This window comes from Magnolia sinica, chromosome 2 (genome assembly GCF_029962835.1).
Source record: "Magnolia sinica isolate HGM2019 chromosome 2, MsV1, whole genome shotgun sequence".
NCBI classification, from domain to species: domain Eukaryota; kingdom Viridiplantae; phylum Streptophyta; class Magnoliopsida; order Magnoliales; family Magnoliaceae; genus Magnolia; species Magnolia sinica.
This window is the reverse complement of record NC_080574.1, coordinates 130,655,767-130,727,855: the sequence shown is the minus strand read 5'-3', so window position 1 is coordinate 130,727,855 and position 72,089 is coordinate 130,655,767. Positions and strand designations below refer to the sequence as shown.

Here is a 72,089-nt window from a genome sequence, read left to right as displayed (position 1 = left end):
CCAAGGGAAATTTTAGAGGACGTGCTAGTCCAAGTGGAGAAATTCTACTTCCTCGTGGATTTTATTGTACTAGACACTGAACCAGATGTAAATGCTAGCGCTCAAGTTCCCATCATTTTAGGCCGCCCATTCCTAACAACTTCAAATGCAATCATAAATTGCAGGAATGGAATGATGAACTTGTCTTTTGGTAACATGACTCTAGAACTAAATATTTTCAATCTATGTAAGCAGCCCATTGATAATAATGAGATCCATGAGCTGAATTTCATGGACTGCTTGATAGAAGAGGAGGAATTGGAACCTAGTCTGACTGAAGAATTGATTCAAGTCATTGGAGACTTGAAAAATTATGATTTAGAAAAAGTGTTTGCTAAAATTTCTAATGATAATGAGAGCACTACCACCCAGGACATTGGTATGTACCAATGGAGACCGCGCACTCAAATCCTATCTATCGAGGACTTGCGACCTCTGCCATCACCAACCAATGTTCCAAAGCTTGATTTAAAACCACTACCAAATGAGCTTAAGTATGTATACTTAGGTGAAAATAAAACTTGTTTTGTGGTGATCTCTTCATTTTTAAACAAGGATCTTTGATTCTCCAATGAAATGTGTGTTTTGAGGGTTTGACACAGGTTGAGAAGGAAGGGTGTCTTTTTCCCTAGCATTTAGTTGAGTCTCAATCCTAGCCACAACTGTCTTTAATTCCTGATTTGATTGGATTAGAAACTGATTCATTTAAGCTTGAGAGTTCATGAATGTGGTCAATGCATCCTCCACAGATGATCGCTTTGGCGGGGGCACATATGGTGCATTGTTAGGTGCCCTAAAGAAGTTGTTTTGTGGAGGCATTTGAGGTGCATTGGGCACATTAATTTGTGGTCCATTCCTCTAACTAAGATTGGTTACGCCAATTTGGATTATACATGTTTCCCATTGGTTGCATAACTGACCTTTGGTAATTATTTATAGCATTTGTTTGATCATGCTCATGCGTGATATTTTGTACAACTGAGATTATTGGACAATCCTTTGTGTCATGGTCTGTACCACCACAAATGCTACAAAAATTACCTAAGGAAGTATTTGCTTTAACCATATCAACCTTCCTAATTTCCAAGGCTTCGACCTTTCTAATGAATGCAGCGAATTTTGCATTAAGGTCGTCTTCCTCTCTTAGGACATACATTCCCGCTTTCTCTCTAGGAATGAGTCTAGTTTGGTCTGATTTAGCAGTGACATCCCATGTCTACGTATTCTCTGCTAACATATCTAGAAAATTCCAAGCCTCATTATGATCTTTGTCAAGAAAGGTTCCACCACACATCATCTCTATGAACTGACGGGTATCCATGGTGAGCCCCTTTCGAAAAGCATCAATCACGTGCCATAGTTCCTAACCATGATGTGGACAAGTAATTAGAATGTTTTTGAAGCGCTCCCAAGCTTAAAAAAACAGTTCATTCCCCTTTTGAGAGAATGACATGATTTCTTATTTTAGTGCATTTGTTTTGTGCTCGGGAAAGAACTTTTTCAAAACTCTCTACTTAAGGCTTGCCATGAAGTGATGGTATTAGGTCTTAGAGAGTTGAGTCATGCTTTGGCCCGATCCTTTAGAGAAAATGAGAATAACCTAAGCTTAAGTACATCCATATTGCCATTATTTACTTGTAACGTTACAATTACTTCCTCAAAGTCGTTGAGGTGCAAGTAAGGGCTTTCGGAATCTAAGCCATGAAATTTAGGAATCAATTGAATCACACGTGGTTTAAAATCAATGTTCCCTGTGTGAGCAGGGAAAACTATGCAAGATGGTAAAGTTGATCTCTCAGGGTGTAAATGTTCGCGTAAAGTCCGTGGTTGGTTTAACACATTCCTATGAACTTCATTTTCATCCTCAAGAGGAGGATTATGTTGATTTTCTCTATTTTAATTTATAATTGGATCTGGTAGATTTGGATTTGGATTATCAACTGGGTCTGCCATGGAATCCAAGTGATATTGAGTGCCTCTTCTAAGTGAATGATCAAGGCCTCAAACTAGTCCCCCTTCAGAGGAGAGTCGATTGTTTTGATCCCTACTCCAATGGGAAATAAACCATTCACACCATATAACAAATAACACTAATTCAAATAGCAAGTATGATACTTCAAATAAAAATAAAAACTTAACCAACAACCGAGGCGGTAAGGCCGATCATGAGGGTTCAATCTATAAAGCAAAATAAATTAACAACCCAGGCGGCAGGGCCGACCATGAGGGTTCAATCCACAAAGCAAAAATAAATCAACAACCCAGGCGGCAGGGCCGACCATAAGGGTTTAGTCCACAAATAAAAAATAAATAAATCAACAAAGTAAAACTAATGCAGAAATTAAACTATGCTAATCTGAAAAATAGATTAAGCGGATGATCTTTGTGACCAAACAGCAACTGTAGGACAACCATAACACTTGGGTGATAAAATCTCAAGCAAGGCAACCTTACGTCATAGTTAGTGCTTGAAAGACCCAACTGAATTTATTTTCAAAGAAAAAGAAAAGGGAGAAAAAAATCTAAAGAAAATTTGAAGGGTTTAGAAGAGAACTTACCTTAAAAGAAAGCTTACCTTAGTTATCTTGCACAGATCTGATCTATCTCAGTCTCTCCCTAGCAACGGCGCCAAAAACTTGATTGCTTGTCTCCAAGTGCAGAGGTTCGTAAGTAGTATCCCGTGAATACAGGGTTGATCCGACAAGGAGATGAATTGTGAGAAGAAAAAAATCAAATGCAAAATAAACTAAGTAATAAAAATTAATCTGATAATTTGATTTTGGGATTTTTGAATAAATGTAATTCAACTGAATAAAATAGCACCCAAGCTTCAAAGTTCCACACATAAGTTAATGTTCTAAAATCATGATGACTTGGATAGCACAACTAAGATCTGAGCACTATGGTCAACCTAATCAGAAAATAAAACAGTTTAAATATTTTAATAAATGATATAAAAGATTAGAAAATAATGAATTTGCACTATTGACATATATTCTCAAGCGTTAGTGATTTTAAGTATTTAATATCTATATGATAATGAATATCAAAGAAATATAACAGGTTGAAAACCTCTCCTATCTAGGAAATCTGATTGATCTAGGGTAAGCCTATCCATCAATATGGATCTCATATGATGAAAACATATGGATCTTACAAGAGGATAAAAAAATAAAACATAAATAATAGATAACATGCATACACCATTCTTCTCATCATTAAAATAATCAATCATCATAATCTTAAAAAATTATTAAACCCATGTGCTTCCCTTCTAGCTTGGGCTAGAAGGAACTTAGAAAAACATAATTAAATTGCAGAAATAAAAAGCAACAAGAAAGGAAGAAGAAAAAAATATAAAAAAAAAACTTATAAAGCTTTAATAAAATTAAAAACTCTTTAAAAATTCTAAATATTGCTCTTGAATGCTTCTAATGATGTTTTAGAATGCCCTAGGAAGCCCTATTTATAAATAGGGAACTCTAATTTTTGTATAAAGTTGAAAAACCCTAGAAAATGTCTCAAATATACTTATTTTTTAAAAATAGACTTCTCGTTGTAAGTTCGTTTAAAACAGACTTCTTGCTGCGCAGTTTTCCAAAATAGACTTTAGAGCTTCAGAATATACTTTTTCAGGACAATTTCAGGATTCTTCACTTCAAATCTTTGATTCTCTTCATTCCTCACTTGGTTTTCTTAGATCTTTGGTATGTGAATTCTTCAATCTTGGTCTCCTAAGATCCATCCCTTGCTTTGGTGATTCTTGAGCATCAAATCCATGCTTTTTAGCACCATTTTTCAATCCAAGCTCTTAAATTCACATTGCAACACATACATGAGTAAATTAGAACACTAAGTTGATTCAAGTTTATAAAACCAAGATGTAAATGGGTAAAATTACGCAATATTTGAGTCTCAACAGTGGCGGGCCACCTCTCCTTTGCCGCATTACTCCCTGTCTGATAGTATGAGAAATCTGGAAAGCTAGGAACTCAGCTAAATTTGATGGGATCAGCCCAAATAGCAGTATGGTGATAAATCGCATTAAGTGGCTCCTTGCTAAAATCTTTTCTAGTTCCCCCTCCTTAAATCCGTCAAATGTTTCCACTAATCCAATCTTCCTCAAGTTTGGAATCTCAGCCACACCTCCTCCACCCAAGTCATGACATTTTTGTTAAATGGGTCAGATCTCCTGCGGGCTGGGTGAAACTGAATGTTGTGATGGTACTGCAGCTGGGAACCCGGGTCCGTATGAGGGTAGCGACATTTGCAGGAACTCAAACGGAGACCTCCTATTCATTTTCTTTTCAGGCTATAGCGAAGGCTCAAATAACAGGGCAGAACTTCGGGCTCTTCATGATGTTATGCTTTTCAGTATATCGTTAGGGCTTCACTAGGGGCTCATTGAGTCCGATTCTCATTTTGTGGTAGAGGCTTTCAAGGAGACCTTAAATCTTGACTGGAAATGGAACTATTGGTTGATAAGAATCAAGGGCCTTAAGGTGAAAGGAAAATTTTCCATATCACTCATTCCCTGTGAAATTAATGGGCCGGCTGATGGGCTTACTAGAGCAGGAGCGGCCAATCAGGGGAAGTTCTTGACGGACAAGATACATCCCTTCCCTCATTTCATCAAGGGCTTATTGTTCCTTGACAAAGTGGGTTTGGGGGCGTTAAGGGAGTCATGATTTTTCTATCTTTAGTTTGGTCGGTCTGGAGTTTGTATAGAGATATGATAGGCGGCCGGCCTCTTTTTTGTTTGCTTGTGTCTGCCCGAAGCTGTTTGTAATTTTGTTGATGAATTAATATATATTCAGTTTTCTTTTATAAAAAAAAATTGTTTGACTTGATTGAAATGGAATAATTTGACCCCAAGCACTAAAATAGGTAGATACATCGGGTGCGGTTGTATATGACTGAGACCTCAGAAGATCGGTCAGCTAATGACCAAGGCCTGAGAAGATTGGTTTCCTATTCAGCCACTCATAAGTTTGTTATAAGATTATTTGGTGATTATCAAAGCATTGATTTTTTCCTTTGAAGATGGGTTGCACCTTGTCTTCCGTACAAAAAGAATGTAGAAACAATTAGACAAAAAGAAAATACCTACAGTAAATCACAAAAATCAACTGTAAGACACCTTTTTGAAAGAAGAATTGGATATATTGAAAACAAAAATGGTTCAGCAAATAAGCAAAGACTTGGATTACTTCTAAAGATTATTGCTACTGGATTTCAACTAAGGATTACTGCTATTAGATTATAGCTACTCATAGGATAGAGCTAAGACATCGATTATAATAATGAAAGATAATTTGATTGGTTTGATTAGATTGACATGAGACGAGTTGTTTTGTTGAATCCCTTGCTATTTATAAATATCTCTTGCAGCTATCTTTTATACAAAAAAACTCATTCATCTCCACGTTGGTATTTAGATCATTTTTCTTTTCTTGATATGTGTCCCTCTAATCGTTCTTTTCACTTGTTTACGCTCTGTTTCTATTTGCCTCGATCGTACCCTGTCATTAGATGACATGTATCATCCAAACATTGCCGATTGTAATTTCATAAAAAGTGCTCTAATGTCTCTAAATATTTTTCACATACTACATCTTTCCCATGTAATAATATGTTGCATTTTCTAATTGATTATTCTAAAAATGGTCATAAATAAGGTACAACACACTCAAGAAATTTTTAATGGTAGACATTCAGTCACCACTATCCCCGTGGTGTGGTCCACATGAGATTTAGATCTGCTAAAATGAAGTGGCAAAATAGGTGAATGGTGTGGATAAAACACACGTCATGGTGGGTGCGCATAGCACCGTCCAGTACCAAGTGGCTACTGGCTGTGCCAATAAGCAATCCCCTCCATGTACCACACATATGACACATGTGTACAATAATCCGTGCCAAAGAGCCTGTGAGCTCCCTCATTGCTTGCACACACTCATTTAAATAAAAAATAAAAAATCTTTGATTGGATCATCTTAACGATCTAAGAACCAGACTTTTTCTCAGTGAATGTTGTTCATTTCTGTTCTTATCTCCATTTATATGCCATTGATCGAAGGGTTAGGGTTGTGCAAATAGTGCGAAATTTTTGCTCATTCAATTTCTGACCTTAAATGAACGTTCTATCGGGTCACCGTATGCCACGCAACCATTTTACAGAGCACGTGCTACAACCATCCCTATGCAAGATAGAAGTGAGGGGAGTGGATTAGGTGCGCCCTTACCATGGGACCCACCGTGTGCGTGCTTGCGTGTGTGTGTGTGTACACACACACATATACACGTGTAAATATGTACATACATACATATACATACATACATATATATATAGGGCCTACCTAGATCATTTATTGAGTGTGTCCCACTTGGATAAGGGGTTAGACTATGTTTTATTCGCATCCAAAACTCAGGTGGGCCCCACCAAATGCTTTTATATGTTTTAGGCATGCATGTCTTCACATGGTTTTAGATGGTATGCCCCACATCATTTCTGTATAAGGTTGATTTTTGGGATATCTCATAACCTAAAGGGAACCCATCAAATGCATAGTGTTAACGTTCGACACGCATCTCAGTAGGGCCAACATAGCTTGAAGTTCCGATGAGTCAACCTAATTAGAGGTGTACATGAGTTGAGCCGAGCCGAGCTTTGCCCAGCTCGTGCTCGACTCAGACTGCTCGAGTCTCAGCTTATGGCCAGCTCGGCTCGGCATTCGAGCTCGGAACAGCAACTTGTGCTCGGCTCGGCTGTAATGCCCCGCGGTTCAAAAAAGGAACAGTGTCCTAAGGCACTCACGTGCGAACTGACTCAAGACCGAACGATTCTATCACACATATGGGCTTAAGACGGGTTAATTAACTCCAAATTACCCTTTCGTACAATTTAAATTAAATTAAGATCAGGCCGAGCATAGGCCATAAAGCCAGTCGGCCGAGTCATACTTAGCGACTATCTATATATGCTGTGTATTGCCTGAGGAAGGTCCAAAAATTCTAAAACTTTGTCAGCTTCTTGGGTCCACTGGGCTTGTGGTCCCAAGCGGACGTCAGGCCCTAATGATGCCTAGAAATGTCGAACATCGCTACCCCGTTGGCACTTGCAAACCGCGAGTCGCTTGGCCTTAAGAAAGGAAATCCTGAAACTTAACCAATTGGCCGTGCAGCTTAAGTCAGCAAATCTGAGCGTTCTAGGTGTCGGATCTCTTTTAAATTCACACCAAAGATTGGAAATAATTCCCGACCTTTGCCTATAAAATCTGGCCATTGATCGTGGAACGGTGACTGTTGATCACGAATCGAGTCGCTGCGGCAAGACCCTGGATCCGTTTGCGATCAAACTTCACCCAACCCTTCATCGGGTCATGAAGCACCTATTCCATATGTCAGATGGGTCAGGGGTCCATCAGAGCAGCTCTAATAACATAAAACGGGCCCCACATGGCTAATTGAGGAATTTTCTCAAACGTTAGGGTCAAAGGAAATAATTTTGGGCATATATAAACTTAGCCCTCTCTCTTAAACCCATTTTTCAGCAACTGAGAAAGAGACAGAGAGAGAGAGAGTGGGAAGAGAGAGAAGGCCCCACCTTGATGTGCGTGTGAGTTTGGTGCTTAGATTTTGAAGATCTCGGCATCTTCACCTCTCCTTTACCGACGAATTCCATCGTTCTTCGCTGCTAGAAGAAGAAATTCCAACTCATCTAAGGTAATTTAGAAAATTTTTGACTCACTTCCCTGATTCTACAACATTCATATAATTCTTGTCCATTCAATGCAATGCAGGACCCCGACACATCGAGCTTGCGGACTCGGCGTCGCTAGAATCATCTCAGCAACCTCCAACCAAGTTTAGGTGAGGACCATTACCTTTAGGTGGCCAGTCATCACGCTTAGAGTAGGTTTAATGAGCGTGGTTAGTGTATTGTTAGTGCATGTGGCTGAATTTTCATTTGGACTGCATATATAGGTTATTGGACTAGGAATTACCAAAATATTGGGAAGGGATTTGGCCTTATTATCCCAAATTGTGACTTGTGCAACTGCATGCTCATGTAGGGTACAAGTATCTAAATTTCTCCAAATTTGTTGTTAGTTTATTCTTATTTTCTGGTTTGGTGTTAACTATGCTTAACATGATGACATAGATTGCTGTAGAATGGTAATTTGTGGTTGACTTCCTGATTTTATGAGTAATCCTACTTGAGTGAAAGCTTAAAACATTGTAAGTTGTTAATTGGATGAGTCACTTGTCTGAATTTTCAAGTTATGGCTGAATAATGTGATGTATGGTTAGCCTATAGGAGATTTATCTCGGTATATAGTTGTATGACTATCCATGTGATCGTATAAGCTGAAATATGTCATGTTGAATCTGTAAATTCGAGTGGAATATTGTATGTTGCTGTCCTTGTAATGATCACACTAAAATCTTGCCTTCCATACTTGAATTGCATTCAAGAAATATATGTTTGTGGTGCATTGTTGTATATTTTCCTTATGGATCGGCCGATTACCTGGAAGTTCTTGGGCGGTCCTTGTTAGACCTATCCCTAAGTGAATCTGGACCGACAGTTAAACCATAAGTCGTTGTCTATAATTGGACTACATGAGATCTTGTTCTCAGGCTGATTAGTTATAGTTCAACCCGTCGGGGCACATTGACTATTAGTTAACCATCATTGTATGTTAACATTATTTGATCATGACTGTATGAACCCGAAGTACCCTAAGACCATTGTGCCCATTTTAAAATATGATTTATGGTCCACAAAGTCTCATGAGCCAGGGATGATGGTATGAGACACTATGCCCGTGCTGTCGGCCTATGCTGAGGTGACGAGCCTTCCTGTAGTATCCATTGAGCATTTGAACTCGTGAGCTGGGAACGGTAGTATGGGACACTGTAGACGACCTCCCTACAGTGACCGCGAGTGGGACATCTATGTACCAATTTTGATTTCGTCCATGTTATATTTTGTTCGAAATTAATGACCCCCAATTCAGGGCTAAGGATCGCGAGAGCCACATAACCACGGCCCTTGAGCCGCTTGATCGGCTTAGGGCAATAACTTCACTAAGGGTATTCTGGTTTCCCCAACCTGCTGAATGAATGAACTTAACTAACCAACTAGGCTAACATATTCCATGACATTGCATTTATATTATTACCGATTATGTAGTCGAGGTTGCTTTTGAGGGAGAATTGTTTCATTGCGAACGTAAAATGTCATCGCTTGAGGGAGTGCTGGTTTTTTGTGAGGAGTATGTATCATATCATAACCATGCATTTGCATTAACAACAGTGTTTAGGAATCTATACTGTTTGTTGTTCATTAAATATATTTTCTGCATGATAATTTGATGTCTATTGCTAATGGTACCACTGAGTTGATCACTCACTCCCACTCTGGGACGGTATTCTAAAACACCAACCAGAACTCGATATAAATGCAAGTACCTTGGAGCAGCACTCATTGGACGATGTTGGTGTTGACGATGATGAGGAGTGGGCATACTACCAGGAGCTTGGCGAGCCTTGTTAGCACTGTGGATGTCGGCGGGACTGGGCCAGATCCCAGGTCATTTTGGGGGTTGATGGGTGTTTAAATTTAATCCATGGATTGCTGTTAAATTAAATTTATTAAATTAACATGGTGGATGAGAACTTTTTATTAAACTAATTGGTTAGTAGCATTTGAATCCTAAGTACCTGATTAGAAATCGAATATGCTTAGATAAATTCATCATCGCTTATTAATACCTGTTAAATGTATGCATTTGCTCATTATTGCATATGTGAAACTCGGGAATTTGGGAGTCGAGTAGCTACTCGGCCCTCAAATTTAAGGGCGCTATAACTTGGTATCAGAGTATGATTTGGATTAAAATATGCCTAGGGTAATACGTTCAACACGACGCACTCTGACTTAGGAGGGAGCAACTGAATTTAAAAATAGTACTAGGATCCTGAAACTTTGTCTAATCAGTGAGTCGACCCCTGTAGACTGGCTTAGGATAATAACTTGAATTACATAAGTTGTATGAAGTAATCTAAGTCACTTCTAACTAGAAATTAGACGGTCTAAGCTAACCAAGAATAAACAATATAAGCCTAAGTCACTTTAATAGCACAGGGGACCTCTGCAGTCTAGTTTATAGATTTAGCGGACCCAATTGATGTTGGATCGGTTTGATCCCAGCTAAGACGAACCAAGGATGTGTCTATATTAAATCTAAATCACCTAAGCCAGTGTACTCAGTCTTCGAACTCCCCATTTAGACAGAAAATAGCCCCTAGACCATAGTACGTGCACTATATTCAACATAGGGACGAAATGGATCATCTAGGGGGACCCAGGGGGTCCCACGGAGCAAAAACCTACGTCCTAGGGGGTGGGGAGGCGGCACTGCCAACACCTCCAGACAGGCGCGGCGGCACCGCCGGCCCGGGCATGTGGGCCCCTCTCATATGAGGGGGTCTCCTCCACTTGGCCCTACACCCTTTTAAACCCCCTTTTTTGCCCCATTTCAAACCCTCTACTACCCTCTAAACCTCTCCTAAACCCTCCTTCACTCTCAAATCTTCTTCTTCATGCTTGTAGGGCCTCTTTTCTTCTCGCGTGCTTCATTTTTATCCTCTTCTTACTCTCAACCTTCCTAAATCCCCCTTACACTTCTCAAACTTCTCTCATTGGGGCACAAAATTCCCTTCCTAAGGTCCTATAACCTCCATCTCTTTGAAATCTCTCCATTCCATACACTTTTCCATCTCCATGGCTTTCTTTGAGGTGGTAACCTCCATTTTTTCTATCTCCATGCTCCTTTCTCTCATGGGAAAGAAGCGAACGGCCTCGGATGAAGCCGGGCCTAGCCGTTCGAGAGAATCCAAGAAAAAGGCGAGTGCCGGTGCAAGTTCGAGCACCGAGCGAAGGTCGAAGCGGGACCTTGATCCCCAAGTCCCTTTAGCAAGGTCTTTACCGGCGGGCATTGAGCTCGGTAAGTTTCATCAATGTAAGGTTGTTTTTGAAACTCATGTGGATGAGAAGCTGTTTGGAGAATTTTTGGTGATTGACTACCTTCTGATGAATGGTTGGGTTCCCATGTTCAAAGGGAACTTTCATGCTAGCGAGGGCTTTGTGCGAACTTTTTACGCCCACATTAGAGACCCAACCCTCGAGCCGCTCCAATTTATCATCCCTTTGGGCCGATAAGAAGCCAAATTTGATGTAGATGTTATGGCCCACATCATGGAAGTAGAACGCAACATTGTTCATGCCAGTGAGACCAATCTCAATGAAAGGCAGGAGAGAGATTGTTGCACAGTTTCTTATGCGGTTAACCTGCTGAATGGAGGCGAGAGAACAGCCTTAAGACGACCCACATGACCCTTAACTATCGTCTGCTCCACCGTATATGCACGTATAATGTGTATTTTAGGTCGAGCAATCGCATGGAGAGAACTAGATTCATGTTGGACTTCCTATATCGAGTAGGACAAAGAGATAAAGTGTGCCTGCCCACTCTTGTCTTAACCCAAATCGTGAGGGCCCCGCATCCAATCAGGAGGATCAGTCCCTCCCATTTGGCCGATTAATTTGTAAAATTGCCCGTAATTTTAGGTTCAGACTGCACCTGGATGATCTCGCCCCTATCCACTCCATAAATGAGAACATCCTCAACAACATGAAGATAAGCCCCAAGCAGCGTCTGGCCCGACTGGAGGAGCTGGGGGATGAGATAGAAGAAGAGACTGAAAATGAGGAAAGCGAGGATGAAGAACAGGAAGAGGAAGCAGAGGCCCGGGGCTCCAATTGAGAGCCTCCTGCCACCCATAGCGAGCGGGAAACCTTGGCCAAAGTGGTGGAGAACCAGGAGTATTTGAAGAAGAAATTCAAGAAGATGCCTCGCACTCTGAAGGCCCTCCTGTGCTGCATGCAGGATAAGGGAGCAGCTCCACCCTCGCTGGAGTCGGAGGATTAGGAGTGTAGCATGTGTTTGTTTCCTCTTTTTGTACTAGCCTTGGATGGGCTTAGTTTGGTTGTTTGTGTTGTGAATATTGGATTTTTTTCTTTCTGTTGGACTAGTAATCATGCAACCTATGTCATTATACATGAAATGTCGTAGCATATGCCACAGTGACAAATTTTACCAATGAAATACATGAAACTACTTTGGTTAAAGTGATATGTGGAATGTTTGGTGAATTGATGATGTGTGTGTGATGACACTCTAATGTTGTGACTAACATGCCCTGAGTTTGTGGATGTTGTTATCTAAATATTGAGATGTTGGCTTTCAGGACGATGAGGCCATAAGGTGACAGCCGTCTGGTCCGCCTAGCCTTGGGCGGGAGAGACGACCGTGAACGGCTCAACCCCTAATGAACTACCTTTCTAGTCAAGGCAGAGCCAGTTAAGTGGATATGGACAGTCAGATGTTGACCCAACTCCCTAGGGCACCTCAAATTCATGGTGAGACCTCTACTCACTATATCGTCCTAGTTGGAGGCACTATGGAGTAGATGTTGCACGTGATGCAACAACAACAACAGTCGTTACATACCTTAGTGGGAGCAATGGCCCATCATATGAATGCACCATTGCTAGGCCAAGTTGGAACGTCAGCAGTGACATACAATCTTTTTGAGCGCTTTCAGAGGTTAAGACCGCTTACCTTTGGTGGTACTCATAGACCCGAGGAGATTGAGAGTTGGGTAAACCGGGTTACGAAAGCGATCCGACCTCTTCACTGTTCAGAAGCTGAGCAGGTGGAACTGATATCCTACCTGTTTGAGAAGGAAGTTGACATTTGGTGGGACAGTGTGTTGAGAACGGTCCTTGAAAATTTTATATGAAAGTGGGAAGACTTTGAGACACGTTTCTTCTAAAAGTATTTCCCACGTACCTACCATATAGAGAAGGAGAACGAATTCTTGCGCCTCTAACAAGGAAGTATGTTGGTGGCCGAATATGAAAACTAGTTCACCGAATTATTTTGTTATGTGCTGAAGATCGTGGCTGACGAAGAGACGCACATGAGGCGTTTTCTCGAAGGTTTGAGGGCCGGGATTCATACAAAAATGTGATGTGCGAATATTCGAACTTATGTGGAATTGGTGGAGATTTCCCTGTGGTCAGAGCAGGATGACAAAAGGATTTCTCAGGCACGTGTGCAAGCCGAGTCCAGAGGAAGAATAAGAGGACAATCCTCGTCCTCATCAGGAAGAAGAGTGCCACCCAATCCACCTCTCAAGCACATGCCTTTACCACCCGCGCACACTCGCCCTGACCGAGTATGCAGGTATTGTCGGAAGGTGAGTCATTCAGAGGCCTACTATTTTTTGAGAATGAGAGATCACGGGTACGTACCCCCTCAGCTAGTAAGCCGTCCGCCGCAGCTATCATTACCTGCACCCTCTCAACGTGCCGCAAGCCCATCTCAGCAGCCTCGTAGGTAGTCGGCCCCTCAAATTAGGCTGCCGTCTCGACCTACATATCAACCCAACCGACCTCAGCAAGCATGAGTTCACGCTTTGATAGCAGACGGCGTTGATGCAGCCACGACTACTCCTGTAGCATTTGAGGTCACGACCCATGTTCAAGGTACTCCTGTATTTCTTTTTGTGGACACTAGGTCCATAGCTTCACTTATATCATCCACAATTGTTAAGAGTCTAAGGCTATCAACTGCTCCCCTATCAGGGTAAGAATTATAGTGGTAGCCGAAATGCTCACCGAAGCTACATCCGTCAACCGAGGGTGTCCCATAGACTTTGGGAGAAAGAGGATTCATGTGGATCTTATTGTCACAAAGGTCTTCTACTATGACATAATCTTGGGAATGAATTAGCTCTCCACAATGAGAACCGAAATCGATTGCGAGGACCGAACGGTGACCATATATGAAGATGGTAGCTCTCCCTTCATGTTCACAGTACAGGTTAGCTACCCACAATGAGTCCTTTATTATGCTTCATTAGAAGAAGATTACGAAGAGATTTCATTAACTTGCACCCCCATAGTGAGTGACTTTGCTGATGTGTTAAAGAACATTTTGGGACTTCCTCCCTGGCGGGAGATTGACTTCACCATTGACTTGTTGCCGGGCACTGCACCCATTTCTCTCCCAACTTATCAGATGACTCCGTATGAAATGGAGGAACTCCGACTTCAAATTGATGGATTGTTAGAAGCGGGTTTTATTCGACCCAGTGTGTCTCCATGGGGAGCCCTAGTTGTGTTCATGAGAAAGAAAGATGACTCCCTGCGTTTGTGTATAGACTACCGGAGATTGAATCAGGTCACCATAAAGAACAAATATCCATTACCTCGAATTGATGATCTATTCGACCAATTGAGAGGTGCTCAATAATTCTCAAAGATTGACCTGTAATCCGGATACCACCAACTGTGGATTAAACCTAAAGATGTGCCAAAGCCGGCGTTCAAAACTAACTTTGGGCACTATGAGTACTTGGTTATGCCTTTTAGACTCACAAATGCACCAGCTATGTTCATGGACCTGATGAATAGAGTCTTTAGGCTATTCCTGTATCGGTTTGTCATCATATTCATAGACAACATTCTAATTTATTCCAAGAGTCGCCAAGAACATGAAGAACATCTGCGAGCGGTCTTAGAAATGCTCAGGTGGAACAATCTATATGCCCAGTTTCGAAATGCGACTTCTAGAAAGAAGATGTGAAAATTTTGGGCCACGTGATGTCTAAGGAAGGCATCTATGTGGATTTGGCCAAAGTGGCAGCAATACAAGACTGGAAGCGGTCGAGCTCGGTGACAAAAGTTAGAAGCTTCCTGGGATTGGCGGGATACTACCGTCGATTCATCAAAGATTTTTTAAAGATCGCTTGACCGTTATCCCAGCTCACCTGAAGGGATCTCAAGTTTACTTGCAATGAAAAGGCGGAAGCGGCCTTTAAGGAGTTGAAGGAACAATTAACTTCAGCCCTAGTGCTCATTCTACCTGAACAAGGGGTTAAGTACACCATTTTTATTGATGCATCCATGTGGGTCTAGGTTGTGTCCTCATGCAGAAGGACAGAGTTATTGCTTATGCTTCTTGACAATTGAGGAAACATGAAGAGAATTACCCCGCTCATGACCTTGAACTAGCCACAGTCATATTTGCCCTGAAGATATGGAGACACTATCTGTATGGGGAAGAATTTGAACTCTTTTTTGACCACAAGCAACTCAAGTACATCTTCACCCAGAGAGATTTAAATATGAGACAATGACGATGGATGGAGACCTTAAAGGACTTTAAATTCGAGGTTTCCTACCATCCTAGTAAGGCCAATCTAGTGGCAGATGCCTTGAGCTGAAAGAAGACTATCGAATTTGCGGCTCCACTAATGGTAGAAGAGTGGAATATGGTAGAATTTGTGCAAGACTTCGAGCTGAAACTGAGAATAGATGAACAATATAAAGTCATTGCACATATCCACGCCCAACCTATGATTGACAGCCAGATCATTGAGGCTTAAAGGACAGATGAGTTACTATTGAAAATGAGAGAACTTACGGCCGTTCGAAGTGATTCTGAATGGAGAATCGGTACTGATGGAGGTTTACGCTTTCAAGGCCGTCTCTGTCTCCCAGATCATCTTAAGTTGAAGGAAACATTGCTAGCTGAGCCCCATAACTCCAAGCTAGCTATGCACCCTGGAAGCACCAGGATGTACCAGGACCTTAAGCGAAATTACTAGTGGGACAACATGAAAAGAGAGATAGCTGGCTTTCTATCTCGATGTCTTACATGTCAATAAGTCAAGGCAGAACATCGTCGACCGCTAGGTCTCTTATAGCCTATGCCACTTGCTGAATGGAAATGAGACTACATTTCCATGGATTTCATTGCTGGCCTACCCAGAACGAAGAAAGGGCATGATTCAATTTGGGTAATTGTGGACCGATTGACTACATCGGCTTACTTCCTACCTATTCGAACTCCGTACTCTGCAGACGACCTAGCCAGATTGTATATCAAGGAGATAGTCCGACTTCATGGTGTTCCTTTGGAAATTGTGTCGGACCGAGACACACAATTCACTTCAATGCTCTGGACCCAAATGCAAGACACCATGGGAGTCAAGTTGAATTTCAGCATCACTTTTCACCCTCAAACTGATGGACAGACGGAACGGGTAAATCGAATACTAGAAGATATTTTGAGAGCATGTACATTGGATTTCTTGGATAGTTGGGATGAATGTCTCCCTTATGCCGAATTTGGTTACAACAACATCTTCTAAGCTAGCATCGGCATGAAACCCTACGAAGCCTTATACGGGCACCCCTACCGAGCTCCACAATGTTGGGCTGAAGTTGGCGAGAAAAGTTTGTTGGGACCTGAAATAGTACATGCAACTACTGAAAGGATTGAAATTATTAGACGATGATTACTGACGACCCAGAGCAGACAAGAGTTATGCAGACACAAGGCGAAGGGATTTGAAATTCGAAGCTGGAGACCATGTATTTCTGAAGATCTCACCAATGAAGGGAGTTCTACGCTTTGGTAAAAAGGAAAAACTTACCCCACGATATATCAGCCCTTTTCAGATCTTGGATCAGATAGGACCGGTTGCGTATCCCTTGGCTTTGCCTACTCCCCTCACTAGCATGCATATTATATTCGACGTCTTCATGCTTAAGAAGTACGTTCCGGATCCTTCACACATCATCCAGTGGGAACACGTGGAACTTAAGGACAATGCCACGTATATCCTTAAACCTACCAAGATTTTGGACAAGAAAGAGAAAGTTTTGCGAAATAAGGTGATTCCGCTAATAAAGGTATTATGGACACACCATGGAGAAGAAGAAGCTACTTGGGAAACGGAAACTGAAGTTCGTAAACACTACCCCAACATTCTTAAGCAATTCAAGCAGGTAAAAATTTTGAAGATGAAAATTTTTTTTGTAAGGGGGGTAGATTGTAACGCCCCGTCCAAAAAGGGAACAATGTCCTGAGGCACTCACGTGTGAACTGACTCAGGACCGAACGATTCTATCGCACGTATGGGCTCAAAACGGGTTAATTAACTCCAAATCACCCTTTTGTACAATTTAAATTAATTAAGATCAGGCCGAGCATAGGCCGTAAAGCCAGTCGGCTGAGTCATACTTAGCGACTGTTTGTACGGGCTATGTATCACCCGAGGAAGGTCCAAAAATTCTAAAACTTTGTAAGATTCTTCGGCCCACTGGGCTTGTGGTCCCACGTGGATGTCAGGCCTTAATAATGCCCAGAAATAGTCGAATAGCGTTGCCCTACAGGCACTTGCAAACCGCAAGTCGCTAGGCCTTAAGAAAGGAAATCTTAGAATTTAACCAATTAGCCCTGCTGCTTGAGTCAACAAATCTGGGCGTTCCAGCCGTTGGATCTTTACTAAATTCACACCGAAGGTTGGAAATAATTCTCGGCCTTTGCCTATAAAATCTGGCCGTTGATCGTGGAACGGTGACCGTTGATCATGAATTGAGTCGCTGCGGCAAGACCCCTCGTCCTTTTGCGATCAAACTTCACCCAACCCTTCATCGGGTCATGAAGCACCTATCCCATATGTCAGATAGGTCAGGGGTCCATCAGAGTAGCTCTAATAACATAAAATGTGCCCCATATGGCTAATTGGGAAATTTCCTCAAACGTTAGGGTTAAAGGAAATAATTATGGGCATATATAAACTCAGCCCTCTCTCTCAAACCCATTTTTAGTAGCTGAGAGAGAGAGAGAGAGAGAGAGAGAGAGAGAGAGAGAGAGAGAGAGAGAGTATGTGTGTATGTGTGTGTGGGAAGAGAGAAGGCCCTACTTTGATGTGCATGTGAGCTTGGTGCTTGGATTTTGAAGATCTCAGCATCCTCACCTCTCCTCTACCGACAAATTCCATCGTTCTCCGCCGTTGGAAGAAGAAATTCCAACCCATCTAAAGTAATTTAGGAATTTTTCACCTTATTTCCCTGATTCTACAACATTCATATAATTCTTGTCCATCCAATGCCATGCAAGGCCCTAACACCTCGAGCTTGCGGACCCAGCGTTACTAGAATCATCTTAGCAACCTCCAACCAACTTTAGATGAGGACCATTACCTTTAGGTGGCCGGTCATCGCGCACAGAGTAGGTTTAATGAACGTGGTTGGCGTATTGTTAGTGCATGTGGCTGGATTTTCATTTGAACTGCATATATAGGTTAATGGACTAGGAATTACCAAAATATTGGGAAGGGATTTGGCCCTATTATCCCAAATTGTGACTTGTGCATTTGCATGCTCATGTAGGGTACAAGTATCTAAATTTTCCTAAATTTTCTACTAGTTGATTCTTGTTTTCTGGTTTGGTGTTAACTATGCTTAACATGATAACATGGATTGTTGTAGAATGGTAATTTGTGGTTGACTTCCTGATTTTATGAGTAATCCTACTTGGGTGAAAGCCTGAAACATTGTAAGTTGCTGATTAGATGAGTCACTTGTCTGAATTTTCAAGTTATGGCTGAATAATGTGATGTATGACTGGCCTATAAGAGATTTATCTCGGTATATAGTTGTATGACTGTCCATGTGATCGTATAAGCTGAAACATGTCATGTTGAATCTGTAAATTCGGGTGGAATATTGTATGTTGCTGTCCTTGTAATGATCACACTAAAATCTTGCCTTCCATACTTGAATTGCATTCAGGAAATGTATGTTTGTGGTACATTGTTGCATATTTTCCTTACGGATCAGCTGATTACCTGGAAGTTCTTGGACTGTCCTTTTTAGACCTGTCCCCTAAGTGAATCTGGCCCGACAATTGAACTGTAGGTCGTTAGCAGTAGTTGGACTACATGAGATCTTGTTCTCAGGCCATTAGTTATAATTCAGCCCGTCGGGGCACAATGAATATTAGTCGACCATCCTTGTATGTTAACCTTATTTGATCATGCCTGTATGAACCCAAAGTACCCTAAGACCATTGTGCCCATTTAAAAATATAATTTACGGCCCACAAAGTCTCATGAGCCAAGGATGGTGGTATGAGACACTATGCCTGTGCTGTCGGCCTACGCGGAGGTGATGAGCCTCCCCATAGTTTCCATTGAGCATTTAGACTCGTGGGCCGAGAACGGTAGTATGAGACACTGTACTTGCGCTGTCGGCCTGTGTTGGGGTGACGACCTCCCTATAGTGACCGCGAGTGGGACATCTAAGTTTCAATTTTGATTTCGTCCAAGTTATATTTTGTTCGGGATTGGCGACCCCAATTCAGGGCTAAGGATCACGAGAGCCACATGACCACGACCCTTGAGTCGCGCGATCGGGTTAGGGCAATAACTTCACTAAGGGTATTCTAGTTTCCCGAACCTACTGGACGAATGAACTTAACTAACCAACCAGGCTAACATGTTCTATGACATTGCATTTATATTGTTGGTGATTATGTAGTCGAGGTCACTTTTGAGGGAGTGTTGTTTCATTGCAAACGTAAGATGTCATCGCTTGAGGGAGTGCTGATTTTTTTTAGGAGGATGCATTATATCATAATCATGCATTTGTATTAACAACAATGTTTAGGAATCTATGCTGTTTGCTATTCATTAAATGTATTCTTTGTATGATAATTCGATGCCTATTGCTAATAGTTCCACTGAGTTGATTACTCACTCCCACTCTGGGACAGTGTTCTAAAACACCAACCAAAACCCGATATAGATGCAGGTACCCTAGAGCAGCACGTATTGGATGATGTTAGTGCTGACGACGACGAGGAGCGGGCGTACTACCAGGAGTTTGGCGATCCTTGTTAGCACAGTGGATGTCGGCGGGACTGGGCCAGAGCCTAGGTCATTTTGGAGATTGATGGTGTTTGAGTTTAGTCCATAGATTCCTGTTAAATTAAATTTATTAAGTTAACATGGTGGATGAAAACTTTTTATGAAACTAATTGCTTAGTAGCACTTGAATCTTAAGTACCTGATTAGAAATCAAATATGCTTAGATAAATTCATCATTGCTTATTAATACTTGCTAAATGTATGCATTTGTGACTCATTATTGCATACGTGGCACTCGAGAATTCGGGAGTCGAGTAGCTACTCGGCCCTCAAATTTTGGGGCACTACATCGGCCGAGTTCGAGTTCGAGTTCGAGTTCGAGTTTTCGAGCTGAGTTCTGAGTTCGGAGGAGGGAGAGAGTAAAGAGATTGGACGGCAACCATGCGGCGGTGCAGGTAAGGGAGCAGGAGGGAGAGAGACGAGTAGAGAGGGCCGTGCGGGTAAGGGAGGATGAGAGAGAGAGAGAGAGAGAGAGAGAGAGAGAGAGAGAGAGAGAGAGAGAGAGAGGTTAGCTTAGCCGACTGAGAGAGAGGGAGGAAGAGAGGGTTAGGGAGGAGATTCTAGGGTTCATGCGGGCTAGGATGGTTTTTGAAAATGGGTAGGGTTTTTTTTTTTTTTTTTGAAGGGTATATATACCCTGTACCTAGTCGAGCCAAGTCGAACCGAGTCGAGCCGAGTTCGAGCAATATTCGAGTCGAGTCGAGCTGGGGCAAGATTGAACTCGGCTCGAACTCGTTTCAAGCTCCAAAAATCAGCTCAGCTCGGTTCGAACTCAGCTTCAATTTGAGTAGAGTCGAGCTTTTTTGAGTCGAGTCAAGCGAGCTACGCACTGAGCTAACTCTGCTCATGTACAGCCCTAAACCTAATAGTACCATGCATTAACGTGGGCTCCCTGGTAAGGGCCGCACCTAATCCACCCCCAAGAAGTAAGGCTCTCCCACAGTACACACGGCACCACCTAAACCACCCATATGGCGGGACCAAGTGTAAACGGATTCTAAGTAATCTGAAAGTGTGATCATAATCGTGTGGCAACTAGCAATTCAGAACATGCTGTCATGGTTAGTTAATTATGTACTCATGGTTGCTGACTAATTAATTTCCAATGGTTAGTCAGTCATGTAATTATGGTTGCTGACTAATCATTCAGGAAATCATCTGTCCAATAGTCTAATTCATGAACGGGATAGGCTGTCTAATACGACTTGTCCAAGGGAAGTGGAAATCCTGGCGTGTTGACGTCACCGAGTTATGTTGTCCCCACTATAATGTATGTGTTATATCCAAACCGTTCATCTATTTGGTGAGATCATTTCATATTATAAGCCTAAAAATGAAGCAGATCCAAAATTCTAAGTGGACCACAATACAGAAAGCAGTGGGGCAATGATGCCTTCTAGTGAAACCTTCATAGGGCCCACTATGATATTTATTTTCCATTCAACCTATTGATAAGGTCACAAAGACATGGATGAAATCAAACATCAGCTTCATCCAAAACTTCTGTAGCCCCAAGATTTTTTCAATAACATGCGTTCAATCCAAGTGCTTTCCATCGTGTGATCCACTTAATCTTTATATCTACATCATTTTCGGGCTCATGACTTAAAATGATCTCACAAAATTTATAGACAATTTGGATATAAGACATATATCATGGTATACAGAACTTGATGATGTCAACACACCAAGCAATCCACCTTGGTCGAATTAAAAAATGAAAATTCCATTGATATGAGGTTAGGATTTTCGATTCTCTAATTTGGAGTGCATGCCATATGGCATAAAAAAGGCAATTCCTCCATAGAATGAAATACATGTGGGCCCCATGTTTTCAAATCCGGACTATTTGGCTGGTGGGCTGTTCTGTGGATGGGCCATCACAAAAATCTCACGTTGCATATGAACTGTTACAAGAGAATATGGTCGGGGGTCCAAATTTCGTGAATAAAAAGGTCCTTTGCTCTTTATATTGTGGCCCACCTGAGATGTGGATTAGGCTAGATTTTGAATCTAGGCATGACATTGAGGGGGCACATCTAATGGACGGGATGGATGGAACTTACACGAATTATTAAAACCCACACAATAACCATGCGTTCAAACGATGTAATCATTCCCCCTACTTTTACTAAAAGTGGATTTTGATCTTTTTGTTCCAATAACAAATAAGATGAAGCAGACTCAGGAACCCTAAGTCTCTTTAGGATAAACATATCGCAAGCAACAAAAAAGTCTTTAGGGCTAGATTCGAAGGATGACAAGCCAGCCTACTAACCCTTAAGAATAATTTCATTATTTTAACCAATTGAGTAAGAATTTGCAAATTGATGTAGCCAAGGTCGTCCGGCCTTATAGGGCAAGATTCAGGCCCCTAAACTCAGCCCAATGGCTGGGCCTAGGCTTGAAATTGCCTCGTATCTGGGCCCAGCCAGGATCAGGCTAGCAATGAATGCCCCGACCTGGCCCATTGGCTTGAGCGAAACATCATGTGGGCTACAATCGCGGAAAAGTATGTCTAATATGGAGATAATACCATCTTAATGTTGAAACAGTCTTTATACCAATGAGCCATGAATGAGGACCCAATTTTCAAATTTAGGTAATGTATAATGATCGAAATTATTTATTTAATCGATGAGACTAATGTTAGATGTGGCACGGACGCATTCTTAACATGGTGGGATCAAAACGAAAGTAGAGGTAGTCTGTATCGGAGCTCAAATCTATGTATGTGTGTCTAGTTTGAAAAAATTCATTCTAATTAAAAAGAATTTGTCATTCGAAGTGTGAATTATAAATTAATTGTAACTATTGATTCGGGTATTCATTCAGTACACGAGAAAGCATATGCTTTCAGCTCAAAATAAAAAAATTAAGAAAAATTTATTATTTCTAATAATTTGAAATTTTATTTTTATTTTTAGAGTTTTAGATTTTCAATTTTTTTATAGATTGATTGTGGTCACGTCATAAAACAAAGGTTAATTCAATGCCTTTTATTTTTGACAAAACTTGCTATTTGGATAAGTTCTGTTCCAGTTGACAATACTTTTATTATTTTTTATAATTACAAATTAAGATTTTATTTTATTTTTCTTTATTAAGTGTGTAATTGAGAAAAAAAACCATTATAGGCATTGCAATAAAGTATTTAAATTCTGTCTCTTATTTTATTTTTTTTAAGATTCAAAAACTACCTTATGCCTTTTTCGACTGGCCAGGCAATGGACCCTTTTGAGCTAATTTGAGCCTGGGCCGGAGAAAGGGTTTTGGGAGCTAGTGCAGAGCTGGGCCAACCTCGGTGTGGGCCATTATCAATCCTAATGAGCTGAACGGTCGGATTTTTGTTTCAGGTAAGCTGAGGATGGAGACTTTCATATGCATTGTAAGGATGTCCGGAACGATAGAGCTGCATGTCAATCTAGTATAAAACCAAGACCTGTAGGTGATCAGTTTTCCATTGACGGTTCGTTGGTGGAAATGGCTTGATTCTGGAAGTGTGCTTTTGCACACCTGTTAAATGGTGGTGGACAACTTGATATTGTTTCATACACTTAGACCAATCCTGGCCATCTAAATTATGGCCCGTGTTGTGGCTGGATCATGGCCCCGAAATTACAATGGTTGAATGGTGTTAACCGTTTAATTGGTGTCCATCAGATAGACGCTTAATGGTTAGCCTTCCAAAATCAAGGGTTGGTTCAAATTGCTGAGTTCATCTGATCAGTCTGACTTTCTGAATCAGTTCAATTCATTGCAGATCTTACGGACGGCTTGGATTGACGTGTAACATGGAACGAATCACCACCATTTAAGACAGAGTGACGAGCTCAATTCTCCCAACGAAAAACGAAGAGAGCGGATTGCCTCTGTGCCTGGGGATGTATGGGAGTATACAGATATGTCCGTGACAAATCCACTCCGTCCATCTGTTTTGAAAGACCGAAATAGAACAGGATTCTAAAAATCTGGCAATTCCAAAATCATGTGCGCCATACCACACGAAACAGTGGGGATTGAACACTTGTCAGGAAGATATTTGTTCCTGCAGTTTGTCTGAGCGGTGATAATTCTACGGAAGCTTTGGATGACATATAAACATCATGGTCAGCTGCAGGAAGGTTTCAACGTGGATGTTGCTGTTCCCACCGTTTTGTTGGTGTGCCTCACTTGATTATTGGATCTCTCTGATTTTTAGAATTCTGTTCTAAAGTTGTCTTTAAAAACAGATGGACGGAGTGGATTTGTCATGGAAATCCATGTGGACCCCACACAGACCCGGGCGTAGAGAGAGTTTTGCTGCGATGCATCCGGACGTACTGCTATTATTTCAAGTTCCGACAGTATTCATTGAATCTGGGATTGTAATTCAATGATCCAAACCATTAATTCGATGAATCTCACTGTGGATGCTGTAATGATGAAAATACTCAAGATTTTAACGTCATTTAAATGTCCCACAGGAGACAACAGTTAAGAGAAATGGTCCATTCAAAATAAAAGATTTAAATGATCCAAGGTTAAAATAATAAGATATGATGTTTTTAATTTTTAATTTTTAATTTTTTTCTCCTATCCACAGTGAGGCCCACCATATAAACGTCTTGGATCATTGAAACAAGATCCTAGATCCAACGCTACTGTCCCTATGTATAAAAAAAACCAATATGTAGGGATGCATTTCAGCAGATCACGGTAGAGAAATGGGATGCTACTCGCGACTTACACTGAATCCTACTCTTCCTTTGACCACCAACATAGTATGAGTACGACTGGCGAGATCCGGATCGTTCCCACGATGGGCCCCACCGTTTACATTCGTCCCCATAATCAGGCTGGTCCAGTGATCATGTGGGCCACATGTGTCAGATATAACGATGACGAAAGAATGTCCAACGGTCCGATTCACGCGGGTACGTGGCCTGCTCGGTGATTGGATTATCAGATTTCTACCTCGAAACACATACCAGGTGGGACCTGCATGATAAACGGCCGGATCTCCATTAGGTTATGTTGACCGAGCAGCCAAGCATTGGATACTCGCGGGAGTAGACATAGCACTACCCAACAACAGAAACGCCGCAGAGAGAGAGAGAGGCTACCATCTTCGGGAACCCATGAAAGATTTCGAAAGTTAGGCCCCTCTTTTTGGCAATGTCACTCCTCAATTCATTGTTCAACAGGGGCCTTCTTGGCGCAAAATGGTGAGTTTTTGACAATACCCCTCTCTGCTTTCATTTTCAAATTTCAATTCCAACCATGTCTTTTCATTCAAGATCTTGTACTAAGAAATGTAGATTCAATACCCCAATTGCTTAATTTCCAGACCCATTTCTTGGATTGATGAATTTGAACGATCCTAATCCTTTTTTTTTTTTTTTGGGTTAGAGCAGTACCACTTCTGATTTCAATCCCATAAGAACTGTTGAGGTTTTTTTTTTTTTTGTCAATTGATTAGTTTTTTTCTAATCGTTGTCTGGATTAATCTGTTAGAGTAGTATTTCTAATTCCATTCATGGAGTACGAAAATAGCCGATGAGTTTCAGGAGCGTTTGGATGCTCAGTTGGACTAATTTGCAATAATTGCAATTAAGGGGGATGATGAATGATCTTGTTCTACTAGCGCAAACTAGTTGTTTTGGTACTGGACTGTACAATTAATGATCTGGTCCATCCATCGGGTCCAATGTTCTTCACGGGGTCACTGGGCAAAAATGACAGTGATCGGACGGTCACAACCATTCAATCAATGGATTGAAAAACGAATGGAGCAGATTGGTTATTGCAGAATAGTTCACTTTGTCGAAATTGACAGTCCATCTAAGTGTCTCAGAAGTTACTATTATCCAATGTTAATTATAGTCTGATCAGTCTTAAAAATGATAGGGTGTGACAGAAAGGGCTTGGTTTGATTGTTAGGACCCTCAGATTGTGTGAAATTTTCATACCATGAGCCATGAAGGTGGGCCTGATAGGATGGCAGTTCAAATAAATATTCAGGATTGCCCAAGTATTCAAAATGACTACTCTGCACTGTATCATGTTGCAATCTGATAGCATAGGAATTAGGATTGTTCCCCTTACCAATATAGAGGAAATGACCAAAATGTTGGTGGGACTATTTTAATTCACTATCAATACCAATTCCTTCTGCAAATTCATGGCTTTCAAGTTGGAAGTGAAACGATTGGAATGGCTATTTGGGGGATCATGTCTTTGTTATCTATGGAGTGGGGTTTGGCCTACTTAGCTCGTTTCCACACTGGCAATATGAATTATTGAAATTCAATTTAATCCAATTGAGTATCCAAACTCAGCGTTAACTAATGGTTTCTCCCAAACCTAGTTCAAATTATCTAGTTTGGAGTCCTGATTTTAGTTGTAGAAGAAAATAATTGTAATTGTTGGACATGATACATGGTGGTTTTGTGGCTCTTGTGGAGTACTCCAACTGAAGGTAACAACAGCAAGAAACTTATATACTCCATTCCTATTGTCATTATAATAGGAACCATATGCTAATCTTATAATGCTTGAAATAGGAGAATAGGAAACAAAATTTTCTTACTCATCATATTATTCGAAGCCCCACAATCAAATTATTCAGGATGTGGATGGATGAGACTCAGAACCATGAGCTTGATTGGTAGTTGCAGAGATACCTGGCTGCTCCATAGAAGTATCCGAATGCTGAGATGAATGCAATGGCAGTTTGAGGGTAGCCAACTCTTGTTGTAAATCGCTATTTGCTTGATCTCTTGGCTTTGTTTTATTTTTGAAAGGTAACATATGGTCTTGAACCAAGATGATCATGGTGACTCATCCCCATTAGTATAGTTTCCATTTGCCCCTGACATACATCTTGGTAGATTGGGCCCACTCCAAGTAATTTCTTCTGTCAAGTTTGATGGCCGTAATCACTAAACCAAGATGATCATGGTGACTCATCCTAATTAGGATTTGTGCCTTTTGATTATCCCATGTGGTATCGTCTGCCATTAAAAAAATAATAATCCGTAATTTGTAATGAAAAAAAAATAAAATGCATCACTGGCTCTAACAGGAACATAAACTCAGTATATGCTGAAAAACTCTGGGCTCTTGTAGCAGCCTGGCAGTAAAAGCATCACAGTTTTCTCAGGGAGGATGATCTGGATAGGTGAGATATGCCCAATGATTTGGTCCGATGAAAAATCAGTTTGGTGAATGGAATCGGTGGGTTGCGAATGGTGAAATGGTGATTGACGGTTTCAATGAGCTTAGCAGACTCTCTGGTCGGCAGAAAATATACATGAAACTACAAGTTGATGCTTGAAACATTGGTTTAGCAACAAATTTGGTTGTCAGAAAACATGCTTGAATATGAGAAGATGTCGACTGGTCATGGCGAGGCATGCTGGTTGAGCTACTGACACTATTGGCCAGTGGGGCCAGGGGCCCGGCTGTTGGGCCGCTGGTCAAGCAGTGGCCGCTATGGAGCCTGTTGTTACCTGTGGGTGGGCAGATGCTTGCTGGCAGTGGGCACTACCTATGGATGGGACTGGCAGCTTGCTGAAAAAAAAAGGGGGGGAAGGAGGAGGAGGAAGAAAGAAGGGAAGAGGGAGGAGCTTATTAGATTACCTCTTGATCCTGATTTGATACCAAATCTTAGGAGCTTAATCAATGCAACAAAAGCCCTAGGAGTTATGGAGTGCGCCCATAAACCAATGGGAGCCCAACGCACCACCATGCTTGACAATCGATGTTTGCGGCGGTCCTTGCTTACAATCACCCTAGCCTAGTTTACATATCCTTTCCACCCTGTGTCGGATTTCACTTCAGCCAGATTAGCATTCAATAACCAGTCCCCTTGCTATCAAAACTATCCAACCCTGGGGAATGGCTCATATTTTGAAAGCATCCCCCGTTTCTTTCTTCCCAAACCGCCCAAAGGCCCCCCAGTAAGCATAGACACCATATGCCTTTCAGCTCCTTTCTAATCTCTACCTCATGCCAACTCGCAATAAATAAACCAATAGAGTTGAGTGAAGCCCAAGAGACCTTAAGCTTGGATAAGAAATTGTTCCACAAATTGCTAGCGATCGAGCAATAAAGGAAAAGGTGATCCACCGACTCAAACTTGGCTATGCACATTAAACTCATATTTAGAAGATCATTCCCTGTTTCTGGAGATTATCCATAATCAATATCCTTCTCCTTCCAACAAGCCAAGCGAATGCTGCAATATTTGGGGGAGTACCATAGGACCAAACATCCCTGCCATAAGTAGGAAAATAGCTTCAATAGTTAACCATTCATCTCCCTATATTTCTCCATCAAATAAATATTTGGAAGAATCATTCTCTCCCTATATTTCTCCATCAATTGTCTAATTAGGAACATAGCTTCAGTAGTTAACCTCCCTGGCATGGAGCCAAACCAATTTACTGATACATTTAACTATACCTTAGTCTTAGCTCGATCACTCTTTCCTAAAGTTTCCTAGTATGGCTCATAAGTTTAATCCTACGATAGGTAGTGCAGCTCTATATGTCTCCTTTATTTATAAATAGGTACACCACAGTACTTTTCCTCCATTTGTCTGGTATTTTTTTCAGTCTTGCAATATTGTTGAACAACTTTGTCAACCAAAATAACCTAGTCTCTCCCATACACTTCCAAACCTCTAGGTATACCATCTAAAGTCCAAGGGCTTTTCCTGTTTTCATCTTTCTCAAAGCTTCTTTCACTTCAAATATCCTTATCCTGTGAAAGTATCTATGGATTCTAACCTTATTTGAATTTATGGTTCCTTGTATCCTCATGCTCTTAGAGTGATTGTTGTTTAACAAGTTCAGAAAATAGCTTCTCAACCTGTCATCGATCCCATTGTCCTTGACTAGTACCCTCTAGTCATTGCTATCAATGCATCTAACATGATCTAAGTCCCTACTCTTCCTCTCTCATTTTGCAAGTTTGAAGACATCTTTCTCACCTTCTCTTGCCCCTAATCTATTGTAAAGATCACCATAAGCTGTAAGTTTAGCCTTGCTTACTTCTTTCTCAGCAGTTATATCTGTCCTGATTTTATATGTTACAGAAGAGCACGTATAACAGATAATACTTTTGTTTATTGCATTAAACATTTCTCATAGAATTTGCATTCCATCATATCATCAGCTGTGTAAGTTTACTAACAAACGTGTTTTTTTTTTTTTTTTGGTTGTTGGTATTTTTTAGCAAGACTTGCTTGAATCTGGCCATCTCAAGAATCAAGTTGCTTCGAAACAAGAGAGAGGTGCAGCTGAAAAAGATGCGCCAGGAGATTGCGCAATTTCTCCAGACTGGCCAAGAAGCCATTGCCCGAATACGGGTACGCTCATAATTCTTTGGATATCTGCTAATATTTTCTTATTAGGATTCTTGTCAGTTCCAGGTTGTTGTATTAATTTCTTGTGTTTATGCTAGGTGGAGCATATTATACGCGAACAGAACATTTTGGCTGCCTATGAGATCTTAGAGCTTTTCTGTGAATTCGTTCTCGCACGGGTTCCTATCCTTGAAAGCCAGAGGTGAATTATCATTACATGGTCTTCTTTATCTATTTGGCTTCAAATCATTCATACTCAATTTTTCATATACCCTGATATAGCGTCCGACACTAAATCCATGTTGTGTATCAATGCCTTCTCTCATTTATCCCAAATGGGGGAGTTGATGAGGCAAAATAAAGGAATTTAAAAAGACTAAGGTATGAGCTTATGGTACACTTGTCTTTGTCACTTACTTTCCAGGCCACTTTTTGGGTACTAACAACCTCCTAGTGGCGCTAAATGGGCCCTGTTTGAAATCTGGAGTTAATATTTAAACAAGCTAAAGATCGTGTGATTCCAATGTCAGTTGTACCCGAAATTTATGGAAGGGATAAATGATCGTGGTGAGATTTGGTTGTATTTTCTTTTTCATTATTACTATTCTATTAAATTAGGTGCTTGTGGTTAGAACTACTGCATGGTTGGGATTGGATTAGGGTATCTTTTACCTTGGGAAAAATACATCTACATGTAAAAGAGTCCTTTATGAATAGTTGAATGAAGAATTGAAGCTTTTTAATACTTTTTGATGCATGGTGTGATGCTGGGCTAAGGCATTTGATGCCCCTTATTTAACTTTAGTGTGATTCTAATTGAATTTGGGTGTCCTGTTGCTATCTGTACATGTGATATAAGATTTGAATATGCTAATCTGGTACTTTATTATCGAAATCGTTGCATTTATTTGTTTTCAATGCCTCAGCCTTATTTTATTTTCTTTGTTTATTATCAAAATCATTTCTCCTTTTATCTCTCTTTTCTATTGCCTTGGCCTTCTTTTCTTTTGCATCAATCTTGCTGATATCATGAGGTTGAGAATCATTGGAATACGAGTTGGATGCAAAATGGAATTACAATTTATTACTTTGTATTTATCTGCCATTTGTTGATATGCTATTTTTGGTTTTCAATCACATCATTTCATGTGTTATGGCCCTGGCAATGGGTTGGGCTAGCCAGCAGCTAGTTGGTCCAGCCTGCTTCTTAGATGGGTTTGAGGCACCCTTAGGGGTCTTTTGGATACCTGTAAAGTCCTTAAGTTGTAAAGGGATTACAAGGGTTGTTTGGATGCATGTATTTGCCTGTAAAGGCTTTATAGGCTGTAAACAGATTACAACTTTTAGCTGTAATCTGAAACCTGGTTAAAAGCCTTGTTTCAAATTACAGGTAAAGTCTTTACAGCTAAAAAGACATTATACATGTTAGAACACAATGGTTAATATACACTCATGATATGTGGGGCCCACCATAATGTGTATGGTGCATCTAATCTATCCATCATGTACTTCCCTTGATGCTCTCCTGTGGCTTCAAAAAAAAACAGCTCATCCATTATCAAATGGACCACACGAGGGAAGGATGGGACGTCCACCATTAAAAACTTGTAGATTGCATTTGCGGCCCACTGTGATGGGTGGAAGACATCCAATCCGCTTAGTGTGTGCATGCTTTAATGGCCTCTTAGGGCCCTAAAAAAAAAAAAAAAAAAATCTTTTTATGTGATTTTTGCAGATTTTGAAAGTTTCATTGCCCAAGCTCTTGGTACGAATACCTACTTTATTCATTGTAAACACTTTACATGCCAGCCAAACACATAATCTGTTTACCTATAAATAGGTTACTACTTAAAAGGCAAACGGAATAGCATGTAAACCGATTACAACTGAAACTCTTTTCAGGTGTAATGTGTTTACAACTAAAAAAATTACGGGCATCCAAATGACCCCTTAATGGGTCGTGAGGCAGGTTTGGGCCAGAAAATGTGGCCTGTTGGGTAAATGGGCTAGGCTCCAGCTGACCCCAACTTGACCAGGCCCAACCCAACTGCTTATAAGAAGTTAATAATAGTGATATAATGATATTAAGTGTTAATCTAAACGGTCCACGTGATGCGGCAGCCCTTGAAACTCTATGGGTCCAATTTTCAGCTTGATCCAAAACTCCAGTGGGCCATAGCAAAGAGAAATGCAAATCAATGGAGGAAATTGTTTCCTTTTGCTATGGCCCACCAGAGTTTTGTATCGGGTTGAAAGTTGGGTTTGCGAGGTTTCAAGGGGTGCCGCATCATGTTGACCGTTCACATTTTGTGCCCATGACACCTGTGCAAAGGTGCGCATGGGTGCTCACGTAAGAAGGTGCGTAGGTGAGCATTCCCCTCTCTCTCTCTCTCTCTCTCTCTCTCTCTCTCTATATATATATATATATATATATATATATATATATCATGGTGGCCCCGTAGAGTTTACTACTTATGTATATATATATATATAGGCTAATTGAAACTATTTTGTTGGTTGAATGAGGGATGATAAAGATTTGATGGTGTACACATGTATAAAATAAAAATTTGTACATTTGTGGCCCACTTATTCAATGGGAAGAGAATATTTTTTTCCTAGCCAAAGCATTTTTTAAAAATTATTATTAAAGGTCATTGAGTCAAAAGTATGTTGTAGGAGGGAGATGAATAATCTACTATTGTGCTTGTATGAGATGTCATGGTCCACAAGTCGAAAGGTTATGATTCTTCTATCAAGAAGAGTATAGCACATGGTCCATCAATTGAGGGGTCGTGATGCAGGACAAATAGCCACTTGCTCTAAAAGCTCGAACTGTTAGACCGAGCCCCGCATCTCATGGGTTAGGACCTCGGTATGAAAATGCCCCTGCATGAATTATCCCTAGTGAGGAATCTCGAACACGAGACCTCCTGCTCTGATACCAATTTGATGCAGGGCAATTAGCCACTTGCTCTAAAAGCTCGAACTGTTAGAGGATGGCGAATCAATCCCTTTATCTCATAGCCTAAGCCCCACATCTCATGGGTCAGGACCTCGGCCAAACACCCCATCGTGGGCCCCAAATCACATGGGTACCGCCACTATTTTAAATATCAACGATATCGGCCAATATATCCCACGATATATCTTGTATCCCACTAGTGCGATACGAAACTTACAAGTATCGCGATATATCCCACATGTTCGATCTAGTGAGCATTTTTGAATTTTGATGCTCTTATTTTCTGTAAATCATGTTAAATTTATGTCAGATTGTTACAAATTCATGTTCTGCATGTGGAGTGGGAGCTTTGATTTCGAGATTTGGAGGAGATGGGCCGAGCTGCGAAAAATTGAAAAACAAAATCAAAATTTCCCAATTTCTCGCAAATCGTTTGCAATCTTTGTGTTCAAACATCACATCAAACCTGTCTGTAACCTAACCTAGTGATTCTTCTTTTGCTTTTGAAAGTATTGCTTGTGTTTACACTCATCTTCTTACATTTATAAATTATATGAATAGACATTGAATATACTTGCATCAATTCAGTTAGACAACGCATAGATTAGGATCCCATACAAAGAAAACCTATTATGTGTACTTGTTTTTTGTAATGTTTTGATTTATAAGTGTGTATTGTTGTCTTTTGTAATAATCACTAAAGTAACATCGAAAAATTCAACCAATTTCCCAATGTTTCCCCATGTTTCCAACAACAACAATACATTACACAATACAACCGATATATCCCATGCGATAACCGATGCGTATCCGTATCCCGTAACGCGATACCGATATTTCGAACACTGGGTACCACCTCACACGAGCCACCCGCCTCACACGGGCCGCCCACCCCGAGTGTACCCCTGCATCCCACAGGCTACCCCACTCGAGCCCCGGTGTGAAAATGCCTCTGCATTAGGTCGTGTTTGAGAGACGTATGTGGGTGGAGCTTGGGTGTGCCAAATTTAATGGCAACGCAATAGGATGTTTTGCCTCATAATCTACAAAAGATAGAAATTGAGACACTAAGGGCAAATATGACAAATTGCCAATTTTCAGACATTTGTGGTTTTTTTTTACCAAACAAGTTTTTATGAAAACAGTACTTATTTTCGGATATCAAGACGTTTTGCGGACAAATTACCAAATGGATTTTTCAGTACTCCTAAGTACTGAAATTCAGCATTTTAAGTTTTCAGCAGCTAAATTAATTTCCAGACCTTATTTTTTAGTTTACCAAATGGCACCTAACTCAACATGCTGATACGAAACACCTAGGGAGTAATAAAATTGCCTGGCGTTGACAATATTTTCAATGATACCGTGCAATATATCGCATGATATCATCTAAAGCCCCTTTGTATTGATATTGTGATCACTGATCAAGTCTTACAAATTAACGTAGTAATTTAAAATTATGTAAATATATTACAAGTGAACATAATATTCGTAAAATTAATTTCAATTTAATAATAATAAAAAAAAAACGTTAAACATATACCCATGCTCCTGCACCCCAACGAGTCTGAGAAACTGCGGAGAAAAGTACGCTTGAACTTCTTTACAAGGTTCTTGGTGAGGAAGGCATTTTTACTCAAAGTGGGGCAATTCCCAACATTTACAGAAGCCACAGAAAGAAGCACTTCCTGGGTGTTTGCTTTGGCAACAACAGTGATAATCTCCTCGGCATCAATTTGATACTCATGTGCATGTTTTGTTGTAACTTTATAGGTTGTCTTGGAAAATATCATTCGTTTGCAAAAAAGTTGATGTTTCTTAAGATGAGGAAGTGATTATATGATGCTTGACCAAAAATCTTCAACTTTTCAATTTGTATTGGCAGGGGCCCAAGCTTTGTAATCCAAACTGTTGGTCTGATGGACCCCAATGGTTGAACCAGGCCTAAAATTCTCCTTGATAGCACAGTTCTAACCCTTAAGATTGGTAACCTGCGAATAGGTGGTTAAAAAATAAATGCAGCAACTGTCCACATTCAACTGAAAAAGGGCCAATGAGTGGCTTGGTAGTATCTTCCTATGTAGGAGCCTTCTAGCGCATGGAAAGGGCTCATCAGATCAATGATCTGAATCATTTGATTGTGGACCCCACTTGTACAAACTGAAAACTAGAGGATATATTCCTTTGAAAGATAATTCTTTTTAGGATGACCTCTTAGACATTCGGGTAACTTTTGGTAACTTTATGAACTCGGAGATTCGTTGTTTCTTAATTGAAAGGCCGATTGGGTTATTTTCCAACATCTGAATATGTTCCCCATGTAAAATTAGTTTTGTTGTATCTTTATCAGATGACTGATGTTGGGTGCTCACCATTGTGAGCCGTCTTTCCATATGACAGGGAGTGTCCCACAGAATTGCAGGAAGCTATTGCCAGCATAATCTTTGCTGCCCCCAGGTGTTCAGATTTGCCGGAGTTGGTGCAGATACGGAATTTATTCACTACAAAATATGGAAAGGAGTTCATTTTGGCTGCTTCTGAGCTTCGGCCAGATAGTAGTGTCAATCGTGCTGTAAGTTAATCTAATGGAAATTTATATCAACCACCACCTGATAGATTTTGCAGACACCAATTTTCCTTTTTGGGAATTGAATTTGTACAATTTTGTACTCCAGTACCCAAAATGGGACATGGGTTCCACAAATCAATCAGGTAGGGTCTAAACTGTGGCTCCCTTAATATGTTTAGCTTTTTGTTTTTTCTTCGTGATTCATATTTTTCTTTTCTTTTCTTTTCTTTTCTTTCCTTTTTTGTTGTTGTCCCGTTTATACAGGTAATTGAGAAACTTTCAGTTAAAGCTCCATTGGCAAATGAGAAGCTTAGACTTTTGAAGGAAATTGCTAATGAGTACAACCTGGAATGGGACTCTTCAAGCACTGAAGAAGAATTCAGTAAAAAGCATGAAGATTTGCTGGTATTCCCATTTGATGATTGATAGGGTTACGTATCAGTTTTCATTTGTGTGTGTGGGTTAGGCTGCATCTTGAAAGTGCTCAGCTGGCCCTCCACTCAATACTCACAGATCCCACCTGCGATTTGAAAGGTGCTGTTTGGAAAATGCAGAAGGTGCATTTTGCATTGGTTTCACATTGGATGGAAAGTGAGCTCATTAGAAACAAGTACAATGGCCATTCTATCACCAATGGAAATTTAGTACACCCAAAAGCAAGGTTGCTTGATGGCTAAATTTGCATTCTAAACTTTTCATCTTATGTGGCAGTTGATTTTCTAAATAGATTTATCTGATTCCCAAACAGCTCTAAACATGCACCACTACAAGCCATGCCTGCTAACCTGCCATCGTTGTAGGACATCTTAGCCATGCATCAGGTGGACCTGTGTAGATGACCTTGTCTGAAAAGCAGGCCTCTCAACTCATCAGGTGAGCCACACATATGAAACCAATAAAGCAATGAGACTGTTTGAGAGATTGGCACTGGTCCACATTCAGCATGCACATATGGCGTGCCTGGTGGGTGGACCAGCCTGAAATTTGGGTTGGGTAATTGTCACAGTGGGGCCGTCCTGATGCACAACTTTGATTCTTCACACAAAGCATGTATACTTTTGTGGGGTTTAGCAAACTTCCATCAGATAAAAAACCAACTGCATAAGATAACTGATAGTTAAAACTACTAAAGAGGATTCCCGTTACAATGAGGAAGATGTCAAAACTCTTAGCCTGGTGGGTGTTTGCTGCATGCATAAGAAGTGAGTTATGTAAGTGAAAGAAAATTACTATATTCTTGGTTTTTCTTTTAAGTAGTCGTGGTACTTTTCTCCTTTGCTTCATTGGTATAGATATGTATTGTAGGATGGATCACCAAAGGTATGCAGTAGAGCTTCAGATTCACAAGCACCTGCCACGGAGAACCCCGTTAGCATATCTCCAGTTATGGTGGGAAATCCCGTTAGACCCACAAACCAGAATGTAGGAATTCAACAAGTTCAGGGCCCCACCTCAGTGGCTCAAGCAGTTCCGCCCAGGAGCAACCCTTCTTCAGCAGGCCTTGATAGAACTGAATGTCCCATTACAGATCACAGGAGTGGACTACAGGGCGGTCAGAAAACGGAAATCAGCTCGAGCACGAGTGATGTCTTGGAGAGAGCTCGAGCTGCCATTGCCTCGGCAGAGCGTGCATCAGCTGCTGCCCGTGCAGCTGCTGAGCTTGTGAATGTTAGAGTGGGCCGTCAACCCCAGAACTGCAGTCTTTCCAGCTCGCAGGCAGATGGGAGCAGATCTTTTACAAATGGCAGGTGATGAAGTTATGGTCTTTGATATGGTGATTTGGCAATTTAAATGTATGGTGTGCATGGTATCTTGGACTTCATATGTATGGGGTATGAGCTTTGGAGAGAGTATGTGTTTGTGATTCAATGGTTGCGATGTTGAGTGTGGTCGCTGGCCCATGCATCATATGAAAAATAAAAGAAGATCATACAGTAATTACTTGTATTATTGTTGCGAGAAAGGGTGGATGTATTTTAAAGGTTTGATAATTCCACATGGCTGTAGTGCTCAGCAACATACATGCCACAACAGCTGCCAACATGGCACACTTATGGAGCATCTGAGATGTCCATCAACTAGACCCCATTGTGCGGATGCCCTACAATCAGACTGGCCCACTTGTCAGTGAAACTGGTGTATTAAACAATTAGAGGCAATTTTTGTTCAGTGCAGTCCATCTGATGAATGCAGCAGCCATTTCTTTGGTTAGGAAATCTACATGGTAGGGTCCACCTGATTGACAGCCTGGTTCACATGTTTTGCAGTTTGGCATATGTAGTGATCAGTATAGGGGTTGGGCCATACACACTGGTTGGGAGTTTCGAAATCACCTGAATATGTTACAATCTAACCTGAATATGTTATGACTAAAGGGCTGACTTACCCGGCCTGGTAAACGAGGCTGTTATTCAGGGCCCATTTGGATACCACCAAATAAGTTACTTTTTCTACTTACAGCAGTAGATAAGTAACTTATTTCAGATAAGTTTGGTTTATGATTAGTTAGAAGTAACGTTTTTATTTAAAAGGACTAAATCACTTCAGTTAATCTTTTTTTTTATAGCTTTTCTACTTTTCATAAGTTGCTGAAGAGAGGCATATGAGAGACAAGAGAGGAGAAGCTGATAAGCAGGTTGTTTACCAAACATACTTATCTTCTTAATAAGTAGAAACTAAGATAAGTTACTTGTGGCATAAGTAACTTATCTTAAGCAACTTACGATCCAAACGGGCCCTCAGTAACTTTATTATTCTTGCTATACATTTTTTTTTTAATTTTTGTAATATATCAGCATCATGACATTAGATGCTAGGCACTCTTTTGATGTTATATACCCATATCTTTGTAACAAGTAAAATATTAATACATAAAAATGTAATAGTGCTATTAATATTCTTTATTTTCAATTAGATGTTATTTTAACCCACTTAATTTACAAAGCAGTTTAATTAGCAATATAATGGCTGTTTTAACAGCATTATATCACCATTGTAAAAATGGGCCAGTGAGCCGGGCTCGGTTTTGGACCAAGCTTGGACACTGGCTCTGGCATGGTATGTTTGGCCCAATCAATCTTCAGGCTGGCTTGAGCTTAGGGTCATTTTAACTGAACTCGGGCCTCCCGCCTTAATGTGTAATGTCTTCCATCCTACATATATGTTGTTACCATCATTGGTTAGGAAACACATGTATCTTTCATGTAGACCTTGGTTTCATTTTACTAAATTTTTGTTTATTACCGCACCTGCAGCTCACTTAATGAAGAATATTCACCATGAAAATATGGGGATTTGATATTTCTCCATGTATGTTTCTTACAAGATATTTTGGTTAGACATTGTTTGTGAAAGTATTCCTGACTAGCAAAGTTATGTAACTGAAACAGAGGAAAACAAGGTATCATGTACTCAAAATATAATTCTTATCAAGGATAATCCATAATAGCTAAAAAGGTGTGATAAAAAGGTTTAAAAAATGATGTAAGAACATACTGTTTGATGCACTTGCATTGCATGTTCTGCATGTTGCAACATGCATCTTCAAGCAGCCACATGTACTACTATCAACTTTGGGCTTATTTATTTCACCAATTGCTACAGTAATATAAATGACGTGCAATGATTACAAATTACTTTCCCTATCTCCCGAGATTTCTGTGTTTGGTTTATTAACGGTGAAATCATAAGGATAGCATTTTTACATGATTTTAATGTTAAATTATCACTAAAATATATTAATGTTGCTGTTTGGATTTAGGATTCTGGCACTAATATCATGAAAAGTTGCAGTGATTACAAATTCTTTTACTTTTCTTAATACATCTGCATTTGACCAATGCTGCCCCTGTTCGTTTTGACTACGGTAAAATCATAATGATGACAGTTTTTCCTTACATTGTTAGGTTAAGTGACAAAACAAATGGGCCCAAGTGCTTTACATGTGTGGAATGTGTCAATGGACACGAGTGCCATATACAAAATGAAGAGAGAGTTATACCACTAATCTAGCATAACATAACACTACTTGGATGGCCTATTGAGGACGGCATGATCTAGAAAGCATGTATGAACACATCTTTGCTTGCATCCAAACAACCCGTAAATGTGATGATAACAGTAAAAGTATTTGTACAAATGATAAACTAAGTTTTTATAATACCTGCATTTTGGAACAACACGAATTAATGCCCACAAGTCTTAAACACAGTATTTAAATTCCCATAAAAAAAAAAAAAAATAATTTCCATAGAAGCTAACAATCTATTATAGTACCATATACAGTGCATAGAACTTTTTTTTTTTCATGACTTTTGCATTCCTAAGTATACTCCATTAAAAGGCAGTATCTCTCAAAATACCCTCATTAAAGAGGAATCCCCAAAATTTGGATCATCTGGTCTGATGTTCAGCTCTCGGTATGCACGATTCTTGGCTACTTTGGTGAAATTTTCAAGCCATACATTGCGTCGACCTGTCATCCTCATGGTGTAGATGCTACTGCCAAAAGATAAAGGTGGGTGTTCCATAATATTAGAAATGAGTGGACGGGTTATAAAATGTTAGCTGATTTTTTCACAATCGCACATTTGTCTAGTTAATTACGTCTCACTGACTAGCTGATTGACTTGATTCTTGAAGTGGTGAATGTATATAGTGGTATCCTTAAGATAGATGGCTTGGATATTGAACTTGTCTACCATGCTAGCATACATGGTGGTGTGTGTATTAGATGACTTGTACACATATATAGGCTTGGCAAAGCTCCATTTTAGGGTTGAGGTTTGGTTGTAGTTGAATTTGGGCTTTTTAAACGACACAAACCATTTATTTAATAAAGGTCGCAGTGTACTGCAGGTTAAGCTCCTTACCAATTTAGGAAGAAGATTTGCTTGAATACATTCCTGATGGATTATATTGCAATATGTTTGAGGATTAGCCTTTGAATTTGGGCCATCTTCTAATGATCCAAACTGTTTATATGATGAGTTTCAATTTGCATTGTGAAAGATTAGCAAATAAAAGTATTAATCCGTAAATGTATGCAAATGGTAGTAAATAAGTAATGATAACTTTAATATTAACTGATATAGGTTCTTTTTTTTTCCTAAATGTTTTTAAATTTTTAATATTTAAATGATAGTAATCCTCACATAAATTTTGTGGCCCATCATCATGTATGTGTTTCATCCATACTATCTATTTATTTGTCCGATCATTTTAGGGCAAGAGAGGAAAAATGAGGTAGATCCAAAACTTCTATAGTCCCCAGGAAGTTTTCAATGGTAAATGTTCAATCCTCATTATTTCGTGTCATGTGGTCCACTAAATCTCCGAATATGTCTCATATTTGGGCTCATGCCCTAAAATTTATGAAAAATAAAAAAATAACAAGGAATAGATGGTGTGGATTTAACATATACATCACATTACAAGATTGAGTTTTGCTCCATTTTGAGACAAAATTTCTGCTCTAAATTGAATAACCAGCCCTTGTCAGTGTTACTTACTATCCATTACATGCACATGGGTCCCACTGTTTTTCGTTTACAATTATGTAGGTCCGACTGTTTTAGCATGTAGGGCAAGGGCGGATCACCAAGGTGGATGGGATACCTGACTGTGGGGCCACTGTGATGTATTTGCCTTATATCCATGCCGTCCACTGGCTGAGATACCTGACTGTGGGACCACCTGATATATGGACCTGCTTCGTTCTTTCAGTCAGACTCTAAAATGAGTTTTCAATACGGATGGACGGACGGCGTGGATGTAAGGAAAGTATATCACAGTGGGCTCCACGGTCAGGGATCCTACCCACCTCACCGAAGCCGCGCCCGCGCGGCAGCGCCTCTGTCGTATCCAGGCTACACCTTTGGCAAACCTTTGGCATGGTCATACAAGACTCGATTTGGCAGGTGACAGCAATACCAGCCGGCTAGCTGATTGTCAGAGCTCTGTGGGACCACTAATGTATGTGTTTCATCCATACTGTCCATGCATTTCTCTATCTCAATTTAGGGCACAAGCTAAAAATTGAGGCACATTTAAAGCTCCAAGTGGACCACACCATAGGAAACATAGGAGATTGAATGCTCATCGTTGAAAGCTTTTTAGACCCACCACAACGCTTTTTGGATCCACCATAATGTTTATTTACCATCCATTCTGTTCCTAAAGTCGTATAACTCTGGATGATGGGAAAACATGAATATCAACTTGAACCAAAACTTCTACAGCCTTAGTGAATTTTTCAATGGTAGGCTAAACTATTACATATGGGGTGGCCCATTGAGCTTTGGATTTATCTATTTTTTGTTTCATACCTTAAAATAAGACGGAAAAATAAAGTATAAACCAATGTGAATAAAACACATACATTATGATAGGGCCACAAAAGTTTGACATCAGCTAACTTGTTTGTTACACAGCAGGATTTTAGCATTGGCCTTGGGTCATCTTTGAATGATTTGAACCATGTAAACGATGGGCCTTGCCGTAGACGCCCCACCTTAAATGCACTAAAATCTACTTAACAATTTCAATTATCCATACACTTGTACCTTTATTCTACATCCGTTCTTTTCATTTTATCCACTTAAGACCTCAAAAAGCCTGCATAGTATGAATTAACCCTACTCTCTCTTTGCTTTATTACTATCCTAAATATTTTTCAATTTCAATCAACTCAAGGACTAAAACACTTGCGAAGTATGGCTTGATTTTATTTATCTTTTTGGCTTTATATTGTATCGTGCACTTTTTCACTTTTGCATACCTGGTCCTCGATTGCCTCCTTTAGTGACATAATTACATAACATTGAAAGTTTCCTCCAAATTTTAAAATAATAACCATGTTATGCATTAATAAAGATGAATGCCTAACAACTTTCTCTATCAATAACCTAAGCTTGTACTCAAAATTTATGATCATAAATCAATTGTGAGAGTTATTTAAGTTGAATTCCCTTACTTGTAAAGTGATTTTATAATTTCCAGCCAGTAGCTTTTTTTGATTAGTTACGACTCAGTTTTACCTTTGAATTAATCCCATGTTTTAGGTCTAAAATCTAGAAATGAAAAAAAGACAAAATCTCATGAGCATGATTTCTCCGTGCTACTTCACGGGGAGGGCGTTCACACGCACCTTGAATACCAGGCATATCATTTAACTATTTTCCTTTGGATATGGTTGGTCTCCACTCATCAGGTGATCCCCATTGTCCATATTCCAAATGTGAAAAATCTGACCGACTGGATCATCAGATGGGCGAGCCGTTTACCTACAATTTGGACCGTTCGTCAATTTCTCTTAAACCATTGATCTCTTTTATACACGTGTGGCCCATCCAACAATCGTATCCGTCTACTTTTATCCATTTAATCTGCCAAGCGGAGATCGCGACTCACGCTTTTGTTCGCTCTTTCCACGTGCGAGGGCAAGTGCACTTACATGAGGATGATCATTGTCTAATATTTCTCACACGTGTGACTGCAAGTAAGTTTGCGAGTAGACTTCTGCCTTCTGCTTCAGCAAAAAAATATCCGACGCGCCACCCCTTATCCGCTGCTGCGCAATTCAATCCCCGGAGAGAGATGCTTCCCTCTTCTTCATATTTTGCTGAAAATTCCCATAATACCCCTCGCCGTTGGAACTAACCTTCCCAAAATACGAATGGCTCTTTCTTCCCATTCATACCCTTCTTCTTTCTCTCTCTTCCTTTCCTCTCCCAAGAAACCCCTCTCTCCTTTCAAACACCTCTTCTTCTCCTCTTCTTCCCTCCAAAACTACAATTCCCATAATACCCCTACCAAAAACCCAAAATATCCCTACCACCCCCCAACCCCTAAAAAAACCACTCCCCATTCTTCTCCCTGGCTCCAGAAATGGTCCCCCTCCAAACCAGACCCGAAAATTAATTCCCAAAATGCCCCTCCCGAGACCCGCTACTTCGACACTGACAAGGCCCGCTCTGCTATCGAACGGATCGTCCACCGACTCCGCAATCTTGGGTTGGAATCGGACGATGAAGATGAGGACGTGGTCGTCAATGGCAATGGCGATGGCAATTCAGATGGCTTGCCGTGGGCCGGCGAAGAGAAGTTGGGTGATTTGCTCCAGCGGAGCTGGGCCCGCCCTGATACGATTGTTTCAAGCGAGCGCGACGAGACCCTTTTGCCGTGGGAGAGAGGGGATGATGGGAGTAGGGAGGTGGATGACAGGGGTGTGAGGAAGAAGCGGGTGAAGGCGCCTACATTGGCGGAGCTGACGATCGAGGATTCGGAGCTGAGGCGGCTGCGGAGAGAAGGGATGGTGCTGAGGGAGCGGGTCAGTGTAGCAAAAGCTGGCGTGACGCAGGCAGTTCTTGAGAAGATACACCAGACATGGCGCAAGTCGGAGCTCGTGAGGCTTAAATTCCATGAATCGCTAGCCCATGACATGAGGACGGCACATGAGATTGTTGAGGTTTGTGGGTTTGGATGAATTTAATCCTGGCTTTCAGTTTGTTCGAGAGCGGCCCATGGTTCAGTGATCACAACCATTGATTTGATTGCCCTGCATTTCCATCCCTTTAATAGGTGGCCCGGTAAATAGATGGTTAGGAAAGAAAATGAAGTGAACTATTCACAATCTATCAAAGGAGGTGGAATTTTCTATTTGGTTAGGATCTTACAATCTGTGGTATTTTTGCTTTATGGGCCATCTAAGGTGTGGCCCAATCCTATCAATGGTTTGAATCACTGAACCATGGGTGATGGGCCCCACCCTACAAATGGAAAACCCGAATGTATTTTAGAAACTCCAGGTTTCAGGAATTGTATTATCCACTTATGGTTTGATTGTTAGTAATTAGGATCAAATTGTGAATATGAACTAGTTTGCTAGTGAGAGATTATTGCCTCAGATTTTGCACTTTCAGGGCCACTGTTTCAATGAGTACACTGTTACTCTGATGGGACCCACATGGATCGAGGATGGCTGAAATTCACATTGGAAGATCCTAACCCTTCGATCAATGGCCTATAAATGGACGGCTAAGGAAAAAAGGTAACAGCCCATGTTCAATGGAAAATGGGCCAAAGATCAAGGGGCTATCTTCCCATCCACTGTGGGGGTGCAATATGTTAACAATCTGGAGCATTACGCCATGGGCCCCACGTACATCTACTGGGGCTCAGTATGCATGGTTACTCTTTGCTAGTTCATGCAAGCTATATTTGTGTTGATTTTAGGTGGTGTTTGTTTTTGTCAAAAACAAAATGTCTATAAGAAATGCATCGTTTCCTGAAGCAATGGGAAGACTTATTGTTTTCAGTCCTTCTAGAGTCTTCTATAAAATTCAGAGTATCTTGTAGAATCCTTTCTATATGAGCTTCACCCAAATTCTCTTCCACATTTGCATTATTCATTGAGAGTTTCGTAGGTTCCTTGTTCTTTCATCAGTTTCTATGCAATGGTCTTATCATCTAATATTCTGAGTATTCCCTATGATGTTTGCTAATTCTACACCTTTGCATGTCCACCCTGGGTACATGTTGCCACATGTCCCAAGTTGGCTCGTCCTGAACATCCAAGGTGCCCATGATGTGGGCCTCTCCATGTGGATGCCTTGGCCAAAAATCAGGATGGTCCACTCATGAGGTGGGTGATGCAACCCAATTTCAGACCTTGTGTGTATCTGGCCCAGTTAACTTATCCCATGCAATGAAGAAAGAAAAAAAAGAAGAAGCATACGTGTTTATATATATGGGTTAGAGCCATAAGGAGGATTATTATGCTATTTTTTTTAATGGAAAAAAAATGCTGAGATATTATTCTTCTTCCTTATGCCTTGCATGTGAATCTCTTTATTCAGTTGTGGTTTTCTTTGGGGCTTCAAATTGGTATTTAAGTTTTCAATTTTCTAAAAAACTGATGTCTTTCCAGCCTAGTTCTGCATTACTGTGACACAATACGAAACAAATTGAGGGCTGAAAAAAAAGGGCCCTGACCCAGAAAATGGACTGGCTCACTCATCAAGTTGGCAGTGTACGAAATGAGTGGACAGCTGAAAAAAACTCGGCCAAGTTTCTTTATGCTGTCAAATCTCTCCTACACTTGTCAATTCTCTACATGATGACACTTAGCTCCAGCTTGGCACATGTGGTTGCATGTAGAGTGGCTGCATTATAGATGTGCTGAGTTAGCAATCCTGCTTTATTTGTGATGCTTTATACTGTATAAGTGTTTCCAGATTTTGAGATGCCTTGTTTTCATGTCTTATCCTGGCCAGCGTCGAACAGGAGGCTTGGTTACATGGAGGTCTGGGAGTGTGATGGTTGTGTATCGGGGAAGTAACTATGAAGGACCTTCCTCAAGATCTCCATCTTCAGATACCCAAAGCACTCAGAATATCTTGCAGGGTAGGGATGCACCATTTGTTCCAGATGTTTCGTCTGCAGATGATTCAGCTACAGAGAATGGCAGTCATGCAATTTCTTCTACAGCAGAAAAGGTCAACCCATCTGTTACGAGTCCAATCCCTGCTGAAAGAATGACAGAGGAGGAAGCAGAATACAATAGCCTTCTAGATGGGTTGGGTCCTCGATTCGTTGATTGGTGGGGAACTGGGTTTTTACCTGTAGATGCAGATTTGCTGCCTCAGCATATTCCTGGTTACAAGACGCCTTTTAGACTTCTTCCTACAGGAATGCGACCACGTCTAACAAATGCCGAAATGACCAGCTTACGGAAGCTTGCTAGATCTCTTCCTTGTCATTTTGCCCTTGGTACTGTTCAGTCACGATACTTCATGGTTATAATTGAATGAAGCGGAATTACAATACATGATCCTCGACCGAGGGATATGTAGTATCTTGGGTTATTAGTTGTATTAGTGGGCCTATGGTTTGGCGGTCCATGCTCTTAATTCGATGAGCTCCACACTGGATGGAATATGACCCAAAAATCTCCTTCATCTGGCAGTTCTGTCCTTTCCCCTTCAAATGGTCATTTAAGGAGAAAACTTCAACGTCCCACATTCAACGAAAAAACATCCAAGATTGGAAAGGCTAGGATCTTCCAACACGGGGATTTTTTGGGGTGTGATCCATATATGGTAGGGACAATTGGATCCACGGTCTCCTTGTACATACTGAAAACCAGAGGGGATGCTATGCATATCCTTGGGAAGGGCCAGTGTCTGATCCTTTGCCTTGATGTTTTATCTTGGACTTATTATAACATTTACCCCCCTTGACTGCTCTATGAAGGGAGAAACAGGAATCATCAAGGCTTGGCAGCTGCTATTGTGAAACTTTGGGAGAAAAGCTTAGTTGTGAAGATTGCTGTCAAGCGAGGAATCCAGAACACGAACAATAAATTAATGGCTGAAGAGCTAAAGGTACATATTTTCTTTTCTTGGCTTGGTTATGTAACAAGATTTTTAACTTGGTAGCCTAAATTTCCAAGGGTGCATTTGTTGTGAAATCTTGTTTCATAAGCTACTGAGCCTCAGTTGTTAGATACATACATGCATTTTCTGGCGATGGGACCTTTTTTTTTTTGGCATGCATTGTATAAAACAATGTTGTTTTGCAACTTGTTGATGTGTTCCTCTCCTGTTATGCCTTTCATGTACATATTCTCACTTGGTTAAGTGAGACTGGATTTTTTTAATTCAATGTTATTTGGGTACTCTTGTAACTCAGGTGGGGCCCACCACACGTGCCCTTGCCCAGAAATCAGACTGATCTGATCATCCAGGTGGGTGACACATCTGTAAAAAATGATGATTAAAAAAGCTAAGAAATGATCCATGTTCAACATACAACTGTTGTCCGCTTGATGACAGATAGCCTTAATTCTTGGGTCAGGGATGCATACGCAGAGAAGCTCGCTTCATGAACAGATTGGATCTCACGCTCGTGTGCCTTGATGGCAACTCTGCCCATGAGTAGCCTTCAAATTCTACCTGCATTAGCAGATTCTTCCCATCCTACTTGTGCAAGTAGTCTTGCATTTCTATAATTATTAAAGAACTTTGGTCATAGTACATTCAACTGGTGCTTGAATGAGGTGGTGATGCATGTGTCATCCATCAGGGGTATCATGCATCTATATTCTAGTGGAATGGTCTCAGAAATCATTGCCAAGTTTTATATATGGTTATCCATGTCCTACAAATATGAATAAAAAAATAGCATTCCTTTAGGCATGACTTGTTACATCAGATTAATATGGGTTCTTTATGATGCCCTCCTGACTGCAAAAGGATAAACTCGTTCATGGCATGTTTGGAAATTTGAAATTTCTACTTTGGGCAGTGGATGTGATGTGGTCCACTAATTCAATACTGAGGTGACGAAAGCTCAGAGCTGTTCTTATCTCATTTTTGATTTGGGGCTTGAAAAGATGGAATACAGAAACCTGCCCGATATGGTTTTTGTTTCCTGAGCCACCCAAATGCACAATGCACTGGTTCTGCTGAGAAACTGGAACAATATCAATTCTTTTGTACATACAAATGTGATTTGTCAGCATGAACATTTTAGCCATATTGGTTCTGAATTATACTACTATCTTGCAGATGTTAACAGGAGGCATCTTACTGCTCCGTAACAAATATTACATTGTCATATACCGTGGAAAGGATTTTCTTCCGACGAGTGTGGCTGCTGCTCTGGCAGAAAGGCAGGAGTTGACAAAAGATATCCAAGATGTTGAAGAGAAAGCACGTACTGGAGTAGTTGGTCTCACAAGCGCAGTCGCTGCTTTATCAGAAAGATCAGAATGGACAGAAGATAATGTAGATGTTGAAGAGAGATCGCTTCGAGCAGAAGTTGGGACAGCTCATATGGGTTTAACTGAAGGACAGGCCGCTGCAGGTACCTTAGCTGAATTTCTTGAGGCTCAGGCCCGATGGGGAAGGGAAGTATCTACCGAAGAACATGAGAAAATGAAAGAAGAAGCTTCTAGAGCTAAGACTGCAAAGGTGGTCAAAAGGATTGAACATAAACTAGCTGTTGTAAGTCAGATCTCTCTCTCATTCAAATGCTCGATCATGCAAAGCAGTTTGTGCATTGCATATTAGGCATTGGTGTGTCCTGTTGCATTCATTATATAAAACTGTGGCCCACAGTTATCAAGTAGATTGATCTGACGGGATCCACCGTCGATGGTAACAAAACTTGCCCAGATTTGCAGGTCCTGCTGTCCAATCTTTGACTTTCTTTTTCCCATAATTCCATTCCATGTGGAAATTTGCCATACTTCGATCCAGACTTTTGATCAAAATGTTAGGATTGTCCCGTTGCTGCGTGGTCCATCCAAGATCAACAGGCTAGATCGTTGATGGGTCCCACTTGTAAGGACTTGCCGTCCGGACATTATACTTATTCTGAGGCTTGGAACCCTATAATTCCTTTTTGAAATATAGGATATGGGCTTCATAACTTGGTGTTTTTGAATTTTGTATTCACCTTTCCATTGATGTAATGTTAATAATTTAGTTTCCTGCTTACAAATCTCATCTTTTTTCTGCATTTAGAACTTTCACTAGAGCAAATTCTAGCATCCTTGCATTCTGGATGTTAATATCTTGAACCTAAGGTGAACTTAGGTGCCGAGAATGCTGCACTTGGAGGAGTTGATTTCCCCCAAACTAATAGATTAGCTGTTCCATGTTCCGTTAGGCCCTGTTTGGGATCAAGGAAATGAGACTGGATTTGATGAATCTATGAACTTGCCAAATTCATCGATTTCCATTGGATGTAGATTTGGCAAATCCCAAAGTCCACTGTTTGGGAATGAAGCTTTGCATTATTGGATTTGGGAGCATTTATAGCAATGCCAGAGCAAAACCCATCAGGCTGACTATCGATTTTTCACCTTTTCCACACAAATCAATACTCCGCTTGTGTAAGGCGCTCTTTGGGGTGAGAGATATGGTGATTTGGATTTGCCCCAAATCTGTGGCTTATGGGGACTTCTCAAATCCACAAAATGAGACTTGCAGATCCAAATGCCACCATATCCATGTAAATAAGGAGCTGGGCAGCAGCTACAAAATAGGAGTTAGATGGAATATGGAATAAAGGATATATAAACAAGAATCAATCCCAATGAAAAGGTAGGATAAATTGGATTGGTAAGTAATACCACCCCTAGGCCTCCTAATATAAGTCCTGATCCTAGAAATACTAAAAGAATATCATGTAGGTCCAGGTAAATTCATTATGATAAATAAGTTGAGATATTTCATTTTCATGACCTTACTGACTGGGCCAGGAAAAGGGGGATTTGAGGGTCATCAAACCCTCATGCTACCCTAAACGTGGTTGGAATGCACTTCTAAGCACAACCTAACTGTCTGTTCCATGTTGACTAACTTTGGGCATTCATTATATGGAACAGGCCCAAGCCAAGAAACTAAGAGCGGAGAAACTGCTATCAAAGATCGAGGCATCCATGGTTCCAGTTGGACCTTCTGACGATCAGGAAACAATAACTGATGAAGAACGGTTTATGTTCCGAAGAGTGGGTTTGAGAATGAAGGCATACTTACCCCTTGGTAGGTTTCTCCTCATGCTAATCGTCCAACTTGAATACCAACTCTAACAGCTCATGATCTTTCTGTGATCTATTTGTCAGGTATTCGTGGTGTCTTCGACGGTGTTATTGAGAACATGCACTTGCATTGGAAGCATCGAGAACTGGTGAAACTAATCTCCAAGCAGAAGACCCTTGCATTTGTTGAAGACACAGCAAGGTTATTGGAATATGAGAGCGGTGGAATATTGGTAGCAATTGAAAGAGTTCCTAAAGGTTACGCGCTTATCTATTACCGTGGGAAGAATTACCAGCGGCCAATTAGCATAAGGCCGAGAAACCTTCTAACGAAGGCAAAAGCATTGAAGCGGTCTGTTGCAATGCAACGGCATGAGGTAATTGCCCTTTCTTTGTTAGTTTGCAACTTAAATGATAAATAGAAGCCATTTTTTGTTCAGGCTTTCCACACTGCAGGTGAGATTAGTGTTCTAGTAACCTAAGGCATTCATCTGGTTGGGCCCATCGTGGGATGATTGATGCCCCAATATCTTCTCGATCAGATGATCCTAGCCACACTGTGGTGGTTTGAAAACAGACAATTATGGCCCACGTTCTACATTTATTAGGGGCCCAATTGGATAGGCAGGAGTATCCATTGCAGATGTTTTGGGGTATCCGATCTCCCTTTCACAAGTTGCCTGAGCCCACCAAATGAACAGTTTGGATCACCAAAAGATGGGACCCCAAAAATTACAGTTTGTTGTGCTGAGAAAATTTCTCTATCAAACGCTCTATATTTCCTCGAAAATGATAACATGAGTATATGTCTTGTGCCTTTATGTTTCCTGTGAACGTGCTCTCATTATGTTCACTCATGAATTTGAATTTTGAAACTCTTTCAGGCACTTAGTCAGCACATATCTGAGTTGGAGAGTACCATAGAGCAGATGAGATCAGAACTTGTAAGTGGAACCTTGTTATTCTTACAACATTCATTTTGTAAATTGAAAATCGTTGGATTCATTCTCTTGCCTAAATTTGTTGTCTTGACCATTTTCCTTTCCGGTGATGGATTTTGGGTTGTGATTTTCTGGATATGTTTTAAAGTCTTCTCATCTGTTTTGTGAATCTCTAAGGGTGTGTTTGGATCGTCTTGTACTGTTGTGAATGGAATCTTACATCACATCAATTGTTGGATGGGTTTAGGCAGTAATGAAGGGTGGAGGAGGTGTCTGTTTGGATCTGCAAGAAATGTCTGTTGATCCCATAAGAACCACGTAATCCCTCTGTTTGGATAGAACAATACCCATTTTGTTGTTGAGGTAAAATGTTGTTTCGATGGTCATCCAAAGGACCTGAAATGGACTTGGCTTTGTGGTGACCCGTCCAGTGCTAATGTTGGTAGAAGTTGCACTCACTTTGGAAACCATTTTACCTATTTTCTGCAGCTTCATTCATATTTCTCTGGACATGGACTATATGCAGTGAATTCCATGCATAGGTCACCAGCACGGGTGAGGACAGAGATGGAGGTGGGGAGGACATTCTCTCTAGCAATCATGGTCGGTGATTCCACTGACCATGTTTGGAATCTCCCTTTAACCTTCAGCGTATAGAAATAGGTCGACCCTTCTGCATCATTGAGTGGAAGTTTGGAGAGAAGTTACATGGGTGAGGAACGTCGACGAGTCCGTATTACATGGATATCGCCCGAAAGAAAAACCCATCCCTACTCACCATTCCATCATCAGCATCCGCGAGAGAACAACATCAGAGTACGGAGATGAATGTAATCAACTTGTGTTTTCTTTCTTTGGGCTTAAAATGGGTTTAGCTCCAGTACGGGCGTTCCTTTCTTTCTGGTTAGAAGACAACCCACCTCTATCTCTCTTGCCGACGGTAGCGCCCTGCCGAACCTGAAAATAGGTTTTTACACGAATAAATAGCACGTAATAAGATCGTCTGAAAAAATGGGTTTCTTCTATAGTTGGGCACGTAGAGGACACGATCGGAGCAGAGGTACATACTGATTCCAGTCGATGGAAGTAACTGATTCCGGCCACTGCGCGACATTACCCCCTTGGAAGTTTCAAGGGAATCTTTCTCACCGAGATAACAGGTGCATCTACCTTACACGGTGGGTGGTGTGGGAGGAAAGGAATGCTAGGTGTTTCAACAACACCAAGAAGTCCTGGGATATCATCTCCCTTAGAGCCAGATTGCTGATTTGTGAATGGGCTGTTTCCGCTCCCAAACTCAAGGGCTGTAATTTGGATTTTTTAGCTGTTTAGCTGGGTCACTGTCTCAGCGTCCTTTTCTCTCTTTCTTGCTTGCTGTATTTGAGCTTAGTGATTAATAAATTTCGTTATCTTTCAAAAAAAATAACAGGCACATCTACCGCTTATAACTACTGCCCCCTAATGCAAGAACATGATATACCATTCTCCCCTTTCCACAATAATACTTCAACAGTCATTTCCATGTCTGGGCAAATCCAGCCATATCATGCTCTGGATTCGCCAGAAGAATGGTGTAAACCCCTCAACATGACGTCTCAGTTTTTGAGGGCGGGAAACCATCCCAATCCTGGGCCCAAAAGAAACACCGCATTCCCCTCAATATGCATTTACCACCATACAATACTACCCAAACGGCATATCCAAACATGCCCAAACTGTTTTTGGATTGGCCCACTGTTAGGTTGTTGGGTGTTGTGGATAGTGTGGCAATTTTTGAGAACAGGAATTTCTATTGACACTCACCTTGATTATTAGAGGCACCCATTTCTCCTAATTATGTAAATAAGAAATACAACTTTGTCCTACCAAAAGTGGAAAGAATGGGTGCCACTGGTAGGGCTGTCAATGGGTACCAGGATCTGTGGATATCTGATGGAACCGGTCCTGTTTTAGCGGGTCTGGGTCCAATTTATTGGACAATTTGATGTAGGACATGAAAATTAAATATGATATGCGAGATTTCAGGCTTAAGATCACGTTAGTTCAGAAACAATTACACAAATTCCATATCCCACATGAAAGTCCAAACATTCAATTAAGAGGAATCTATGCGGATCCAGGCCTACACATGATAGAGTTGGATCAATAAAAATTATGAATCAAACGATACTCAAAGATAAGAAATAATCATCCACGCATACATAGTAATCAGTCTCTAATCCAAGGGATTCACTAATTTTAAATCAAGGAACCTTAGGGTAAGAAAAGTGGCATAAAATTGGAGATTTGAGTAATTTAGGGTTAGGTTTAGGGATTTTGGGTGAAAGCGGAGTGAAAGAGAGGAGAGAGACGAACCAAAAAAGTACAGCACGTGTGGACAACAACAATGGCCCAGACGCACATGCGTGTGATCTCGGCCCCACATGTGTGGGGCTCACTGTTCATAAAAAGGGCACCTTGGCCTTGGTCGGCCAGGGATGGACTTTAAAACCCCCAAATCTCAGCTCGATCCGATGTACGGTTTGTGCGTGGTGCTTCATTGAAGTTTTAGTCCTCTTATAGGGCTAGATTCTGAAATTCTGATGTGGGGAGGAGAATTGCTGCAATAGATGATTGATTCGAAGTGTAGATGATGGGGTGAGATGAGAAGAAGGGATGGTAGAAGATGGGTAGTAGAGATGGCGATGGATGGGGGCGAATTGGTATAGATGTGGCTTCGCACCACGGTAATTAACCTTTCAATGAAGGGAGGGCTTCGCACCCAATTAGGCTTCACAACTCATAGCGTAGAAAAAGCAGAATTTTTATTAATCTTCAATCAATGAAAAAAGCTACAAGGGGTGCCTATTTATAAGAAAACCCTATACTCCAAAGCTCGCGCCATGTGCGCAACCTATTACTTGGCGATGAAGTAAATCAAAATAAAAACTAATTAAAGAAAGCTAAAGCATCCATGATGTTCTAACTAATATTAATAAGCAAAACTTAAAATATGAAATCAATCCGACTAGTGGGCTACGATCATGAGATCCTATGATGGGCTTTTCTTGACTGACCGGCCCACTCTTTTGAATTAAAACTTCGTCTTCTACCTAGGAGGCTCTTCCTGGATGTTGTCATCGATCCAGATCGACGGTGGGGCCCTCCTAGTGTACATGCGTAGGGGGCGGCGTGAGTGCGCGTGATGTCCCCATCAATTCTCCCCGGCTATGAAGATTTCGCCACTGGCGAAATAAAATTCCTGAACCGCTCCAGGATGTCAGGATCAAGTCTCTGAAGTTCCTCCTCAGTGAACCACGTGCTGTCTGAAGCTGGGCGTGACTTCCATTTAACCAGGTACTTCTAACCCGCCGTCCGACGTTGAAACTATCTGATGGTCCAAAATATCCTTTATTTCCTTTTTGAGTGTATGAAGGTTAGATATGGGAGGTAGAGGCTGAGAAAATGGGTTGAGAAGGATAGGTATGGGAGGTAGAGGCTGGGAAGATGGTCGGGATGGGTAGGTATGAGAGGTAGAGGCTGGAAAAATGGGTTGGAAAGGGTAGGTATGGGACGTAGAGGCTGGAAAAATGGGTCGGGACGGGTAGGTATGGGAGGTAGATGCTGGGAAAATGGGTCGGGACGGGTAGGTATGAGACGTAAAGGCTGAAAAAATGGGTCGGGAAGGGTAGGTATGGGAGGCAGAGGCTGGGAAGAAAGGTCAGGAAGAGTGGGTATGAGAGGTAGAGGATGGAAAATGAGTCGGGAAGGGGTCATGGTTCAAGGGATAAATATAGGGAATGTGGACGGGTAGGCGAAGGGCCAGACCAAGTATCAGTGATCCCCTGAAAAGTAACTAGATTCTCCATGTTGAATATGGAACTAATTCTCATAGAAGGTGGAAGATCTACCTCATATGCATTGAGACCGTTTCGTTTTATAATTTTGAATGGTTCAGCGTTACGCGCATGTAACTTATGAACGGCTCCTGGAGGGTATCGCTCGGGCCAGATGCGGACTATCACAGAGTCTCCAATATTGAATTCTTTGAAACGTTTATATTGGCTTGTAGAAAATTTGTAATGTTCATTACTAGTAGTGATCTTCTGCCTGATTTCTTGACGCCATGAATGAATGTGATGCGCAAAAGACTCTGCAGGCTCTGACGGCCTATGTGACAGTGACATAGGGACAAGATCAATAGGTTTCTCAGGTTTATAACCAGTAACGGCTTCATAAGGACTGAGACTTGTGGACCTATCGACAGAACTATTAAACATAAACTCGGCTGTAGGTATTACGGTGTCCCATGTTCTGGTGTGCTCCATATCCCTCATAGGGGGAGACTCATCCGGTAGATCATTAGGAAAGACATCACGTAACTCATCCATTACTGGAATAACCTCAGTTGGTAAGTCTACACTAACCTCTGGTGCACTCTTTCCAGCCAAAAGGCCGCACATGTTGTACCCCGCAAAATATTGGTCTTGATATCTCTCATGGGGTGGGTGCACGGGTACACACCTATAATTGATTCCTTGACCAACTCCATTCATTTGTTTATCCTTTAGGTCACCTGCCTGAGATTGGACATCTACCCCAATGGTGGGGTTTGTCTTGACGATGGTCTTTAGTTGGGTAATGCGTGCATCAAGCTGTTCAAAGCATTGGTCTATTTCCAAGCGCTTAATCATAAACTCCAACTTTTGGAACAACTTGTTTAGTGACTCTTGCAATTGTTCCATGTTTAGTGTAGAGTGCCAACCAAAATTCAGCAATATAGTTGTCAATATATATATATATATATATATATATATATATATATATATATATATATATATATATATAAGAAACAACCTAGTTTTTAAAAATGATCAAGGAAAGTTTTTTAAAACAAGTTAGGAAAGTTTCTATAAAAAAAAAAACAAATTAGAAAAGTTTCTTAAAAAAAAACCAACTTAGTTTCTAAAGAAAAAGAAAAATGAAAGTTTCTAAAAATAAAAAGTAAGTTAGTTTCTAAAAAAGAAAAAAGGAAAGTAAACTAGTTTCTAAAAAAGAAAAAGGAAAGGAAATTAGTTTCTAAAAACAGATTAAGAAAGTTTCTAAAAAAACAGAACAGGAAAGTTTCTAAACCTAGAAATAGAAAACTAAGTTCTAAAATAATCCAAATAAGGGGATAGCAGAAAATTTCAGCAGCTTATGTCAGGGTTTATGGACCTCTAAACAGCCATATATGATGAGAATTGATGCGTAATGGACAAACAACCAAACCCTAAACATGTAATGAATTCCCCTACAAGAAACCTAGGCTCTGATACCAAATTTGACGCAGGACATGAAAATTAAATATGATATGCGAGATTTCAGGCTTAAGATCATGTTAGTTCAGAAACAATTACACAAATTCCGTATCCCACATGAAAGTCCAAACATTCAATTATGGGGAATCTATGCGGATCCAGGCCTACACATGATAGAGTTGGATCAATAAAAATTATGAACCAAACGATACTAAAAAATAAGAAATAATCATCCACACATGCATAGTAATCAGTCCCTAATCCAAGGGATTCACTAATTTCAAATCAAGGAACCTTAAGGTAAGAAAAGGGGCATAAAATTGAAGATTTGAGTAATTTAGGGTTAGGTTTAGGGATTTTGGGTAAAAGCAGAGTGAAAGAGAGGAGAGAGACGAACCAGAAAAGTACCGCTCGCATGGACAACAACAATGGCCCAGACGCACATGCGTGTGATCTCGGCCGCACGTGTGTGGGGCCCACTATTCAGAAAAAGGCCACCTTGGCCCTAGTTGGCCAGAGATGGATTTCAAAACCCCCAAATCTCAGCTCGATCCGATGTACGGTTTGTGCGTGGTGCTCCGCCGAAGTTTCAGCCCTCCTGTAGGGCCAGATTCTGAAATTCTGATGTGGGGAGGAGAATTGCTGCAATAGATGATTGATTCAAGGTGTAGATGATGGGGTGAGATGAGAAGAAGGGATGATAGAAGATGGGTAGTAGAGATGGCGATAGATGAGGGCGAATTGGGATAGATGTGGCTTCGCACCACGGTAGTTAACCCTTCGATGAAGGGAAGGCTTCACACACAATTAGGCTTCATAACTCAGAGAGTAGGAAAACGCAGAATTTTTATTAATCTTCAATCAATGAAAAAAGCTACAAGGGGTGCGTATTTATAAGAAAATCCTATACCCCAAAACTCGTGCCATGTGTGCAACCTATTACTTGGCGATGAAGTAAATCAAAATAAAAACTAATCAAAGAAATCTAAAGCGTCCATGATGTTCTAAATAACATTAATAAGCAAAACCTAAAATATAAAATCAATCTGACTAGTGGGCTACGATATGAGATCCCATGATGGGCTTTTCTTGACAGACGGGCCCACTTTTTCGAATCAAAACTTTGTCTTCTACCTAGGAGGCCCTCCCTGGATGTCGTCATCGATTCAGATCGACGGTGGGGCCCTCCTTCTGGCGTACGTGCGTAGGGGGGCGGCGTGAGTGTGCGTGTGTGCGTGATGTCCCCATCACCTGTTAAGAAATCAGGTTGGCTTTAGGTCTCACCTTTTGGATCTGGTTAAAAATTGGGTCTAGTTGGGTTTGGGTCAATTGCATGTCATTGACCTCGTTAAAAGTTGGGTCGGGTCGGGTTAGTCGGGTTCAGTTGGTTTTAATGGAAGGAAAACAAAACAGAGACGGGAAGATGAGAGTGCCTGCTGAGAGGGCAGACACCACTAAGCTCCAAGAAAACGAAAATCGTAATCTTTTAACAAGGGAACATTAACCACCCATTCTATGATAAAACCTTTAGCCTTAGCTGATATCGACTCCGCTGAATTTGAGGAATATGCAAAGCATCTCTCGTTTCTTTCAACGTAAACAGACCACCAGATTGCAAGGATGGACATTCTCCATATACACTTTCTCCTTTTTTCCAAACTGGCCCCGTGCCACGTTGGAAGTAGACTTTCCGCCGAGCCAGCAATACACCAAGAGATGCTGAAGCGCACACAGAATTATGCCCAGATTTTAGAAATAAATGGACAGTGAACAAGAAAGCCTGTTACATATATATATATATATATATATATATATTGATTAAAAGAAATTAGGTTTCCTAAGCCACACGTGTAAGAGAGCCTGTTTACACACCATGGACGTGTTAAAGTGGCTGTGTGATCTAATACTTTCATCAGGTGGACCCAACCGCATAAATGCTCATATTTGTCCTAAACCCAACTCGAAATCTAGATCCAAAGACCCGTTGGGTACCCAATGGGTAGATCCGGGTCTAGGTCTTCAAGAACTATATGCAGACCTGTACGAACCCGGATCTAGCAAGACTTGAATCTGGTTAGCCCAGGTATGGGTGCTATAGGACCTGACCCAAACCTGACTCATCGACAGCCCTAGCCACTAGCAATAAGGGTGGGGTTAGAAAGCTGGTATTACAAAGTGTTATGATTTTAAGCCAGAGAATGTTTTCTTTGTACTTTTCTAAGTTTCATGCACTCCTTTCCTTTTATTCCTTCTTTTTCAGTATTTTATATTTAGATATTACATATGGTCATGTCAAAGTCTCTTCCCATAAATATCCCTAGGGCAATTCTAAAGACAGTGAGGATGGAAATGCCTGGAGTTCAGGTGAGGAGATCCGAATTGATGGTGGCTCCCAGTTCACTCAGGTGAGATATCCTGTTTTTGAGACATGAATTCTTATTGCAAGTTCAAGGGAACAGTATATTACATCTCATGCTTATTACATGCAGAGTGAAGATGAAGATTCCTTTCTGTGCTCCGATGAAGAAGAAGAAGATGGTGAGGAGAACATTGGTTCTGTTGATGATGGAAGTTTGAAGTTTTGAGTCATCTAATGTGAAGAATGATCTCTGTCCCAGTCGGTGGAAAATTGTATCAATTTTGCAAACCGATTTTTTAGTTTTTCATTGGTGGCAGGAGTGCATTTCGACCAAATTGATCCATCTCCAAACAAGGTAGTCCTTGACCTGTTCAACACCATTTTATTTTTTCCCACTTTGAATGCTGTAGTGTCATGGGGGAAAGGTTAACTAATGGGAAATAATACATCCCTGATACGTTGTGGCCATGGCCTGAAATCAGACTTGTCATCTGCTCGGTGGCATGCATAAGAAAACAAAAAGACTGAAAAAGAATGGATGAATTATCTACTTTAAAATGTACACTGGAACTGATGAATGGTTCAGCCTGATTTTACTGCCCACAGCACATGAGTGATTGGGCCTTCCTAATGTCTGGCCTGGATCTCACCCATCTAAGCCACATGAGGAGAGTTGGATCTAGCTTTGGTGGTGCTCTTTGTTATTGTGATTGGACAGTCTCCAGTCGGTGCTCCTAACTTATGAAGTTACCTTCAAAACATGCACATCGGTACTAAATTTATACTTAAACATGAAGTGTCAGACATGAGTACCACTATGTTCTAGATATCATCAACTCAGTATCAATGCAGGAAAAAAGAAAAAAAGAAAAAAAAAGGGAAGCCACCAGGCAACTCAGTGCAGGGGCCAGACTGAATCAGAATGAATGATTCTGATGGAGTCGGAACAAGTTGGGGTGGGTCCTACTGGTTTTGGTCTGTGGGCTACTTGTACTGGTATGAGGTCTTACTTCTTAGGAGCAACTTATTCGGGCAAGAAGTTATAGCCATGAAGAATGCCTGAATAAAAACTTAGGCTGATCCCCTCATCATGTGAGCCACAATGTAGAAAACAATGGACAACCACTGACTTGATCCAAAGCAAATGTGTGGCCTGTATGACGAGTGGATCGGTCTGATTTTTGCCCAGTTGATCTTATGGTGGGACTAACCTTTTGGATGGCTTGTATATCATACCCACATGACATGTTGTTAATCTCATGTATTTCTAGTTGGTCCATCAGGTAGTGACCCAGCTAGTTGCTTGGGACTTTTCTTTGAGGTCTGACAGGCAAGTGGTTGGACTGCGAACTTCTCATCCAAACTAAGTCATGATTGCCAATGCGTCGTGCGCGTTTGACATCCAACCCCATTGAACAGGTTGCCTCCACCATGAAGACCACCTAGCTCAAAAGTCAGGCTGAATGGGTGGTCCACTCATTAGGCAGGTCAGACATGTACTTTGGATCAGATTGGCAACTGCCTATTTTGTCAATGGTGTGGCTCACATGATGAGTGGATGGACCTGATTTTTCATTAGGTATTCTTAATGGTGGGGCAAACGAACCTTTTGCACGGATTGGATGTTGTTACTAATGCGCTAGTGGGATGGTAACTCATCCTTCAATTGCATTGAAACCTCTGGCCCTCACACACAGACCTGTACTTACAAACGCATGCAGGCATACACACGCATGCATTTCAAACTGATGTGCTGCAACTCGATCAATTCGCTTGTGCTCCAAATGCCGTCTCAGTCTTTCCTGCCGTTTGAAATTTCAGAACTGAATCCAGTGATTGGTGTCTGCCTCTTTTTTCTTTGTAGTCAATTTTATCTTGTCGTTGACAAAATATCAGTATTTCGTTACATGGTTTAATCTTACATGTATTTTCTCTGCAGAAGGGAGAAATTTGGATCGGGTCCGGCAGTGAGGTTCTTCCATCAGAGTGTCTTGTAATCAAATTCCTTTATCCATGTCAAGCTGTCTGTTGGCTTTTAACTCAACCCTCTGTAAATTTGTTCTGAAGAAAAGGCCTAACAATTTCCTGCCCTCCTAAAACTTGGAAGCTGTACGTCTATAACTGATAATCGTCATTTGCATAATATTTTTGTCGAGGGCTAGTATCTGGTGACAAATTCCTACATGTGACCCAATTGAGCCCACCATCAATTGACATAAGACTGCGGGATTGGAGCCAGGAGCTATCATCGAATGCAAGCTTTACTGTCCATTTTGCAGGTGTGGCCACCATGGTTTGAAAACCCAAATACTTGACTCAACCAAACTTGACTGGGAGACTTGTCCCAACTCAACTCAACTTCAAGACAAAATGGCTTGTTTGGATGCACTTCCATAAGGTTTTTTTGTTTTGTTTTTTAGATAGTAGTAAATAAGTTAAATAAACGGTAGGTGCTGTTTGGTAAACAGAAAAATAAGGTCTGAAAATTAATTTGAGCGCTAAAATTTTAGTACTTGATCAGTATTGAAAATTTTGTTGGGTAATTTGTATGGAAAAAAGTCCTCGTATTTGAAAACAAACACATTTTTCACAAAAACTTGTTTCGTAAATGTAAACCACTTTGAAAGTTGGTAATTTGTCATATTTGCCCCTATTGTCATAATTTGTATCTTTGAAATCTATTACTATCACACAGTAAAATTTGGCACACCGATGGACCATGTACTACATTATTCTTGATAGAATAATCATAATCATATGATTGATGTTCTTGAACTGGATAGCTAGTATGAGAAAACATCTTACATTTAACTGATAAAGGCTGATTTGAGGGTTAGGCTTATTTTTGTTTTTTGTTTTTTATGTTTGCATGGTCCATTGTGAGGTGACTATTATTGATCATGAAACCTATGGTACGACAGTATTATTAATCATGAAACCAATGGGCCACCTGTACGAGGTGCACTATAACTTGTAGCCTTGGAGTACTTCTCTATAATATAATATATATTGGAAATATATAGTCACCAGCCCGATCAGCTGAGACGAGGATAGCCCAACTCATCTTATGGGCCTGAAAGGCATGCCCAACCCCATCCCAAATATCCACCTAATGCAAAAGCCTATAAGCACTTTTTAAGTACCCATCCTTTAAACTGTACATGTGACCCACTTTAACTCAAAGTAAACAGTCCCAAAATTATATTGGTTAATCTGTCATGACATTTTATTTGTGAACATCTATTTGTTCAAATAGGGACACCGAATAATTTACATGTTAAATCATCCAATATAGTGCGGTAATTAGATATTCAAATAAACTAAAATTTTGTTCATGATACATGTAAGTTGGACCCATGATATGCTTAATTTGATTTAATTGAATGTGACATATAATAGAATGGGCTGTACCATATTGAACATTGGGTCAGAGACAGTACTATAAGTTTGTGTGTGGGACCACCTTGTGTATGTTCACTAAACATGTCTACTGAAAATCAATTTTACAAAAGAAATTCAAAATAAATAAATCAATAAGTGTTTATTGGGAATTAATTTTGCCCAAACAGGCCGAAAGCCGGATACATAGGAGAATCCATCTAAAATTGAAGTGTCCCACCTTCAGGTACTACACCATTAAAAACTTCTTAATGGCTGTGAAAGTTACAAAAGTTTTGGATTAAGTTGTTTTACACACCTCACCTCAGGTCAATAAGCTGATTGGATCGGATCAACCACACCCAGTGGCTATAACCCTAACCCCAGTCCAAATCCCAATATAAATTCTATTCAAAACCCTAAGCTGAACCCTAACTTGAATCCTAAACCTTAACCCAAACCAAACTCCTGAAGCATAGGAATCCTATTCCTGAGCCTTGAAATCAACCGAGTCAAGGCTAAGCCAAAACCTAAGAAAAAATCAATCGCACTTTGAGCCAACTTGCTGTGTCAACTCACCTAGTCACCTGATCCAATCCATAAACCTAGTTAACTCACCTAATCAAGCCAAGAACCAGGCCTAAACCAAGCCGAAATCCAAGCCCATTCGGAATCCAGGGCACACAACAACTCCACACCGCTTGAGGCAGAGCCTCCACACAAATAGTGGAGCTCACCTGTCAAAGCAGGAGAGCCTGGATGGCACTGGCGGCTCCTAGGGAATCGCCGGTGATGTGGCAGCCCTCCCACCTTAGCAGGGTGAGCTCCACGCATGTGGAGTTGCTCCAAGGATGAGGTGAAATTGTGTGGCAATGTGCTTTGACTTCGATACCCCTTCCTTGACCTATATTTACCATTTCACCATCCCACCCATCCATGGAGATCTTGATATGTGTCAATCTCAAATCTAGCCATCAATCCTCTTTTTAACCATAGACTGACCTAAATTATTAGAAAATCAGGTTTGTGGGCTATTAATAGCCTCTTTCCCTTCTCATTTCAATCATACATTCTCATCCAGAGAATCTGGCAGATTCCCTTAGCCACCCCATCTCTTTACTAAGGAGAGTGAGAGTGGAAGGAGTCTAGTCCCAGACTTTAGATCCATGGTAGAATTTTGCGAATGTATACACGATACATGCCTAATGGACGTTGGATTCATAAGATCTAGGTTCACTTGGTACAACAACAAACAAGGCACAAGTCGCATATGGGTCCGCCTTGATAGTGCCATTATCAATTTGGAATGGCTGAGAGAGTTCCCTTGTTTCAAAGTCTCACATCTGACTTGCTTCATGTGCGATCGCTCCCCCCTCTACATGTATATCCAAGAAGATTAGGACGTGCCATCGTGTCAATTCAAACTCCAAAAGACGTGGGCTACTCATGATAGATTCCTAGAAGTGGTGAAGAAGAGATGGAGAGAAGAGGTAAATTCTTCTCCAGTGATGGCAAATTGGGATGGAAATTAATAGGCTGAAATTTGCTCTTCGAGACTGGAACAAGAAGGCTTTTGGGAATGCCTTCCAAAATGTTAAACATGTAGAAGACACAGTCACCTCAGCAGAACACGCCCATTCTCTCTTCAGGATAAGATCAACATCACCTCTTATTGAAAGACGCCAAAGCTCAGTTGGGAAAAGACCCTCCTACAGGAAGAGATTTATTGGAAGCAAAAAATCTTGCAACAAGTGGTTCCAGAAGGGTGATCGCAACACGGAATTTTTCCACCATTAAGTTATGGAAAGAAGACGACAAGTGACCATACACCAAATCAAGTCAGAGTCAGGTATCATCCTCTCATCTCCAAATGAAATCAAATCAGAAGTGATTCGCTATTTCAAAGATTTGTACTTGGCTGGTATTAGGCCTTGGTCATGAAAAATAGTGGAATCTATCCCACGATTAGTCACAAATGTAGACAAGAAGGAGCTTAAACGGATCTCGAATTTGGAGGAAGTTAAAGCAGCAACTTTCAGCATTCCAAGAGATAATGCTCCTAGTCTGGATGGTTACACGGACAATTTCTTTACCCTAAGCTGGGAAATAGTTGGAGCGGATGTTCATATGGTAGTCTATGATTTTTTTTACAGGAGGCTTAGTCCCCAGAAGCGTAGGCAACACTCTCATCTGCTTCATCCCAAAGATACCAAATTCTACCAAACTCTCGTAGTACGGACCAATAAGTCTATGCAATTGCCTATACAAAATCATATCCAAAGTCATAGCGATCAGGCTAGCTTTGATCCTCCCTAAATTAATATTAGAAGAGCCAGTTGCCTTTGTTCAAGGCCGAAGTATATAAGAAAATATTTCTCTAGCTAACGAATTACTAGTAGAGATAGACAGAAAGATAAGAGGAGGGAATACTATTATCAAGCTAGATATGGAGAAGGCATATGATAGAATAGAGTGGAATTTTATTAACTGCATTCTTCTCCAGTTTGGATTCACAAGCATTGGTTAGCCATGGTGGAAATGTGTTGGAAAGACACATGGCTATCAACATTAGTAAATGGAAAAATGGTAGGCTTCTTCTAACCTTCAAGAGGTCTCTAACAGGGAAACCCTCCTTCGACAATCTTCATCCTAGCGTCGGAGGTCCTTAGTAGGGGAATCCATCTTCTTTTCTAACAAGGTATTTGCTCGCTTTTCTATGTTTCTTGCTTGTGCCTCCCCTTGATTTCTCACCTTTTATTTGTAGACGACACCATGGTATTTATCAATGGAGGTAAAACATCTATTCAGAATCTCAAATGTTTTCTTTAGAAATACGAGGCCACCTCAGGCCAAAGGATTAAACCTAGGAAAACTTGCTTCATTGTCTCGGAAAAGGCCCCACAATCTCGAATTAATACAATCACCCATCTATACTGGCTTTAGGCAAGAGAAGCTCCCCATCACATACCTTGGAGTCCCCATTTTGAACAAAAGGCTAAAAGCTCTCAATTTCCATCATCTCAAACACAAAGCTTATAGGAAAATAGTAGGATGGAAATTAAGAATACTGACTTAGGTCAGGAGGATTGTGCTAATCAAACATGTGCTTTCAAGTCAACCCATCCACACTTTGGCAACAACCAACATTCCAGCCTCCATATGCAAAGAAATGAAAACTATGTCTGTGGACTTTATATGGGGAGAGATAGACAAAATAAATAAATAAATAAATAAGAAAAAAAAGAAGAAGAAATGACACTGGGTTAGCTGGGGCAGGATATGCCACCCAAAAAAAAAGTTGATTTGGGCATCAAGAGGCTTTGAGAGGTCATGCAAAGCTTTTGCATGAAAATGTGCTTCTCCACTCTCAAAGGATAGTCCTTGTGGGCAAAATTTATCCAAGCTAAATACTTCTCCCACTTCATTCAAAACCCTACCTTGGCCATGCACTCAGGATAAGTCTATTGCTAGGTACCTTCCCTTCACCATCCATAACTCCGGGTGGATGATTGGCAAAGGAGAGGTAAACCTCTGGAGGCAAAACTGGCTAGGAAATGGGCTATGTGTAGAAGCAGATGACGTTAGAGTTCCAGTTAAAATCATGTCCATGAAGGGTAAAAGACCTTCTCACTCCTAATGGATGGAATCTGGCCCCGTTCGTAGATCATTTGCGTTCCTGTCTTCTTGCTAGGATAGGAACGAGCAAGATAAGTATCTCAGATGATGGCATGGAATCTGGACAACATCTCCATCAAGAAAATTCACTATTAAATCGGCATGGAATGTCTTACGTAGTAGAAGCCATAACCAGTATTGGTCGAAATGGGTGTGGCACAAGCTTGTTCTGTCAAAAATATCCATGCTGGCATGGAAGGCGTTGAAAAGAGGGATCCCAATGGAAAAGGTGGTGCAACGCCTTGGTGTTCACACAATTTCAAAATGTGTATGCTGTGAATTGCACTATGGGCAGCCATATCAGGGAATCTAATCGTCCTCCTCTATAGCAGAAACAGAGGGGCATAGCAACTCTGATGTAGTTTGTGACATCCTCATTCCAACATGCAAAGTAGGCAACACCTCTGAAGGAGTCAGCGAAGAAACACAACCCATCTTGGATGCGCCTCATTTCCAGATCAATAGTTCATCCTCAGAGATTGATGAGGAATCCATTGATCCTCTTTTTTGCAAGGTAGACTAGCTAAAGAGGTGTGGTCTTTCTTCAGCAACATTTTTGATGTTCATGAAGGTCATATCCACTCTCTAGAGCAAAGGCTAAGTAGATGGACCAGCAGAGCCAGTGATAGCTCGAGATTTCTCATACTGTGAGGCCTAGCCCCAAGCATCATTTTGTGGAAATTTTGGTTGGCTAAAAATGCAAATACATTTGATAACAAACCCATCATTATATTAGAAGTTGTTGTTAGAATCAAAAGATGGCTTAGGGAGCTATCTCACCAAATGCCAAAGGAGGGTTTCTACCCTTTCCTTAAATAGGTGGGCCTAGGTGTCAGATAACACATTCACACAGGGAAGTCAAAGGAAACCTTGCCATCTCAGATGGACTTCGCTGGTAGAAGGATGAGTGAAGCTCAATGTAGATGGATCATCTAGGGGAAACCCAGAAGAGGAAGGAGGGGAAATTTGTAGGGATCATCAAGGTAACCTCATTTTCATAGTCCACCACTACTTTGATCGAGTTACAAACACGAAAGCAGAAGTGCAAGCATTTTTGAAGGGGATCAAGCTATGTAAATCCCAAGGCCTTTAGAGGATCATTATCGAGTCAGACTAAAAAATCATTGTCAGCAGCATTACAAATCCATGATTAGTGTCTCATTGGAAGATTTAGTACGATATGAAAGCAATCTGTCAGGTAATTAGAGGTATTAACTGCCAATCCAGTCATATTTTTAAAGAATCCAACTCGGTAGCGGATTGCTTAGCCCACTAAGGCAGCAGTGGAGCCCCGAATAGGCTGTTTAAGCTACTCTCATCCCTTTCAAGGGAGGCGAGAGGTATGTTTATGATGGACAAGGCAGGCCTAGGAACCTTTCAGTGGGGATAGTGATCCTAACCGTGGAGTCTTATTTCCTTGCCCTCTTCTTGCCTTGTACTACAGTTTTTCGAGGCTAAAAATAGGAATCATCCTCTAAGGCTGGGCTAGATGTTGTTTTATAGTGCCCATAATAGGCGTACTTTGGTAGTAAAATCAGTTAAGCTTCTTGCAGCTTGGCTCCATATTTTATTAATGAGTCAGGATAGTGGGCGGCTGCCATGGTTGGAGGCTATTCATAGTTTGTTTGGATGGCTTGTTGATTTGTATTTTGTTGTTGTTGTTTTGGGTTTATATAATATGTGAGGCTCGTTAGTTTTTCTATGGAGCTCACCTGAATCGTTTTGTACATCCTCTTATATCCATTTCAACAATTTACAGATGGTGCCCTTCCACCTTTATGAAAAAAAAAAAAGAAGAAAAGATGTGGAAGATGATGGTGGAAAAGTAAACAACAAAAGTTAAAAATATTAAGGACAGACAATGGTGAAGAATTCACTTTAAAGAAATTTAATTAATTTTGTAAAAATGAGGGGATTGTACAACATAATACAGTTATGCACAGAGCAGAATGGTGTGGCAGAATGTATGAATTAGACTCTCTTATAGAGAGCTCGAAGAATATTGAGCAACCTTGAATTAGGCAATGAATTATGGACTGAGGCTGTTAACACAACTTGCTACCTATTGAATCGGTCTCCATCTACCTCGTTCGGTTGTAAAATTTCAGAAGAAGTGTGTAGTGGTCATGATGTAGATTATTTAGGGATGCAAGTATTTGGTTGTGACGCTTACTCTCATGTACCATTAGTAGAGAGACATAGGCGAGACCAAAGGATGAAGAAGTGTACATTTTTTTGCTATGATGATGGTGTGAAGGGATACATGCTTAATGAGCAGGTCACACAGAAGATCACGATAAATTATGATGTCAGGTTTGATGAGAATTCCTTAGTCCACAAGGATGAGCATAAGAAAACATAAAAATCACAGTTATTGATGTCGAAGTCAAAAAAAGTGAGACATAGGAAGAAGCTAGGCCACAAGAAGAGGTATAGGAGAAGGTGGAGCAAATTACTTGAGAGGAGAAATCCACCAATCGCAAGTTACTGACGAGATACATACATGACTCGAATACTACATTCGCTCTCATTACGGATGAGGGGAATCCATCTACCTTTCAAGTGATGGGGATTTTCTCCTCATGGCTGGTTGAGTGCCTTGCTCGACTTGTTGAGGGTAGTGCTCAACCAGTTGAGTGGCGCTCGACTAAAGTCTAGTGAGTAAATTGTTTGGGACTCCGTGATACTCGACCGGTCGAGTGGGCCGCTCGATCGGTCGAGGACCCTGCTCGACTAGTCTAGGTTACGTAGATTCATGTTCGGATTTTGTGTGGATTGCATAAATTTGAGGTGATTTTCACAGAGGTGCGGAAATGAGTTTCCTAAACTATAAATAAGGGTCCCCAAGGCTGTTCTAGGGAATGCGAGAGAGTTTCCTAAAGCTTTACAAGGATTTGCTAAAGGGTTTAGGGCTATTAAAGGTGGGAGAGAGAGAGAGGAAGCTTGTGGAAGGGAGATTCTGCTCGTAGAGGTGATCTACTTCGCAGTCGACGTCTCAGCGCTTTTACGTCCTCGTGATCGGTGAGATCTCTCCATTTTTCTTTATTCTCTTATTGTTCATCCACTCCTGCATGAGTGAAGAAGGTTTGATCCAAGCAGTGTATGCTTATGATCAGTTGTAATATTATACTTCATAGTGAATTGTTGCTTTGGACGAGGTCCCGCTGTTTTTACCTCTTTGAGGGTTTTCTACATAAAAATTTCTTGTGTCATGTGGTTTATGCTTTGATTGATTTCATTGCTTTATTATATCCCATAATTCTGGTGTTTTTAGGAGGCTAGATCTTAAGGTTTTGTGCAACAGCCCCCAACAAAGTGGTATTAGAGCGTCCAGGTTTATTGAACGGAGTGGGATTAATTCTGAATTATGGAAGGTGGCTCATCAAGGATGATTAGTCTCAATGATTCTAAATGGACCATATGGAAGGCTAAGATGGAAGACTTACTTTATTGCAAGGACTTGTATGCTCTAGTTTTAAACATATCAGCAAAAATAAAGGATATGACAGATGATGATTGGAAGAAATTGGACCGGAAGGCGGTGGGGTTTATTAGACAATGGTTAGATGACTCCGTATTCCACCATGTGTTTACGGAGACCTCAGCCGCGAGCCTATGGCTGAAATTGCAAGGGTTGTATGAGAGAAAAACAACCAACAATAAGATTTTTCTGATGAGACGACTTGTGAATCTCAAGTTCAAAGATGGTGGTTCTGTGGCTGAGCACATGAATGAGGTCAGCAATATATTGAATCAACTCTCCGCTATGAAGATGGTCCTTGCCGATAAATTACAAGCTTTACTATTGCTTAGCTCATTGCCTGATAGTTGGGAGACATTGGTTGTGTCTCTAAGTAACTTCACGCCAGATGGAAAGGTGTTCATGGAACAAGTTGTTTTTTTAATGAGGAGACAAGGAGGAAGTCTCAGGGGTCTGCTCAGTAAGAGGCCTTTGTGACACAAGAACGGGGGAGAGGAAAGAACAGAAATGGCGGGAAGGCCCAGATAAATCAAGAGGCAAGTTGAGCGTCAGAAAGGATGTTAAATGCTGGAATTGTGGTAAGAGGAGCCACTAAATGTTGTAATAAGAAGAACGACGAGAAAGGAAAAGGAAAGAAGAAGGAAGATGAATAAGACTCCACTGCGGTCGCTTCAGATGACGACGTTATAGTTATTCTTTTAGCAGATTATGATGTTTGTCTCACGGCTACGAGTTAGGACACCGACTGGGTGATAGACTCGGGAGCCTCGTTTCATGCTACTCCACGCAGGGACTTCTTCACAAGCTATAAGTCAGACGACTATGGGATCATGAAGATGAAAAATTATGGCACATCGAATATCGTAGGGGTCGGTGACATTTATGTGAAGACTAATGTGGACTGCACATTGGTTCTCAAGGATGTGAGGCACATTCCAGACTTTCACCTCAACTTGATGTTGGATGATAATGGCTATGAAAGCCGATTTGTTGGTGGGCGCTGGAAGCTCATTAAGGGTTCGTTGATCGTAGTCAGAGGAAAGAAGTGTTGCACCATTTGTAAGGTAAGTGTCAGTGTGTGCAAGGGTGAGTTGAACGCAGTGGAAGATTCAGCTACTGACATGTGGCACATGCATCTAGGCTACATGAGTGAAAAATGGCTTCAACTACTAGCAAAGAAACAGTTCCTTTCAAACGTAACAGGTATATCTCTTAAAACCTATATTAATTGTTCATCAGGGAAACAACATAGAGTTTCATTCGTTAAATTTACTTCTCATGTTAATAAAGTGCATGCATTAGATTTGGTTTATTCTGATGTTTGTGGTCCTATGAGGACAAAAACAATGGGTGGGGCATTGTATTTTGTCACTTTTATAAATGATACATTTAGGAGGGTTTGGGTTTATGCTTTGAGATCAAAGGACGAGGTCTTTGATGTATTTAAATTATTTCATGCTATAGTCAAGAGAGAGACATGTAGATTATTGAAGTGCATCCGCACTAACAATGATAGTGAATACATTAGTGACTTTCATGAGTATTGTAAGTCCCTAGGTATATAACATGAACAGATAGCTCCCAAGACCCCCTAGCATAATAGTGTGGCTGAGCGAATGAATCAGACTATTATAGACAGAATCAGATGCATGTTATCCCATGCAAAGTTGCCCAAGATGTTCTGAGGAGAAGCAATGCACACAACAATGTACTTGATAAATAGGTCTTCATCAGCCCTGTTGAATGGAGAAGTACCTGAGAAGGTGTGGACCGGACATGATCTATCGTATAGTCATCTCAGGGTGTTTAGATGCAGGGCATCTGTTCACGTACCAAAGGACGAGAGGTCCAAGCTCAATATGAAGATCAGATAGTGTGTATTCTTAGGGTACGGTGTGAAAAGTTTGGTTACAGATTGTGGGATCTGACGAAGAAGAAGCTCGTCAGGAGTAGAGATATGGTTTTCTTTAAAGATCAATGTATAGAAGACATTTGTAAGATAGAGAAGACCTAGCGTAATTCAGGTGAGCTAGAGGACATGGATCTAGTTATTCATCCCGTGGTGCCTGATGACGGAGGAGTATAATAAAGTGCGGAGGACGAGGGAGTTCTTATAGAAGATGGACTGGGGGAGCAGCCCCCACTTAATCCACCCGTTGAGCCACATGTGAGGAGGTCATCTAGGGACAGATAGCCATCCAAGAGGTACTCGCTGCATGAGTATATTATGCTTACTGATGGGAGAGAGTCAGAAGATTATTCTGAGGCCTTAGCTGACGAGCATAAGGGGGAGTGGTTGAAAGCTATGTAAGAGAAGATGAAATCCTTACATAAGAACCACACTTATGATATGATGAAATTACCTAAGGGCAAGAAAACTTTGAGCAACAAGTGAGTGCTCAGAAAGAAGGTTGAGCAGAAGAATTCATAGACGAGGTTCAAGGCTAGACTTGTGGTAAAAGGGCTTGGTCAGAGGAAAGGCATAGACTTCGAGGAGATATTCTCACCAGTGGTGAAAATGACATCCATACGGGTGTCGCTTGGGTTGGCGGATAGCATGAGCAGTTAGATATTAAAACTGTCTTTCTCCTTGGAGACCTGAAAGAAGAGATCTACATGCATCAACCAGAGAGGTTCAAAGTCAAAGACAATGAGTATATGGTGTGTAGGCTGAGGAAAAGCTTGTATGGGTTAAAACAAGCTCTAAGGCAGTGTAAAAGAAGTTCGACTCGTTTATGTTAAAGCATAGGTATGACAGAATGGAGTCAAACCATTGTGTGTTCACGTGTAAGTTCTCAAATGGTGATTTCTTAGTTTTGCTGTCATACATTGATAACATGCTAATCATGAAAAAAGACATCAAGAAGATTGATAAGTTGAAATAGGAGTTGGGCAAGTCGTTCGTGATGAAAGACTTGCGCCCGGCTAAATAGATCCTAGGAATGGAGATAACTCGTGACAGAAGTAGCAAGAAGCTTTGGCTGTCACAAGAGCAGTTTATTGAGAAAGTCCTAGAGCGGTTTAATATGAATGCAGCAAAGCTGGTCAGTACTCCATTAGATGGTCACTTCAGATTGAGCGACAGACAGTGTCCCAAGATGAAGGCAGAGGTGAATGAGATGTAGAAGATACCCTACGCATCAACAATATAGAGTTTGATGTATGCTATGATGTGTATGTGCCTAGACATAGCATATGTGGTTGGTGTTGTCAGCCAGTATCTTGTCAATCCTGGCAAAGAACATTGGGTAACGGTGAAGTGGATACTGTAGTATCTAAGAGGCTCATCCAGGTTGAGCCTATGCTATGGTAATGGAAAACCTATGTTAGAAGGCTACACAGATGTAGATATGGCAGGTGACATAGACTCCAGGAAGTCTACATCGAGGTTCATGTTCACGTTTGCAGGGGGAGCGGTCTCTTGGTAGAGCAAGCTATAGAAGGTCATAGCATTATCGACGATAGAGGCCGAGTACATTGCAGTCACAGAGGCATGTAAAGAGATGCTTTGGATAAAGAGGTTCATACAGGAACTTATACTGAAGCATGAGCAGCACATGATCTATTGTGATAGTTAAAGTGCTATACACTTGAGTAAGAATCTAAGTCAGCACTCCAAGTCGAAGTACATAGAGATTCAGTA

The 72,089-nt window shown here is 40.9% G+C and overlaps 2 protein-coding genes and 1 non-coding gene across 3 annotated transcripts; all 3 read left to right on the top strand.

Moving 5' to 3' along the window:
* Positions 1-1,403: 1,403 nt before the first annotated feature.
* Positions 1,404-1,510, top strand: LOC131238360 (small nucleolar RNA R71). Its single transcript, XR_009167760.1, has one exon. It is a non-coding gene; the product is annotated as a small nucleolar RNA R71 (small nucleolar RNA).
* Positions 1,511-24,965: 23,455 nt separating this feature from the next.
* LOC131237656 (uncharacterized) lies at positions 24,966-36,732 on the top strand. The gene is made up of 6 exons (XM_058235546.1): positions 24,966-25,106; positions 29,122-29,254; positions 29,350-29,453; positions 34,617-34,788; positions 35,050-35,190; positions 36,091-36,732. Exons 1-6 carry the CDS (start codon positions 25,057-25,059, stop codon positions 36,535-36,537), a joined length of 1,047 nt encoding a protein of 348 aa, XP_058091529.1. The 5' UTR covers positions 24,966-25,056; the 3' UTR covers positions 36,538-36,732.
* A 5,575-nt stretch (positions 36,733-42,307) lies between these two features.
* LOC131237655 (CRM-domain containing factor CFM3B, chloroplastic) lies at positions 42,308-60,067 on the top strand. The gene is made up of 10 exons (XM_058235545.1): positions 42,308-43,252; positions 45,060-45,555; positions 46,039-46,169; positions 47,355-47,792; positions 49,181-49,337; positions 49,418-49,710; positions 50,218-50,277; positions 57,875-57,958; positions 58,043-58,267; positions 59,852-60,067. The coding sequence occupies exons 1-9, from the start codon at positions 42,461-42,463 to the stop codon at positions 58,136-58,138; spliced, it is 2,547 nt and encodes an 848-aa protein (XP_058091528.1). The 5' UTR covers positions 42,308-42,460; the 3' UTR covers positions 58,139-58,267; positions 59,852-60,067.
* The last annotated feature ends 12,022 nt before the right edge of the window (positions 60,068-72,089 follow it).

Coding starts and splice junctions, on each gene's coding strand:
- LOC131237656 (XM_058235546.1), top strand. CDS start 25,057: ATGTCACTCCTCAATTCATTGTTCAACAGGGGCCTTCTTGGCGCAAAA. Junction 25,107..29,121: donor GGCCTTCTTGGCGCAAAATG/GTGAGTTTTTGA, acceptor GGTATTTTTTAG/CAAGACTTGCTTGAATCTGG. Junction 29,255..29,349: donor AAGCCATTGCCCGAATACGG/GTACGCTCATAA, acceptor TGTTTATGCTAG/GTGGAGCATATTATACGCGA.
- LOC131237655 (XM_058235545.1), top strand. CDS start 42,461: ATGGCTCTTTCTTCCCATTCATACCCTTCTTCTTTCTCTCTCTTCCTT. Junction 43,253..45,059: donor CGGCACATGAGATTGTTGAG/GTTTGTGGGTTT, acceptor TATCCTGGCCAG/CGTCGAACAGGAGGCTTGGT. Junction 50,278..57,874: donor AGCAGATGAGATCAGAACTT/GTAAGTGGAACC, acceptor AAATATCCCTAG/GGCAATTCTAAAGACAGTGA.